Here is a 72,089-nt window from a genome sequence, read left to right on the forward strand (position 1 = left end):
GGTGCAAACCATTCATGAAAATATGAGGCCGGCCAGCAAACAATATATGGGTGTCCTTATCGCTTCACTCAAGCAATTGATTTTTGCAAGCACTTGAAAGTGTATAATAAGCATTACCAGATAATCTGGTGCAAATTTGACATATGATAGGGATCGGGAACGGCCGGGGGCTTCTTAAGAAAAATATGTTTTTTGAATGTACCTAAATTCAAAAACAGAAACACTAAATTACAAATGCATGAGGAACTATTTGAAGTACATTTAAAATAGTGAAAAAAAAACTTTGGATACCCACCACCTCGGTTATATATGTAAACCACTTTTCGTCCAAATCCGGTGAAAATTGCATACCGTATGCCCCATAGCAGCTATATTGAAATATTCTTCGATTTGGACCAAATAACAAAATTTGGTCTTTAAGTAGCTATATATAAAAATAAACCGATCTGAACCATATACGTCACGGATGTCGAAAAGCCTAACATAAGTCACTGTGTCAAATTTCAGTGAAATCGGATTATAAATGCGCCTTTTATGGGGCCGACTTTAAATCGAGATATCGATCTATATGGCAGCTATGTCCAAATCTGGACCGATTTGGGTCAATTTGCTGAAAGCTGTCGAAGAGTCTAGCACAACTCCCTGTCTCAAATTTCGGCGAAATTGGACAATAAATGCGCCTTTTATGGCTCCAAAAGCATAAATCTAGAGATCGGTCTATATAACAGATATATCCAAATCTAGACCAATCTGAGCCAAATTGAAGAAAAATGTCGAAGGGCCTAACACAACTCACTGTTCCAAAATTCGGCGACATCGGACAATAAATGCGACTTTTATGGGCCCAACACCTTAAATCGAGAGATCGGTCGTTATGGGAGCTATATCCAAATATGGACCGATCTGAGCGAAATTAAAGAAGAATGTTGAAAGGCCAAACATAACCCACTGTCCCGAATTTCGGCGACATCGGACAATAAATGCGCTTTTATTGGCCCAAAACCTTAAATCGAGAGATCGGGCTGTGTGTAAATCTTGATCGGTCTAGGCCAAATTGCAAAGGGGCTTAACTTAACCTACTCTCCCAAATTTCGGCCAAATCGGATAATAAATGCGATTTTTATGGCTCCAAAACCTTAAATCGAGAGATCGGTCTATATGGCAGCTATATTGAAATCTGGACCGATCTGTGCTATACTGCAGAAGTATGTCGAGAGGCTTAACTTAATTCACTGTCCCAAATTTCGGCGAAATCGGACAATAAATGTCTTTTATGGGGCCAAAACCTTAAATCGAGAGATCGGTCTATATGGCAGCTATATCCAAATCTGGACCGATCTGAGCCAAATTGATAAAGGATGTCGAAGGGCCAAACACAACTCACTGTATCCAAATCTGGACCGATCTGTGCCATACTACAGAAGACTATGGAGGGGCTTAACTTAACCTACTGTCCCAAATTTCGGCGAAATCGGACAATAAATGCGCGTTTTATGGGGCCAAGACCTAAAATCGAGAGATCGGTCTATATGACAGCTATATCCAAATCTGGACCGATCTAAGCCAAATTGATAAAGGATATCGAAGGCCCAAACACAACTCACTGTCTCAAATTTCAGCAAAATCGGATAATAAATATGGCTTTTATGAGCCTAAGACCCTAAATCGGCAGATCGGGCTATATGGGGGCTATACCAAGATATAGTCCGATATAGCTCATCTTCGAACTTAACCTGATTATGGACAAAAGAGAATCTATGCAAAGTTTCAGCTCAATATCTCCATTTTTAAAAACTGTAGCGCGATTTCAACAGACGGACGGACGGATATGGCTAATCGTCTTAGATTTTTCCGCTGATCAAGAATGTATATACATTATAGGGTCGGAAATGGATATTTCGATGTGTTGCAAACGGAATGACAAAATGAATATACCCCCATCTTTCGGTGGTGGGAATAATAAAAACAAAACACACGAAAACTAGTAAAAAGGCATTAAGTTCAGCCGGGCCGATCTTTGGATACCCACCACCTCGGGTATATATGTAAACCCCCTTTAGTCACAATCCGGTGGAAATTGGAAAGCTTTCAAATTTAAAAAAAATTGGGTAATAAATAAAGCTTTTACCTTTAATCGGCACATATATGACAGCTATATCTAAATACAGTCTGAACTTTACTATATTTGGGTCGGATGGCGGGTGGCCTAAAACTACTTCTGTTTCAAATTTCAGCGAAATCGGATAAACGACATTTGGGACGGCTGTCGGGAGACCTAAAACTACACACTGTTTCAAATTTCAACGAAATCAGGTAATAAGTAGGGCTTTTATGGGCTTCAGACCCTTCATCGGCAGATCGGTCTATATGGCAGCTGTATCTAACTATAGTCCGATCTGAATCATATTTGGGTCCTATGTTAGGAGGCGTAATACTATTCAATGTTTCAAATTTCTGCGAAATCGGGTAATAAATAAAGTTGTTATGGGCTTCAGACCCTTAATCGGGAGATCGGTTTATATGGCAGCTAAATATATATAGTCCGATCTGAACCATATTTAGGTCAGATGTCGGGCGAATTAAAATAACCCACTGTTTCAAATTTCAGGCAAATCGGGTAATAAATAAAACTTTTATGGCCTTCAGACCCTTTATCGGCTGATCGGTCTATATAGCAGCTATATTCAAATATGATCCGATTTGGGCCGTTCAAGAATTTAACCAGCGTGCATCAAAATGACGTATCTGTGCCAAATTTCAGCTCAATAACTCAATTTTTGAAGGCTCTGGAGTGATTACTACAGACGGACGGACAGACACACGGACATCGCTAAATCGCTTTAGAATTTTACGATGATCCGAAATATATATACTTTGTAGCGTCGGGAATTGATATTTCGATGTGTTGCAAACGGAATGACTAAATGAATATACCTCCTATCCTACGGTGGTGGGTATAAAAATACCTAGTTATCAAAACAAGTAACAGGCAATCATAAAAATTAGCCTATTGTACAATTTTCTTTTCAGCAGACTTTGTTAAAACAGCAGATTTTGTTAGTTGAAATAACAATTCCAAAATGATCGCTAATACAGCAGCCCTATGTTTGCTGAAACAGCATTAATGTCTGCTTTCCCATTTTCAGCAGACAAAAACTGCTGTTTTAGCAAACATTTTTGTTGTTTTGAATAACAAATTTGGTTGAGTGCAAAATTGTCGCATCTGTGGTTCGGAAAATCCCAGAGTTAGAAGCCTCTCCAACCTCAACATGTAAATGTTTGGGTCGTTTTATGATCCGGCGGAATTCATATATCCGAAGTTTTGCCACAGTGAACGCCTGGCCAGAACACTTGAAAAATGTTTAGCGGTGGCTTTTCTCTCCTTATGCTGCTGGCATTTGTGAGGTACAGGACATAGCGTCTACCTAAAGAGGTGTCACTGAACTTAAAATTGAATTGAACATCACTCATTGATATGTCGGAAATTGGCATCCTGTTCTTTAAAGGAATGTTCGTCCACATAATGGCCAATTTTATAACTGAATTATTCCTAAAGTATTCACAACCCCAACTGAACAACGTTAATATCAAGTATTTGCACCAATTTCGGAGTGACATATAGACAGGTATGAAACACTGATTCCAAACTGAAACATTATAACTCTTCAACTTTAAGACGGATAAATATATTCTGTGATAAGTAGTATGCAGAAGAGTGTTATTTATAACTTCAACCGAAGAATGGGGTTACTAACTTCGCCCATCAGTTAATCGAAAGCAAGCTCACTTTCGAAGAGTAAATCTAGCCACCCGAAAAACTTCTTAGGTCGGTTGGGATTATTAATGAGCTAAGCCCATCTTTGGCCGAAATAAGCAAGTGTTGGTGCAAATCTGTCATCAGCATTTAAACCGATCTCCCAATTTGATTACTTCTTGAAAAAGTCGTTCAAAGAACTAGTCAAATGCGGTCTATAGTAAAGGCAACTTAATGTCACTAACTTGTAACTTTTGTATACCAGTGTTGTTATTTAGAATATTTTTTTTGTTAGATTTCCATAGTCTTGTAGTTTAATGTGTTTCAATTGGATTTATATTTGGACATCTGAATATTAGTCGTTATCGAAATGTACCTAAGACCAAACCAAAAATACGTCACCTACAAAAAGCGTGTAGAGCGAATATCAGTTGCTAACAAACGAATTTCTAATCGCAAATGTTCTTAACTGTTACGGATTACTGTTTAAACGAAATTTAGACAACAATCCGAAATTAATTTTAGCACACTTTTTAAACAATCTTCACTTTTTGTAAAGCGACATCTGTTTTTGCTAAATATTTTCAAATTGGTTAAGATAAAAATAACAAGTAAATAGGCGTTAAGTTCAGCCGGGCCGAACTTTTTATGGGGCCAAAGCTTGAAATCGAGATATCGGTCTATATGGCAGCTATATGCAAATCTTAATCGATCTAGACCAAATTTCAGAAATATGTGGAGGGGCTTAACTTAACTCTCTGTCCCAAATTTCGGCGACATCGGACAATAAAAGCGCCTTTTATGGGCCCAACACCTTAAATCGAGAGACCGGTCTAAATGGCAGCTATATCCAAATCTGGTCCGATTAAGGCCAAATTGAAAAGAAGATGTTGAAGGGCCTAAGACAACTCACTGTCCCAAGATAGGAACGCTGGAGTTGCTGGATAGAGCAACTCCAGCGTTCCTACAAAAATGACATCAGGTCAACCGTGGAGCGATTTTTGCGAAAACCATACTGTCTATCGCTTAGGAGGTCATTGAACTCCGACCCCATAAAGTATATATATTCTAGAACAGCGTAAAAATCGAAGACGATATAGCCATGACCGTCCGTCTGTCTGTTGAAATCACGTTACAGTCTTTAAAATAGAGATATTGAGCTGAAATTTTGCACAGATTTTTTTTTTGTCCATAAGCAGCTTAAGTTCGAAGATGGGCTATATCGGACTATATGTTGATTTAGTCCCCATATAGACCGATCCGCCGATTTAGGGTCTTAGGCCCATAAAATCCACATTTATTATCCGATTTCGCAGAAATTTCGGACTGTGAGTTGTGTTAGGCCCTTCGACAACTTTCTTTGATTTGGCCCAGATCGGTCTAGATTTGGATATAGCTGCCATATAGACCGACCCGCCATAAAAGACACATTTATTATTATCTGATTTTGCTGAAATTGGGGACAGTGAGTTAAATTAAGCCTCTCGACATACTTCTGCAATATGGCACAGATTTGGATATAGCTGCCATATAGACCGATCTCTCCATTTAAGGTTTTGGGCCTATAAAAGGCGCATTTATTTTCCGATGTCGCTGAAATTTGGGACAGTGAGTTGTGTTAGGCTCTTTGACATTCTTCTGAAGCTTGTTGGCCCAGATCGGTACTGATTTGTATATAGCTGCCATATAGACCGATATCTGGATTTATAGTCTTGGTCCCATAAAAGGCGCATTTATAAACCAATTTCGCTGATATTTGACACAGTGACTTATGTTGGGCCCTTCGATATTTATCCTCAATTTGGCCCAGATCGGTCCAGATTTGAATTGCTGCCGTAGAGACCGATCTCTTGATTTAAGCTATTAGGCCCAAAAAAGCCGCATTTATTGTCCGATGTCGCCGAAATTTGAGACAGTGAGTTGTGTCAGGCCCTTCGACATTCTTCAGCTATATGACACAGATCGGTCCAGATTTGGATATAGCTGCCATATAGACCGATCTCTCTATTTAAGGTTTTGGGCCTATGAAAGGCGCATGTATTGTCCGATGTCGCCGAAATTTGGGAGAGTGAGTTTTGTTAGGCCCTTCGACATCCTTCTTCACTTTGGCTCAGATCGGTCCAGATTTGATTATAGCTGCCTTATAGACCGATCTCTCTATTTTAGGTTTTGAACCATAAAAGGCGCATTTATTGTCCGATTTGGCTGAAATGAGTTGAGTTAGACAGTTTTGTGGATAGTGAGTTGTGTTAATTGTTTTTCTGAAACTTGGCCCAAATCGGTCCAGATTTGGATATAGGTATCATATACACCGATATCTCGATTTAAAGTCTTGGCCCCTTTAAAGGCGCATTTATTATCCGATTTCACTGAAATTTGACACAGTGACTTATGTTAGGCTTTTCGAGATCCGTGTCGTCTATGGTTCAGATCGGTTTATTTTTAGATATAGCTACTTTAAAGACCAATATTTTGTTATACACAATTGAACAATGACTTGTACTTATAAGTATTTGGTCCAAATCGGAAATTTTTAGAAATAGCTGCTATGGGGCATAAGGTATGCATTTTTCACTTGATTTTGACGAAAGGTGGTTTACATATACACCCGAGGTGGTGGGTATCTAACGTTCAGCCCGGCCGAACTTAACGCTTTTTTACTTGTTTGTCTATTTAGATGTTTAGTTCAAAAATGCATGTTAAAAGTTTTAACAGAACTCAACAACCTTAGGTCAGGATAAGAATTGGTTTTGATACTTTAAACCGACGGACGGATGGACCGTACTAAATCAATTAGAAATTTCATAGATATACTTTTTGAGTCTTGGGCCAATAATCCTATGTGCTTGGTACTTTTATAAACGGAATGACGAATTTGGTATGCCCCCAATACTATTGTGAAGATTACTATAATAAACTATTCAATTTATTTATAAAAACATTGTTTCGTTTATTTACAGACTTTTTATTAAAACCCTCTGTTTTTAAGATTTGTTCTTTTTTTATGGAATATAATATTCCAAAATAAAAACATTTTTTAAGCTTAAAATCTCACCACCACATTTCATAATCGCTTTCTCCCATAAGTTGGTGGGGTGAAAGATGACATTAAATACGCTTACATGTGTAATGCCAACACAAGCTTTTAGAAAACATTAAAAATGCAAATTTTTTTGGGGATTTTACTACAGGAACATCAAACAACAAAAAGGACATAAACATCTGTTAACTCATGAACACACCTATCCATACATAACCTTGTCTTTCATGTGAATGTGTACTGGGATTAACATGCAATGCACCAGAAAGAGAGTAGTCTTTAACAAGTGAAACCAGAAGGAAAGGCAAAAGTCGGGCGGTGCCGGCTTTATAATACCCTACATCTACCCTATATAACAAAGTGGGAGCTAAATCTAAATCTGAACCAATTTTAATGGACTTTGGGGGATGTTTTCAGATGGGTTGTTTAACAATTCGTTCAAAGTGTATGTTCAAAGTGTAAGAAAAAACGGTTGACAAATGACAACATTATTGCAAATTACTCAAAATCTGAGGAACATTTATATGGGAGCTATAACTAAATTTCAACCGATTTCAAGAACTGCTCAGATATAGTGATTGTCGTCGAGGAAAGTGTTGTACAAAATTTTTGCAAGATTAGTCAATAAATGCGCATGCAGGGGCTCTAGAAGTTAAAATCAGGCGATATACATATATGACAGCTATATCTATATCTGGACCGATTGCTATGAAATTCATCAGTAATGTCGAGAGTTACAAGAAAATCCTTCCTGCCAAATTTCAAGAGAATCGATTAACAAATTACCATTTTATTGCAATATTGCTGGAAATCGGACGAACATATATACGGCACCTATATCTAAATCTGCACCGATTTCTATGAAAGTCACCAGTAACATTAAGAGTCATAAGAAAATTCTTCTTTTCAAATTCCCAGAGAATCGGTTAACAAATGACCATTTTATTGCAATATTGCTGAAAATCGGACGAACATATATATGGGAGTTATATCTAAATCTGAACCGTTTTCAAGCAAACTTTACAGATATTGTAAAAATCGTCGAGGAATACGTTGTACAAAGTTTTGGCAAGATTGGTCAATAAATGCGCTTGCAGTGGCTCAAGAAGTGAAAATCGGGCGATATACATATATGACAGCTATATCTAAATCTGGACCGATTGCTATGAAATTCATCAGTTATGTCGAGAGTTATAAGAAAATCCCTCCTGCCACATTTCAAGAGAATCGGTTAACAAATTACCATTTTATTGCAATATTACTGAAAATCGGACGAAAATATTTATGGGAGTTATATCTAAATCTGAACCGATTTCTATGAAATGCATCAGGAATGTTAAAAATCATAAAAAAATCCTTTCTGACAAATTTCGAGAGAATCGGTTAACAAATGACCATGTTATTGTAATATTATTGAAAATCGGACGAACATATATATGGGAGCTATAGCCAAATCTGAACCGATTTTTTCCAATTTCATTATGCTTCGTCTCTAGGGCGAGAAACATGCATTTACCAAATTTGAATACGATCAGTTGAAAATTGCGACCTGTAGTTTTTACACAAATTAACATGAACAGACGGACAGACAGACATACGGACATCGCTAAATCGAATCAGAAAGTGATTCGGATTCGATCGGTATACTTATCACTTATGGGTCTATCTCTTTTCCTTTTTGGTGTTACAAACAAATCTACTAAGTTATAATACCCTATACCACAGTAGTGGTGTAGGGTATAAATATGCTTTGTTTGGACGGGCCAAAAATTGGAAACCCACCACCATGGATTCTACTGAAAATTTACCTTTATTAACTCAGTTCGTATTTGAATTATTTTGCAATAATCAAATCAAGAATTGGTTGCGGCTTCTATGTTCTTAAGAAGTTATATCGGGGTTTAGGCATTTAAGGCAGCTTTTATCGGCATAGATTAATTCGGATCATATTTGACACGAGTACGGAAAGTCATAGTATATCTTATACTTCCTTCCTCTGTTATATAAAAATGAAATTGTAGCGCTTTGTTTGTTTGTCTGTCCCTCTGTTCCGTATAGACTCAAAATCGGCTGAACCGATTTTTATGGGTGGTACTAAAAATTAGGTCCAAGTACCCAGGCCCAAACCCACCAAAAATCAAAGCTGATAGATCGGGACAAAAAATTTAATACAAGTACCTAAGGTGGTACCTAATCGGAGGCCACTGTAATGCAGAGGTTAGCATGTCCACCTATGACGCTGAACGCCTGAGTTCGAATCCTGGCGAGACCACCAAAAAAATTTTCAACGGTGATTTTCTCCTCCCAATGCTGGCAACATTTGTAAGGAACTGTGCCATGTAAAACTTCTGTGTTGAGAATGGTTGAAATCCGTCCATAATCTGTTATAGCTGTCATATAAACCTCTCTGGGGTCTTGACTTCTTGAGCGTCTAGAGGGCGCAATTCCTATCCGATTTGGCTGATATTTTGCACGACGGGTTAAGTTATGACTTCCAACAACGGTGCTAAGTATGGTTTAAATCGGTACATAATTCAAAATCGGTTTATATGTCAGCTATATATAAACCGATCTTGAATCTTGACTTCTTGAGCCACTAGAGGGCGTAATTCTAATTCAATTTAGCTGAAACATCGCATGACGTGTTTTGTTATGACTTCTAACAAATTTACCAAATATGGTTTAAACCGATCCATAACCTGATATATAAACCGATCTTGGAACTTGACTTCTCTTTGGCTGAAACTTTGTACAACGGCTTCTCCCATGACCTTTAACAAATGTGTCAAATATGGTCCGAATCGGCCTATAACCTGATACAGCTTCTATATAAACCGATCTCCTAATTTCATTTCTTGAGCCCCTAAAGGGCACAATTCTTACTCATATTGTCTGAAATTTTACACTATGACTTTTACTATGGTCTCGAACATTCAATTCAATTATGGCCCGAATCGGGTAATGCAAATGGATTATGTCGGTTCAGATTTGGTAAAATTTCGCACGAAGGGTTCTGTTATAACTTCCAATAACCCTGCCAACTACAGTCCAATCGGTGTATAACCTTATTAGCGCCCAAATAGACTGATTTACGGATTTTATATCTTTAGCTCCTAATAGCCACAGGTCTTATCCGATTTGGCTGAAATTGTGTTTTATTATGACTTAGGTATGGTCAAAATGTAGCATACATATATACCGACCTACCGATTTGACATTTATTGTACGGTTTGGCTGAAATTTTGCAAGTAGCGTTTCATTTTGATTTCCATCGTCCATGATAACTCTTGCCCAAATCGGTCATTAACCTGGCATAGCTCCTTTATAATCCCAATTTCCAATTAGTAATCTACGACCCCTAGAATTTTAAATTTTTGGTCGATTTGTTAAGAATTTGGTGGGTAAAGTACACATCTGCCCTTCAAGTTCAAATGTGTACTTTTTAGGCGAGTCTATGATTTACTTGTTTATTGTAATTTTTGTGGTGTTTCCCATAGACATTGGAGTTAAACCAAAATTTAATTTTGCAAAACAAGAGTATAAATTATATTATAGACTAGATTCCATGCATTACTTCCTTTGCAACATTGCCAACCTTTCCTTTATTGATTTTAAGTTAAAATTTAAAAGATGTTAACATGTATTTATCTTGATTTTCCAAATAGATTTCAGCAGTGGGAGTGACTCCTTGGAATTATTGGGAACTAGGAACTCAAGGAAATAGGTGACATCTTCGGTAAGATACAGTGGGAGTTGGTTTCATGTAAGAAATTTAAGCACACATTACGTTTGTAGTCGGGCAGGCCGTAGGGTATGGCGGTGACCAGAGTTATGACGCTGGTAACATATTTGTCTAGACATATAGTGGAATAATATGACGGTGGATAGTTGGTATACGGTGTAACTCAACACTTACGAGTTGTAAGGTTATTCCCCATATCAACAGTGGTACCTCTAAATACTTTTCAAGAGATTTCATCGGAACCCTTCATTATCACTTCAATCATATTAACGGTGATAAGTAGAAAATATTTATTTTAATCATATTAAAGCAAGTCTTACTCACTCACTCTCACTGCGGTAGCTTAGCTTGAAACAGCTAAAGCCAAAATTGCAAAAATGGATTGGATTTTTATGGATTCTAAATTCCTTGTCTAAATGGTTGTTTTATTCTTTGCCAACTTCTTAAAAGTCAATATCCAACAATGGGGGTAGTTACTCAGTTGACATTCTTGAAAACTTTGAACTTGTTATTGTTCACTGAACAATTGTAAAGGCAAAACCAAACATTTTTATTATTGGAACGATTTCTAAATTTAGATTTAGTAGATTTTGAACGTTCATCCGCCGAACTATTTCAGGTGTTGTTGTAATTTAGGCAACGCTACCAGCATCATTATAACTATTTAATATAGATATAATAGTGTGAACTTCCTTTGTTCAGCTACCCTGTGCGTACATACAAAAGTGAAGGAGCAGAGGCAATATCTTCACCGACCGATTATTTTTAATGAAAGAAGAAAAACAAATTATTTTTATTGTTTTTTTAATATTAAGCTATTTATTCACATTGGTTTATCATTTATACATATTAACCTAAGAAACAGGAAGAATTTTGGGAAGAAGAAAATCAATAAGATATAATAAGCTATAAGGGGAGATCCATAATATTTATTCAATATTTTCTAAATAAATCATTATAATAAAGTGCTAAAATCTTAAAATATATTTTATAAATAAATGTGACTAGAGTTAGTTTAATTGACTTTCATTAATTGCAGCTGTTGAATTCAAGGCTGTTAAGAATTTAGAACCCCCAGCATTGCCTTTTTTCACTTTTATATCACATTTGAAGCAAGTCAAAAGTTCTCCATCCTGATTTTCCAAATAGATTTCAATGTTTACACTGATTTCGGGATAATTGGCAGAGACGGGAAACAAAAAGAAATAGGTCACATCCTCTGTGGGATAGAGAGGACAATAGGCTCCGTACATCAGATTGGAGCATACATCTTTGACTTCGTCGGGCAACTCATAGGGCACGGTTACACCAAAAGTTTTAGCTTTAACCAGAGTTGTGGCAGTGGTAACATGTTTATCTAAGCAGATGAGAACATTATTAATAGTTTTTTGGTATTATTTTAAGCCCAAATTTTGACTCACAGGTGACAAATTCAATTTCCATTTCTACATTGGTGCCCTTAACAATATCACAGGGTGGTACTTCACAGCCTTTTACACGAACTTCCAAAGGAAAAGGTTTGCCGGCATCACCTTTAAATTTTGCACATATTAAATAAATAAATTTTCAATAAAGTTTTTTTTTTTTAATTTTTATTCAAGTTTTCATTTGCATTTTCTTACATCTTTTCACCTCAGTGGCTTGACTTAAGACTACCACAGCACAAATTACCAGAAAACGCAACATTTTTCTTAAATAAATGACTTTTTTTAATTTATAAGAATTATAACGCGCGATGTTTGCTCTTCAAACACTTTATTGTTTGTATGAAGTAACGCCCCTTTGCTTGCAGATTTTATGGGATCGCATTACCTTCGTCTCCATGAGCATTGTGATTCGCAAAATTTTTTAATCTTATCGTAACATTCGGTATTTGCGAATGTTTTACGAATTTGGGAATCTACCGAAAAGAGAGTGACTTAATAGTGTGTGTGAGAGATCATTTTATGGCAGCAACTATCCATACAAAGTTAAGAAATATATATTAAAAATTGCCGTATTTAAGGCGCTAGCCGAAATGTCCACACATTTCATACATATTGTTGAAGACAATTCAACAAATATATATACTATACTTCATACATTTTTGTCATTTGAACCGATAAAAAATATTTTCAACCAAAAAACATGTGGTCGTTTGAAATAGTAACACTTTGTGTCAGCTACCCTGTACATTTGCGAAGGATCCTTTCCTTCGAACTTAGAAGACCGTATAAAGTACAAACCAGTCTTATAAGTTCGAGGAAAAGGATCCTTCGCAAATGTGCAGGGTAGCTGACACAAAGTGTTACTATTTCAAACGACCACATGTTTTTTGGTTGAAAATATTTTTTATCGATTCAAATGATAAAAATGAATGGAAGTAACCTTAATTTTAGAATGCATTCACTTTTGCTCGAAATTACCATTTTGCTCAGAGTCAGTCAAAAAACAAGTTGCAAGGTGTACGAATATAATTTGTGGTTTTTTTGGCCCATTCCTGTAAAATGGCTTTCTATAGAGCATCCATCCATAATGTGATATTTTTAAATACTAATGTCGTCACTCTGTTTGTACCATTTCGAAATATGCGTTTGAGACCCCATAAAGTATATATATCTTTGATCGTCATGTCATTTTAAGTCGATCTAGCCATGTCCGTCCGTCTGTCTGTCGAAAGCTCGCTAACTTTCGAAGGAGTAAAGCTAGCCGCTTTGAATTTTGCACAAATACTTCTTATAGGTGTAGGTCGGGTGGGATTGTAAATGGACCATATCGGTCCATGACTTATGGGTCTTGACTTCTGGGGTCTTGACTTTTTTAGCCTCTAGAGGGCGCAATTCCAATCAGTTTTGGCTGACATTTGGCACGACGTGTTTTGTCATGACTTCCAATAACTGAACCAAGTATGGTTTCAATCGGTTCACAACCGGATGTAGCTGCCGTATAAACCGATCTTGAATCTTGACTTCTTGAGCCACGGGCGGACGCAATTCTTATCCCATTTGACTGAAATTTTGCACGATGTGTTTTCTTATGTCTTTCAACAACTGTGCAAAGTATGGTTCAAATCGGTCCATTACCTTATATAGCTGCCATATAAACTGATCTGGGATCTTGACTTCTTGAGCCTCTTTAGGGCGCAATTATTATCTTATTTGGGTGAAATTTTGTACAACGGCTTCTCCCTCCAACATAGATGTCAAATATGGTCTGAATGGGTCTATAACCTAATACAACTCCCCTATAAAACGATCTCCCTATTTTACATTTTGAGACCCTTAAAGGGCGAAAACCTTATTCGATTTGGCTGAAACTTTACACAATGACTTCTACTGTGGTCTCCAACATTATTTCCATTATGGTCCGAATCGAACCATAACTTGATATAGTTCCAATAACATAGCAATTCTTTCGTCTGTTTGCCTAAAAAGAGACACCGGAAAAAGAACTCGACAAATGCGATCCATGGTGGAGGGTATATAAGGTTCGGCCCGGCCGAACTTAGCACGCTTTTACTTGTTTAGTCCTTATCTTGGTCTCTAAATGGGCCCAAATCGAAAAATTCTTCGGATTGGTATCTGGCGATTTGAATAGCCACTGTGTAGACGAAATGAAGTGCGGAACATGATTTTTTAGCCATTCTTGGTTTACACGTACTTGAGGTGACGGTGCTGAGTCTCGGTCTACGACCGAAATCTTTCCATTATATTTTTCTGGTCGCATTTTGACACCAGGCTCGACGTAATCATCATCATCACTTAAGATGGAAAATTACTTCGGATGGCCTTGGATAAGTAAACACGACAATTTTGTGAGTTTACGGATTACTCAATTGAGAAATTTTACTCATCAGACAACACAATGTGCGGAAATTCACCACGTTCGCGCATGCGCAGCAATTCAAAGCTCTTTTCAATCATGCCATTACATTACGTACGAAAAATTTAAAATGACCAATGGATATAGGAATAAAAATGTAATTTTTTCGATTAAATAGAGCTTTTATTTCATTGAATATACATGCAGACAGATGTTTCTAAAAACAAGTAAAAAGGCGTTAAGTTCGGCAGGGCCGAACTTTGGATACTCACCACCTCAGGTACATATATAAACCACCTTTTGTCATAATCCGATGAAAAATGTATGTATATAATGTATGCCCCCATATCAGCTTTATCGAAATATGGTCCTATTTGGACCAAATTCGACACGGATATTGAGTCGTCTAATAAGTACAAGTCATTGTTCAATTTTGCAGATCAAAATATTGGTCTTTTTGGTAGCCATATCGAAATATTGACTGATATGAACCATATACGACATGGATGTCGAAAAGTCTAACATAAGTCACTGTGTCAAATTTAAGCGTAATCAGATTATAGATGTGCCTTTATGGGGCCAAGACTTTAAATTGAGAGATCGGTCTAAATGGCAGCAATATCCAAATCTGGACCGATCTGAGCCAAATTGAAGAAGAATGTCGAAGGCTCCAACACAACTTACTGTCCCAAATTTCGGCGAAATCGCACAGTAAATGCGCCTTTTGTGGGGCCAAGGCCTTAAATCGAGAGATCGGTCTATATGACAGCTATATCGAAATCTGGACCGATCTGAGCCATATTGCAAAAAGACGTCGAGGGACCTAACACAAATCACTGTCCCAAATTTCAGGAAAAATCGGATAATAAATGTGGCTTTTATAGGCCTAAGACCCTAAATAGGCTGATCGGTCTATATGGGGCTATATCAAGATATATTCCGATAAAGCTCATGTTCAAAATTAACCGGCTTATGGACAAAAAAAATCTGTGCAATGCTTCAGCTCAATATCTCTCTTTTTAAAGACTGTAGCGTGAATTCAACAGAAAGACGGACAGACGGACAAACATGGCTAGATCGTCTTATATTTTTACGCTGATCCGGAATATGTATACTTCATAGGGTCGGAAATAGATATTTCGATGTGTTGCAAACGGAATGACAAGTCTTATGAATGCAAATAGTGACAGCTCTTACGACATGTCTGTTCGTGTAAAAGGAGCTTAAGACCGTGTGCCTTTTGGAACCCACAAGGCTTTACCTTGAGCCCGTTTTTATACCCACCACCATAGGATAGAAGGTATACGAGTACTAATCTAGTCTTTCCGTTAGGGTAGGTTGGATGGGATTGCAATTGGGCCATACCGGTCCATAGTTAGATTAAGATAAAAAGCGCTATAATATTGGTTATTAAGTGCTATTTGAAGAGTCTGAAGGACCCACAAAGATTGAATCTTGGCAAAAACATTAGAGCAATTTTTCTGCGATAATTAATGCTGGCGACAGTTGTTAGGTCATCAGCCATGTAAAACTTTTTTATGAAGAAGTCCCAATCCGAACAGACTAGGATATAAAGAGGAGGTCACCTATCATGGATCTTTAATTTGAATCGAACAGCACTGATTGATAAGAAAAACGTTTTTCCGTTATTCTTTTAAGGGAAGTTCGCAAATTACAAAAATTTAAAGTTGTTTAAGGGTTTCTTATAAATTTATAGCATTTGCTTAAAGTTCACATACCAAATCCTTTAACAATAAAAGGATTTGCCAAAAAAAAGTGTCCTAAAATCCAAATATTGAACAATGAAATTAGAAAATCATTATCGATTTTCGATGATTGAAAAGCGTTCATGTAACAAGATTTTTCCTGATAGCTTATCATCAAATGAACATCAATAGCCGACACAAATCCCCTTATACTATAAAGGTCATATACACACATACATACGTATATACACACATCCCTTGTAAGGTATTAGGAAAAAATCAAAGGTAGGTAAAAGGAAGTTCATACATGTTAAACTCAAGGGAATAATGTCACTACAATATAGGATGGAAACAACCTTCCAAAAAAGGGGTGTTTTTACTTGGGTTGTGTTGACAACCACTGTGAATAAAGTGTTGGTATACAAATTCTTATATTCTTGCCTTCTTTGTAGGTATGTTGCAAAATTTCACGCAAAACTAAGAGGAAGTATAACAGCCAGTAAACAAAAATATTACCTCTTGTACAATCCTGTGGGGTAGTCTGTTAGTGCTTAATGGAATGAATCATATAGTAAAAGACATAGTGAGATATTATTGTTGGGTATAACATTTGCTGGTGTATATATCATTGGAACAACCCAGATCAATAGGCAAATGACTAAACTGTCATCTACTTGCCATCTGAAGTGAGGTGTACTATGGCGAAAGTAGGCTTTTTGGCTGTGCATCCGAGAAGTACTTTAAGAAGGACATGCGACACAGTACTTTAATAACACGAGTTCATATCAAGGTACATCAATAAAAAGGAATATCAAGCGGTTAGCAATCAAAATATTTGCTGAACACCAATTGACAGATTTGATATTTGTATTGGGTTGCCCAAAAAGTAATTGCAGATTTTTTAAAAGAAAGTAAATGCATTTTTAATAAAACTTAGAATGAACTTTAATCAAATATACTTTTTTTACACTTTTTTTCTAAAGCAAGCTAAAAGTAACAGCTGATAACTGACAGAAGAAAGAATGCAATTACAGAGTCACAAGCTGTGAAAAATTTGTCAACGCCGACTATATGAAAAATCCGCAATTACTTTTTGGGCAACCCAATAGTTATGGTCCAACTGCATCGTACTTTTCGGGCAAACATTTTTGTTGTTGGGCAACTAAAACTACAATCTAACAGTATATCATGAGTACATCTATAGAAGATGTCTGATTTCGGTGGATAATTATCTGATGTGATAGATGTTGGTATAGATATTGGGCTTTTACTTCCATGACGTTAAAGATTCAATTTACGAGTTAAATCTTATATATAACAAGTAAGAGCGTGCTTAGTTAGGCCTGGCCGAATCTTATATACACTCCACCATGGACCTTATTTGTCGAACTCTTGCCACGGTATCTCTTTTTAGGCAAACAAAGGATAAAAGAAAATAATTGTTATGTTATTGGAACAATATCAAGAAATGGTTCATTTCGGACCATTATTGTAAAATTTCCGCAAAATCTAGTAAGAATTGCGCACTTTAGGGGTTGAAGAAGTAAAATAAGGAGATCGGTTTATAGGGGAGCTGTATTAGGCTATAAACCGATTCATGTCATATTCGACACGTATGTTAAAGGTCAATGGAGAAGCCGTTGTACAAAATTTCAGCCAAATCGGATAATACTTGCGCCCTTTAGAGGCTCAAGAAGTCAAAATCCCATGTTGGTTTATATGACAGCTATATCAGGTTATGGACCGATTTGAACTATTCTTAGCACAGTTGTTGAAAGTCATAACAAAACACGTCGTGGTAAATTTCAGATAAATCGGATAGTAATTGCTCCCTGTAGACGCTCAAGAAGTCAAGACCGCAGATCGGTTTATATGGCAGCTATTCAGGTGGTGGACCGATTTGAATCATTCTTAACACAGTAGTTGAAAGTCATAACAAAATACGTCATGCAATATTTCAGCCAAATCGGATAAGAATTGTGCTCTCTAGTGGCTCAAAAAGTCAAGATCCCAGATCGGTTTATATGGCAGCTATATCAAAACGTGGACCGATATAGCCCATTTACAATCCCAAACTTTAAGGCAGCTCGATATTCATAGTTTTTAGGGCCCATACCCCAAACCGGACATATTTGCGGGCTTTTGCAATAAGGGATTTAAATGAATGGTATTTAAGATTAGAAAACGAAATCGATATCCAATTTTGAGGCTAATTTCCATATGGGGTTCAAATAAATGATATATATATATATGGGAATAGAGTATGTTGCTGATATATTTTCGGGGCTTAGTGTTTGGAGGACCACCCCACTCCCCAAAACACCCCTAAATCGGGCATATTTACCGACCATGTCAGTGTGGGGCTTAAATTCGGGACCAATTTTCTGGTCTGGTCTTTCCCAAAATACGCCACAAACAGCAATTTTTTACTGGCCATCGCAATATGGGGCTCAAACGAAGGTATTTGGGAGTAGAATGCGAATTTGATATCCAAGTGTAGGTCCATGTATTGAGGGCATCACCCCTTTACCAAAACACCCCCCAAAGGGTAAAAATTTTTCGACCATGGCAATATGTGGCTCAAATGGAAGGCGTTTGAGATTAGAAAACGAATTTGATAAATTCGTCCTGTAAACTCTCCCTCAAAACCAATGGCAGTATGGAGTTTAAATAAATGGTATTTGAGAGAAGAGCACGATTATGATATTTTTTCGGGGCCAAGTATCAAACATCATGAGAATGTCGGGCTGAAATAAAGTATTTTAAGAATGGAGCACACCTTACATCCAAACTTAAATTCGTAGACCAATAAAGATCAGATATTGTTAATCTGTTTGTCAAGCGACATACTATTTTCGTAGCATGGTATTTCACTAAAAGCTCTTTAATTGTCGAAAATGAATATTCCAAGGAAAATTTTGTTCTATATAAAGTAAAAGAAGGCGCAGCGAAGCGGGCCCGGTCCAGCTAGTAAAGTACATACATTCTTGATCAGCTAAAAAATCTAAGACGATCTAGCCATGTCTGTCTGTCTGTCTGTTGAAATCACGCTACAGTCTTTAAAAAGAGAGATATTGAGCTGAAACTTTGCACAGATTCTTTTTTTTTTTTCCATAAGGAGGTTAAGTTCCAAGATGGCTATATCAATCTTTATCTTGATATAGCCCTCGTATAGACTGATCCGTCGATTTAGCGTCTTAGGCACATAAAAGCATTGAGTTTTTTTAGGCCCTTTGACAACCTTCGTCAATTTGGCCCCGATCGGTCCAGATTTGGACATAGCTGCTATATAGACCGATCTCTCGATTTAAGGACTTGCGCCCATAAAAGCCACATTTATTTCCCGATTTTGCTGAAAGTAAGTTATATTAGGCCCTTCGACATCCTTTGTTAATTTAGCCCCGAATGGTTCAGATTTGGATATTACTGCCATATGGACCTATCCTCCGATTTAGGGTCTTAGGCCCATAAAAGCCACATTTATTGTCCGATTTTGCTGAAATTTGGGATGGTGAGTTATATTAGGTCCTTCGACATCCTTAGTTTATCTAGCCAAGATCGCTCCAGATTTGGATATAGTTGCCAAATTGACCGATCTCTCGATTTAAGGACTTGCGCCCATAAAAGGCGCATTTATTGTCCGATGCCGCCGAAATTTAGGAAAGTGAGTTGTGTTAGGCTCTTCGACCTCTTTAGTCAAGTTAGCCCAGATCGAACCAGATTTGGATATAGCTGCCATATAGACCTATCCTCCGATTTAGGGTCTTAGGCCCATAAAAGCCACATTTATTGTCCGATTTTGCTGAAATTTGGATCCACCTTCAATTTGTTCTAGATCGATTCACATTTAGATATATAGCTGCCATATAGACCGATCACTCGATTTAAGGTTTTGGGCCCATAAAAGGCGCATTTATTGTCCGATGTCGTCGAAATTTGGTACAGTGAGTTGTGGTAGGCCCTTCGACATTCTTCTTCAATTTGGCCCAGATCGGTCCAGATTTGAATATAGCTGCCATATAGACCGATTTCTCGATTTAAGGTTTCGGGCGCGTAAAAGGTGCATTTATTGTCCGATGTCGCCGAAATTTGGGACAGTGAGTTGAGTAAGGCTCTTCGACATCTTTCTTCAGTTTGGATCAGAACGGTCCAGATTTGGATATAGCTGTCCTATAGACCGATCTCTCGATTTAAGGTCTTGGGCCAATAAAAGGCGCATTTATTGTCCTATTTTGTCAAAATTTGGGACAGTGAGTTGTGTTAGGCCACTCGACATCTTTCTTCAATTTCGCTCAGATCGGTCCAGATTTGGATATAGCTGCCATATAGACCGATATCTCGATTTAAAGTCTTGGCCCCAAAAAAGGCACATTTGTAATCCGATTTCACTGAAATTTGACACAATGACTAATGTTAGGCTTTTGCGACATCCGTGTCGTATATGGTTCAGATCGGTTTAGTTTTAGATAAAGCTACTAAAAAGACCATTATTTTGTTCTACACAATTGAACAATGCCTTGTACTTATTAGCAGTTGGTCCAAATCGGAACATATTTCGATATAGCTGCTATGGGGCATAAGGTATGCATTTTTTACCGGATTTTGATGAAAGGTGGTTTACATATATAACCGTGGTGGTGGGTATCCAAAGTTCGGCCCGGCAGAACTTAACGCCTTTTTATTTGTATTTAATTATTTGTTGATGGGATACAAGGATTTTAAGTTCTTAAATGAAAGTATACAAGTGTCCATAATAAACTGCGTTTTCATGAAATATTATACTGAAAATCATGCAATTGGTTTGCAATGTATCAATTTACTCTGTCTGAATCCTAGGATATACCTTAGTACACAGATTTCACAGAAATTAAATCAAAAATGCATTATGTATTAACACACCAATTACTTGATAGAATTTAATTAAAAGCCTAACAAATGGTCAGCAAAGATATGTCAACACAGTTTGGCAAGTGACAACCTGTGTTTAATTCCCCTTCATTGATATCCATCATTTATCATAGTTCATGCTTTGAGAAAAGGCAGACACAATCCAAAGCAAAGCGAGGACCAGAGGACGAAGAAATGTAGACTTTTCATTATGGTAGAATGTCATTTGTCAACACTTTGTAGCAGTGAGCGTGCCATCAATTAACTGTGCAATTTAATAATGTTTGGAATGTTCCATTTAGAAATTATTGAAAGAGACACAAGGAGCGTCAGGACAATATGAATATTAATTAAGTTGTAGCTCATGGATCATGGTTCATGGTAGCCCTTCCCAGGAAGGGTCAATTAATGTAGGTATTTATGGAAATGTTAATAATGAGTAAATCATAGAGGCGTGTTTCATATCTATGTGTCTGTGATTTACCCACACCGAATGTCAACAGGTGTGAAGATAGAGAGAAATCAAAGGACTTTCCCTCACCATAAAACATTTTAAAACGCACATGTATTCACGTTTTATATTATCCAATATTTGTCAAACAATGACAACTTAATTAGGTGACACCAAGGGTAAACAATGTGCATGGAAGCATTCAAACCTATCCACACAATGCCATCGCTGTTGTCCCTTATCCTTTGAAATGATTTGTATGGGTGTAATGGACGATGATTGTTGTTGCTGGTATGTGGTTTATGAAAAATATTGCTTTCCGCTTCGCTGACCTTCCTACTGTGCAGGGACAGTTGGTGTAAGGGGTTTGTGTTGTACGACTATAGCGTCGTAGGGCCAAACGAAACGAAGGATACATCATACTAGAAAGCCCTTCCGTGTGTAATAACGAGTAATGTTAAAAAGAGAAATCTGAAGAATAGGAAAAATATCAGCATTCGATATCACTTCACTAGTGCTGGTGACATTTGTGAGGTAGTAAGCCATGGAACATTTCACTTGAAAGTGGTATAATGTTTGGGTTCGGCTATAAAACGAGTCACCTTTTCATTAAGCTAAACTTAAATCGGAAAGCACTCAATGTTATGAGTGAGGTATCCTAGGTTTCTCCTAGATTTCAACTAAATTAGTAGTTTAAGAACAAAATCCTCTCCTAAAAGACAAAAATCATGGTGTATTTAAATACCAAGCCTACACAGATAATAATTTAGTGGAATATAAAATCGTTATCAAATAAAAGATTAGTTGATGCAATCATTTTTTACTTGAATATGAATTTTATTTCACTTACTGTCGTGATTGACATTTTCGCCATTTTCAACCAAAACAAGTAAAATGGCAATAAGTTGGACCGCGCCGAACTTTGGATACCCACCCACACGGGTATATATGTAAACCCACTGAAAATTGGATAACTTAAGCACCCAAATTCGGCACAGATATTAAGTGGTCTAATATATATGACACTATTCAATTTTGCAGAACAAAATATTGGTCTTGTTGGCAGATATATTCAATTATAAACCGATCTGAACCATATCAAGATCGGGTATCAAGAGGCTCAGAAAAACTTACTGTTTCAAATTTCAGCGAAATCGGGTAATAAATAAAGCTTTATGGGCTTCAGACCCTTTATCGGCAGATCGGTCTTTATGGCAGCTATATCAAATTTAGTCCGACCTGAACCATATTTGGGCCAGATGTCGGGAGGTCTAAAGCTACTCAATGTTTCAAATTTCAGCGCAATAGGATGAAAAATAATGCATTTATAGGCATTAGACACTTTATCGGAAAATCGGTGTATATAGCAGCTATGTCCAAATATGGTCCGATTTGACCCATCAAAAAAACGTATCTGTGCCAAATTTCAGCTCAATATCTCAATTTTTGAAGCCTGTAAGGTGATTACAACAGACGGACGGACAGACACACGTCGTTAAATCGTCTTAGATTTTTGCGACGATCCGAAATTTATATTCTTTGTAGGGTCGGAAATTGATATTTCGATGTGTTGCAAACGGAATGACTAAATGAATATACCCCTACCCTACGGTGGTGGGTATAAAAATATATTTTTTCGAATTTTATTGATAACGCGAATTTTTAAAGTTCCAAAAAGTTTATCATAGAAATAACTTTTTCACTTATGCTATTTCAGTTTCACATGAAAACGGAATTTGGGGTGTAAAAACTTTTCAACTTAACTGTACGAGTTTAATTGCATTGAATAAGATCAAAAATTAATGGTTCTTTCCGTTAAGTTCCTCATAAGCGCGATTTTTCACTAAAGCGAATTACAGTTATGTGGTTTCCACTGTATTCCCAAACGAGTCCTAACTACATTGAAAAAAAAAAAAATCCTTGATCTAAGGATTTTGATTCCTTGATCCAAAGATTTTGGTAATTATGGGAGGCTAAAGAAGGGAATCTCAAAATAAAAATGCTTTCTTTAAATTTAAGTAGCTATATACTAGCGTGTCTGTGTCTTTAACTATAGTACAACATTATGCTAAAGTCAATTTCAACGATATTTGAACCTTCATAATAATATCAAGAAAAAATCTTTTACCTAACGAATTGTTTTCTTAAAAATTGCGAATCATTTAATAAAGTTCAGCATCTTTGGCTCGAATCTTTAAAGATGGTACAATGTTTCTTTTCAGTGTATTGTTTGTGGTAAAATACCGGAACGCTTGAGGTTTTCTCTAAAATGGCAACAATTAAAACAAAAAGTTTTTCTATGTCATCAGTGAACCATGATTATTTTAATAATGTCTCTATGGATGGTCAAGCCTGTTAAGTGTTTCACCAAGAAAGGAAAGCAATGCCAAAATAGACACAGATCTGTGCACAAAACAAAACAACTTCGAAAACTTTAACAAGGACATCAAAAAGATTTCACATTTTAGTCGCTTTGTTGGGTCAGGTTTTTTTTCTGCGCTAACCTGTAAAGTTGGTTTGTGTTAATTTACATATTATGTCATGCGAGAAAAATGAATCCCTTCTATATTTTATAACTTCTAGTCAAAGTATGCAAGCATTTTCTAAAATTGCAAATAAACAACAACATGTGAAAATATGTCAGTAATAGCTTGGTTTTTTGAGGCTATTAATTAATTTTGTTTGTCCAGTGGCCCATACCGATTTAGTGAATGCGAAAGGCATGTCTTGGCTTGCTTATATTTTATAACAAAAAAACATATTTTTAATAGAATTTTTGTAAGGACATTTTGAGCTTCAACAACTTTCATGCAAATATACATAATTATTTTCTAACACTCGGCAGATGCCTATTAAAGGCAACATGTTCAATGAATAAAGTTGTCATTAAATTATGAAGATCATCTATGGCATTTGCATATTACAACATTGTTTGTATGTAAGAATGTAATGTGGAGTATTGTTTTGAAAATATAGTTATAGTGCAAGTTTAAAATATTATTACGTTGTAATGGAAGAGCAATATACGTAAATATTAAAATTATTAAATTAAGGCAAAACTGGTATACAGGGTGTATAAGCGACATTCACTTAAACAGCAATATAAACCTCAGTTACAATGCATATGTGTAATGTATCGCGAAATGCTCTATTGTGAAAGATTTCTGAACAACTGTTGTTTTTGGACCATTTGACTATGTTCGGACGGTCCGAATCTCGGGAATTCACCACCATGGACTCTGCTAAAAAGCTTACTTGATATAATTCCGCATAATTCCACTTTATGTACCAAATTTCAGACAAACCAGGCAAGAATTGAAGGAGGCTAATGGGGAGATGGGTTTATATGGGAGCTATATCAGATTATAGACTGATTTGGACAATACTATCCATAGGTGTTGAAAGTCACAACAAAACACTTCGTGCAAAATTTCAACTAAAATCAAGAATTCAAATTGGGGGATCGGTTCATACAAAAGATTTGGATCATACATGGCACCGGCGTGCTTGCCATTTATATTCCGGGATTATACAACCCTTGTGTTGCACAGCTTTATCGTAAAGCTTGAAATTTTTGTGGTTATACCTACTCAGAACGTTTTGACATACGAGCGCTATTTGTGTTGTTTACAGTAACATAAAAGATTCATCTCACCCAAATTAAATCGTGAACATTTTCGTGCAATTACATTTTACATCATTAAACGTGATTTACTTTTTGGGCAACCCAATATATATATTCTTGATCGTCATAAAAATTTAAGACGACCTAGCCATTTCCGTCCGTCTGTCTGTTGAAATCACGCTACAGTTCTTAAAAATAGAGAAATTTAGCTGAAACTTTGCACAGATTCTTAGCTGGTTAAGTTTGAAGTTGGGCTATATCGGATTATAACTTGATATAGCCTCCATATAGACCTATTCGCAGTTTTAGGGTTATAGGCCAATAAAACCTACATTTATTATCCGATTTTGTTGAAATCGGGGACGGGGAGTTGTGTTAGGCCCTTCAACATCCTTCTGCAATTTGACCCAGATCGGTCCAGATTTGATAGTTGTCATATAGACCGATCTCTCGATTTAAAGTCTTGGCCCCATAACAGACGCAATTATTGTCCGATTTAGCCAACATTTGCGACAGTGAGTTAAGTTAGGCCCCTCGATATCCTTCTTCAATATGGCGCAGATCGGTTCAGATTTAGATATAGCTGCCATATAGACCGATCTCTCAACTTAAAGTCTTGGCCCCATAAATGGAACATTTATAATCCGATTTCGTTCAAATTTGACATAGTGACTTATGTTAGGCTTTTCGACATCCGTGTCGTATATGGTTCATATCTGTTCCGCAAAATTGAACAATGACTTGTACTTATTAGACCACTCAATATCCATGTCGAATTTGGTCCAAATCGGACCATATTTCGATAAAGCTGCTATGGGGGCATAAATTATGAATTTTTCACCGGATTATGACGAAATGTGATTTACAATATACCCGAGGTGGTGGGTATGACAGGGTTCGGCCCGGCCGAACTTAACGCCTTTTTACATATAGAGCACTCAAAACATCGATTTGATTAGTCATCCGCCAAATAGTACTGACTTGGCACCGAATGACTACTTAATATTTCCGTAAGTAAAAAAAACAAGTGAGAGCGTGCTAAATTCGGCCGGGCCGAATCTTATATACCCTCCACCAGACCATATGAGACACGTTAATTGAAAGTCATGAGAGAAGCCGTTGTACAAAATTTCTGCCAAATCGGATAAGAATTGCGACCTCTATTGGCGCAAGAAGTCAAGATCCAAGATCGGTTTATATGACAGCTATACGAGATTATGAACCGATTTGAATCATACAGTTATTGGAAGTGATACCAAAACACTGCGTGCAAAATTTCAGTCGAATCGGACGAGAATTGCGCCCTCTTGAGGCTCAAGAAGTCAAGACCCAAGATCGGTTTATATGGCAGCTACATCAAAACATGGGCCGATTTGGCCCATTTACAATCCACACCGGCCTACTCTAATACAATTTTTTATGCAAAATTTCAAGCGGCTAGCTTTACTCCTTCGAAAGTTAGCGTGATTTCGACAGATAGACGGATGGGCGGACTGACAGATGGACAGAAGGACGGACATGGCTAGATCGACTTAGCATGACATGACGATCAAGAATATTTATACTTTATAGGGTCTCGGACACATATTTCGAGTTGTTACAAACAGAATGACGAAATTAGTATAACCCCATCCTATAGTGGAGGGTATAAAAATGAGAGGTTAACGTTCTTCGACACTTGATGAAGCGGTTGATGCGTTTAGAATGCATGTTTTGAAGATACCTCAATCAGAGTGGCAAAAGTCCTTTGACAATTGGGTCAAACGCATGAAAAAGTGTATAGATCTTAAAGGGGAATATTTTTAAAAACAACAAAGCAATTTTCGATGATTAAAATTTGTTTTTGTGTTCTCTAATCCCGAAATATAAAAGGCAAACCTCGTATGTGGCACTAAGCCTCAAAGAGGTGTCGGCCTGCGGCACGCCGTTCAAATTCTGCAAATAATGAGGTTAAACTTTAATCGGAAAGCACATGTGGATATGTGGGAAGTTTTCCGCCTGTTCCTTAATGGAATGTGCATGGCAATTGATTGGCGTTCTTCTTCAAACCATTGCCTTTATTATAGTACAAGTCCTTATTTAAGATTTACATACCCCTAACAAAAGCATAATAGGCTGAAGCATAGGGGAAGAGTATTATGAAATTTTATTTTAAATATTGTTAACATTTTTCGCAACGCTTAATACTTCTAATTAAAAAAAATAATTAAATTTGAATTCAAATTCACCCTCCATAGTGGACGAAGTTGTATGCCGTTACCAATGGGTCATTAATTAAAATGTTGTTGAAAATGTAATTAGAGTTCGATGAGCTACAATTGGCAGCGTTGAAAGTTAAAATGGTATTAGGATTCATTATAAATTTCCAATGTGATGCAGAGATTACACTTCGTTTAGTTTAGTTTCACGCACTACTCGGATTAAAAGGCAAAGGTTTTGTTTCAGTTCTTCTACAAGATAAATTAATCCAGTATTTTATTTCTAATTTGCTGCAAATATCATTAAATATTGAGTCAAAAAAGGTTCAATCCCTATCTCGCAAGCCTTTCAGGCTTCTTGTTCTCTGTTCTCTTTGTACTAAATTTAAATTTTTAAATTAGCACTGATTAAAGATGTTTTAAATTGATTCTCCTTGTACTAAATTTAAATTTTTAAATTAGCACTGATTAAAGATGTTTTAAATTGATATTGCGAATTTTTTATCTTAGACTTAACTTCGTATCTTATGACAAAAATCTTTGAAAACAAGTAAAAAGGCGTTAAGTTCGGCCGAGCCCAACTTTGGATACCCACCACCTCGGGTATATATGTAAACCACCTTTCGTCAAAATCAGGTGAAAATGCATACCTTATGCCCCATAGCAGCTATATCGAAATATTTTCCGATTTGAATCAAATACTTATAAGTACAAGTTATTGCTCAATTTTGTATAACAAAATATTTGTGTTTTTAGTAGCTATTTCTAAAAATAAACCGATCTGAACAATATACCACATGGATGTCGAAAAGCGTAATATAAGTCACTGTGTCAAATTTCAGTGAAATCGGATTATAAATGCGCCTTTTATGGGGCCAAGACTTTAAATCTAAAGAACCGTCTATATGGCAGCTATATTGAAAAAAATATCGAAGGGCCTAACACAACCACTGTCCCAAAATTTAGCCAAGTCGGACAATAAATGCGCCTTTTATGGTCGCAAGACCTTAAATCGAGAGATCGGTCTATATGGCAGCTATACCCAAATCTGGACCGATCTGGGCCAAATTGAGGAACTATGTCGAAGGGCCTAACAGAACTGACCCTAATTTTGGCAAAATCGGATAATAAATGTGGCTTTTATTGCCCTATGACCCTAACGGCGGATAGGTACATCTTCGAACTTAAACTGCAAAGTTTCAGCTCAATATCTCTTTTTTTAAAGACTGTAGCGTGATTTTAACAGACAGACGAACGGACATTGCTAGATCGTCTTAGATTTTTACGCTGATCAAGAATATGTATACTTAATATGGTCGGAAATGGATATTTCGATGTGTTGCAAACGGAATGACAAAATCAATATACCTCTATTCTTCGGTGGTGGGTATAAAAATCGAAAAGATATATGCTCGGAGTCATTTCTAATAAAAAATTATATTAATTGAGCGATCTAAATTCAAAGTGCCGCATAGTTCATAGCAACTTAAATGTAAAGATAACAACCTTATTTTTATACCCTCCATCTTAGGATGGGGGTATACTAATTTCGTCATTCTGTTTGCAACACAACGAAATATCGATTTCCGACCCTATAAATTTATATATTCTTGATCAGCGTAAAAATCTAAGACGATCTAGCCATGTCCGTCCGTCTGTCCATCTGTCTGTTGAAAACACGCTGTAGTCTTTAAAAATAGAGATATTGAGCTGAAATATATCGGACTATATCTTTATATAGCCTCCATATAGACTGATTCGCCGATTTGGGGTCTTGCCCATAAAAGCCACATTTATTATCCGATTTTGCTGAAATTTGGGACCGTGAGTTGTGTAAGGCAATTTGACATCTTTTCTCAATTTAGTTCAGATCGGTCCAGATTTGGATATAGCTGCCATTGAGACCGATCTCTCGATTTAAGGTCTTGGCCCTAAAAAGCGCATTTATTGTCCGATTTTGCCAAAATTTGGGACAGTGAGTTACGTTAAGCCCTTCGACATCCTTCTTAAATTTTGCTCAGATCGGTCCAGATTTCGATATATCTGCCATATAGACCGATCACTCAATTTAAGGTTTTGGGCCCATAAAAGGCGCATATATTGTTCGATGTTGCCGAAATTTGGAACACAATTGAACAATGGATTGTACTTCTTAGTATTTGGTCCAAATCGGAACATATTTCGATATAGCTGCTATGGGGCATAAGGTATGAATTTTTCACCGGATTTTGACGAAGGGTGGTTTACATATATTCCAGAGGTGGTGTGCAAGTTCGGCCCGACCGAACTTAATGCCTTTTTACTTGTTGTTACTATTCGTTCTTGAGTGTAGTCGAATCTTTAGGCCAAAGTGATTGAATAAAGCATTTACAATTCGTTGACACCTTCTGCCTATAAATCCTCTTCTTGTTTGTAATTATAAAATGTAAATAAGCCAATAAAGCTTAAAACCTCTCAGCAACCTCCCGAAACAACTACCAAAATTTTTTCCAACTAAACATTCGGTGGTGAGAAAATTTGCCCAACATATTTTAGGCAATATAAAATCAATTCTAAATTATTATAAAAATATAGGCCAATTTGCATATAAAACAGTTCATATTTTTTTAGTTCACGAAAGATTCAATGTGATGAGTTTAAAAGAGAATTTATCAAGCAGCAATAACCAAGCAAGGAAAGGGGACTGACATATTGAAGAAATTCTTACCACCATTTATGAGGGAATTATGAAGTTGGTTGGTTTGGTGCGTTGATGTTTTTCCCGTCAATTTGTTGGGTGGTTGACTGCTTGTTGCATTTGTCCTACTGGAGTCAAGTGGTTGTGAAAGTGTTTTTCGCATATAAATTGATGTTAATGTTATTTTTTTAAGTAAATCTTTTTAGCATATTTTATGGCCACTTTGGTAATAGCAGCTCTTCTCTGGCAAAATGTTAGCAGTTGCATACTTTTTTTAATATTTTGTGTCATTGTTTAGCCATCATCCTGAATGTATTCTTTAAAAAAAAAATTCTATGAATTTTTCCGGCCTGATAAGTGCAAGTCAATTAAATTCCGTTTAAAGAATGAACGAACGAAAACAAAATGAAGAGTGGTCAGATAGACCTTTATGTAGAGCTATGGATAATATATAGTAACAAGGGTACAAACACTTACATATATTCATACATTTTATATATATACATATATAGCTACCATATGAACCGATATTCCGATAAGATAAAGGCTAGCAGCACTTTAATATACTTACATTCTTACGTAGCTAGAAACACACATGAACCAACTTAGGGGTGTAAGGGGTAAGTACTCGTAGCATGGAATTCCTAACTTAAAATTTTCTTTTTCGAGTTAATTTTTTAGTTTTTAGAGCGCACAACAAGCCTATTACTGGCTTAGTTGTATGTCCATACGAGGGTTGCCTTTTATATTTCGGGATTGGACAACCCTTGTGATGCAATCTGACAACGGACAGCTCTATCGTAAAACTTGACATTATTGAGGTTATACGTACTCAGAACGTTTTGACATACGAGCGCTACTTGTGTTGTTTATAGTAACTTAAAAAATTCATCTCGCCCAAAAAACGGAACTAAATCGTGAAAATTTTCGTGCAATTATTTTTTAAAACTTTCGACGTTGAATAACTCAACACCAGTGCATCGATGAAGTTAATTAAATTTTTGACGCTGAAGCTCCATCAAGGAACAGGTCGTAGTTCACTCCAAGACGAATTTCGTGAAGGTCGTCCAAAATCAGTTGTTGTTCAAAAAACCATTGATGCCGTGCGCCTACTAATATTGCAAGATCGTCATATGACCTATCGTGGGATTGAGACAACCTTAGGCATTAGTGGGACCAGCATACATTCAATATTGCATGAATATCTGACCTTCAAAAAATTTGTTGGCGTTGAATCCCACACAAGTTGTCAATCACTTAATAAAAGGCTCATTTCGATTGGTCAAAAGTAATGTTCCTAAATATGATATGATATTCCTGTGATATCGTGCCAGGTGATGAATAGTGGATTTACGCGTATGAGCCCGAAAGTAAACAGCAGTCGACTGTATGGGTGTTTCAAGATCAGTCAAATCCAACAAAAGTTGCTTGCGCACGAAGCACTTCCATTCAAATGATCGCCTGTTTTTTCGGAAAAACTGGACATGTCACAATCGTATCACTAGAACAACACAGAACAGTCAATTCTGAGTGGTACCGCACCATTTTATTGCCAGTTGTCTTCCAAGAAATCAGAAAAACCAATCGCCGAAGACGGATCACTTTTCACCACGACAATGGAGCTTTCACATATCGGCTCAAACAACTGCATTTTTGAGCACTCAAAACATCGATAAGATGAGCCATCCTTAGTCGTCTAGATATCCACGTTGGCTAGATTAAAGCCCATTGTGATTCCTCATATTCCCTCTTCTCCTTCCAATGAATTCACTTCACAAAGCAAACCATCCATCCTTTAACATAGTTTCTGGAGCCACCCAGATGAAAAAGCAAACGCCTTGAGGCTGCACGGATTTACGCCTCTCAGTTCTTCTGGTGCCTGAAAGAAAAAAAGAACCCAGTATCCTATTTCGACTTTAGCATAAAGCAGGGCATTGACAAAATACAGCGGAAGCTGTAGTTCGAGGCGCCGATCTCATGACACCACCGACATATATCATATTTTCAAATGCCAAAACGAGACAAATGGTGATGTCTTACGTCCTTTTTTTGTTCACATCCTGCTATTGAATTTCAGCGATTTAACCATGTTTCCTTATAATGCTCCTTAATTCCATAGAATATTTTCGATAGTGGTGGGTATACATCCAATTTTGACTCAAGAGCAAAGCTTACATCCGATCTCGCAAACATGTCCTCCTTCTTATTTCCTATAATATCCTTATGTTGGGGAACCAGGCATAAAGCTAGATTTGGATTCCTCTGAAGGCTATTTAAGACTTCTCGACATCGACCCAAAACCTTAGATCTTATACTCGTGTCACCAAAAGCCTTCAATGCTGCTTGACTATCGCTGTATATACAGATGTTAGATCGATCTATACCTCTGGATAGGACAATCTCTGCCGCCCTAGTTATCGCAAAGACCTCTGTCAGCACGCATTTGCAAAGAGCCGATGATATCAACTTCACCGCAATATATGCCACAACCGTGTCCAATATACGGTTATGTCTACCTGGAGTCAAGCTGTGATTGTCTGAACAGAGTCCTCTCTGCCGACACCTTTATAAACAAACCGATCGGTTGGATTTCCATCATTACCTCTAGGGACCTTGTCCTTGACCATAGCTCTAGTCATGAATCTCAAGGCAACCCTATTAACCATGTCTGGATCGCCTTTTACCCCTTGCATCGTTGGGAATTTGAACTTCGGGATTCAGGGATGCAATCCGCGGCCCAAGACGCCGTGCAACTGATATGGTGTCTATAAATTTACCCATAACGAGAATGACAAGATCATCTGCATAAGCACACACCTTCAACCCTTTCGCCTTCAATCTGAACCGAATTACATCAACTTACATTTCGGGTAAACGCCGTCCGATCCGGGTGACTTGTAAGATCCGAAAGAGTGTTATGCTCAACGAACACGTTCATAAGTAAAAAGTCTCCTCGCCATATCAGCATCATTCCCCCGTTCCCCACCATTATGAAATCGATGTCCCAAGCAAATGCAATATAGTCTCACGAGGGGATTCGGTCCATTACCATCCGACTTCTGCAGATTTCACGTAAATGAAGAATCTTCAGTAATCTTAAATATCCTATATATATGATGGTTCCTCAATCAACCTCACAAAGTCTTCCCTTCGGACCATTCTCAGTGCCTTCTTATAAATTGTAAAGTTATCCTCATAAGCTTTCCATAAATTCCTGTTACCATTGCCACTTGCCGTATTGAATGCCCTTCTCGCATCCTTCCTGAGTTCTTTTAGATTTCTGGTCCACCATCTCCTATCCTTCTACTTCTTCGACATTCTGACTGGAAAAGCCGATTAAGAAGCCGACGTCATTTGAAACTCCAGCACCTGAACCTGGAGATCTAAATTCTCCATGCCTGAACTGCCGCAATGAACATGGTGAGCGTTTGCGCCACAGCTCAGCATTAAATTCATATTCCTCGACCTACAGTGTAGAATGAGGAGGTGGCAACTGCTGATCATCATGCAGAAAGTATACGGAAGAAATGGCAAGTTCCTTACCGCCGTATGACTCTTCCTGTACAGAATTGTTTCAAAACAAAGCATGTCAAATTTCTTCTCACCAAAATACAAGTTCTACACTTGTTGAAGCTTCCATAAAAACCGATTTCAGATTTGACTTCTGGAGCCCCATTTGGTCGAAAATCTTATACGATTTGGCTGATATTTTGCACAGACTTCTACTATGGTCTCTAATATTCAAACCAAGTATGGTCCGAATTGCTTCATAAGGCGATATAGCTTACACTATACACTATAGTGGGGGTGTGAGGTATAATAGAGTATTAAGAAGCCCAGTTATTATTACTTAGTGCATTTGTTTCAACGCAGGGGCAAACTTCTCACATATCAATGACTGCAGTCCGATTCAAGTTTAAGCTCAATGATAAGGGGCCTCCTTTTTGTTGCCGAGTCCGAACGGCGAGCCGCAGTGCGACACCTCTTTTGCCTCCAGCATTAGGAGGGAAAAACCACCGCTGAAAAAAAACTTTTTTTCTGATGGTCTCGCCAGGGTTCGAACTCAGTCGTTCAGCGTCATAGGCGGACATGCTAACCTCTGCGCTACGGTGGCCTCCGAAGTTAATCAAAGTACAGGTCGTAATTTCCATCCTATTATATTGAAAATTTGAGTATGCGTAGAGACGAAGCGTACTGAAAATGGAAAAATCGCTGCAGGTATATTTTTATATTCGTCGGATTTGAACTAATATTGCAAAATTCTGGTCATTTGTAAATCGATCCTCACGAAATTCAGCAAGGAAGATTCGCTTATAACTGTTCATAGAAGTCGACTCAGATTTAGAAATAGCTCCCATATATCAATATTATGTATCGCCCGATTTTCACTGTACTGTGTGCCTATTACTGTCGAAATCAGTTTGGATGTAGATATATCTCCCATATATAAATATATATGTCAGGTCGATTTTTATTACAATAAAGTTGTAATTTCTTAACCGATCCTGCAATGCAATAGAAACTTTGTTTTATTTGCTAACCACCAAAAAGACCGTCAAGCTTTAAAGAGAACCAATTCACGCCGCTCTCTTATGACTGACTTATGAATTAAGACTTTTTAGGTGAATTTAATCCAAATCAGATTTAATCCAAGATTCAGATAAAGTTCCCGTATATGTATAAGCATCGCCCGATGTACATTCAAAGAGAGTTATTACAATTTTGACCGGATTGAACTTAAATTTGGTATTTATTATTGTATAACCCATCCATTTCCATATAATGAAATGGCCCAATTAACATTTCAGAATATGTGCAGTTTATTATATAGTAGCATTTGACCGATTTTGGCATTACCTTTATAGCTTTTACTTGCAAATATAAAATTTTACTTTATATCTTTATTTTATTTATAGAAAGATTCAAAACTTATTTTGTTTTATGAAATTGTACAATGACTTTATTTTCCAAAGGTAGCTATAATAATAATTTAACAAGTTATTCTAATACATCATAATAAATATACATATATTTTTCTTATAGTTTACATTTCACTATCAACCAAACATTGATACAATGTTTGTACATTTTACAGTTACTTACAATAACTCAAACTTAACCAATAGTTTTCTAAAAATAGTTACCCCTTAACGACTTCTGAACTTAGCATCCAATACAAAACATGAGATCATATTTGAATTTTGGCTATCCAACAGAGATATTTCAACTTTTGTGGGTACCTCGGGTTGATGTCTATCTATCGGCAAAGCCAAGTGATAGGTTACATCTTCATCCTTATAGAGAGGGCAGTAAGCACCATACATGAGATTCTCACAAACATCACTGCGAGATGCTTCCAATTCGTAGGGTATTTGTACACCCAAAGTGGTGAACTCAACATTAGCCCTCACATTGAACATATCATTGCGATTGGCCACAAATTGTATGATGATTTGGGATTCAGATCCCTTCCAAAGGTCACAGGGCATTGTAGAGCAGCTGTCCACTTGTACTGATAATGGTAAGGGTACATCATAGGCACCTGAGAGTGAAGAAAATGAAAATTAAAATTTAATCCAATGTTCATAAGCATTAAAATAACCTATGTATTGAATTTTTTGAAAAACTCAACCTACATTTTCGTACTGGAGTTTCTGCTGAAATCATACGGCTCATCCCCAATATAAAGATGAAGAAAATAATTTGAGACGATTTCATAAGGATACACATTTTGTAATGGGAAATTGTAGATGTAGTAAATGTTTTCCTAATATTTTCTTTTTATTATTTATTCTCAAGGCACGTTCACCTACTTTGATAACTGAACTGAATTTGAATGAATTTCTTCTGAGCATCGCGATTATTTATACCAAACAAGCAAGGTACTCTTGCACTCGCTTTTCCATTGAATAATCTTAAAATTGATAAGCAAACACGCATTTCTTGAAGTTGCAAAAAAGTACCGTGCAATATTTTTCCTGAACTAATAACTAATTCTTGTATTAAGCTTTTAATACCTTTTGATTGCTTATCGAAATTTAAGTAGCTAGTTGCCGGTAGCACTTAAATGAGGGCACTGCCTTTAACCAGCTGATCAATACAATGTTTACATTTTGGGGACATACTTGTACTGGCATATTGGAATTATTTTTAGAACAAATATAATAAAAACGTAATACATTGACTTGATTTTAATAATTTTTATTTGATGATTACTCACCTTTGGGGGTGGAATGGACAATAGATACTTTGAAATGCTATTAATATAATACTATGAGTAATACGTTTGAAGACATGTGCTTTTTTTTTTGTTGGCTAGTTTTGCGTAATAGTACCAATAAACAATACAATTAAATAATATAACATAAAAAAATATTAAATAGCAAGTAAAACTTATACAAAAATTTAGTTGAAGGGCATAATTTTATTCTACATACCAATCTTCTATCAAACCAGCAAAAATTAAAGCTGCTTAATTAAAACAGGTCGTGCAAAATTTCATTCCAATCGGATAAGAATTGCGCACTCTAGAGGCTCAAGAATTCAAGACCCAGGATCGGTTTATATGACAGCTATATCAGTTTATGGAGCGAATTTAATCATACTTAGCGCAGTTTTTAGAAATGACACCAAAACACCTTGTGCAAAATTTCAGTCAAATCGGATGAGAATTGCGCCCTCTCGAGGCTCAAGAATTCAAGACCCAAACTCGGTTTGTATGACAGCTATATCAAAACATGGGCCGATATTGCCCATTTACAATCCCAACCGACATTCACTAATAAGTAGTATTTGTGCAAAATTTTTAGTGGCTAGCTTTACTCCTTCGAAAGTTAGGGTGCTTTCGACATACAGATGGACGGACGGACATGACTAGTTCCACCTAAAATGTTATGACGATCACGAATATATGTACTTAATGGTGTCTTGGACGAATATTTCGGGGAGTTTCAAACAGAATGACGAAATTAGTATACCCCCATCCTATGGTGGAGAGTATTAAAATCAAGAGACCGATTTGTGTAGAAGCAATATCAATGCACAGATCAAATAAAGCCATGATTTATAAGATCAGTTGGAAGTCATGAGAGAAATCATTGTACAAAATTTTAGCCTAATCGGATGAAAATTTAGCCCTCTATAGCCGCAATGTATCTAACAGGATAAAGTTCAGTGCTTATTTGATCGGATCGCTTAGTTTAATTTTACAAAAAAAAAAATACTTTTCCGATATTGTAAAAATATCAATCGATATTCAGTCAAAAAATCGATAGAATCGATAGTGCCATCAATATTTTGCCAGCTCTACTATTTTCTCTCTTTACAATCAGCTGATTTCAATAGATTTGGGAACGAATCAAATACGAACATTTTAGTGGATTTGACGGAGAAATGCAATAGATAACAGTACGTCATTACAAGGAACGAACAGTGTAAACAAGGAAGAAGTAGAGAATATATTAAAAAATGGTCAAAAAGGGTACTGATGAAAAAGTATTAAGGTTTTAAAAAAGACTCAAAGTGACACTTTAGGTCAGAAACGGCAACGCTGTTAACAAATAAACATGTTTTCAATTTCTAAAAAAGTCATATAAGGAATAATTTAGGTTAAAGTACAGACTTCTAAAGCTATGGATATATCAGCTTTATCTATTTGTGAACCAGTCGATGCCGTAATTATACTTAAATTGAAATTGCAACGATATTACATAAAATGACAAGACCCTCAGCGAATAGATTACAATAAGGATTATTTATCGAAAACACAATCCCACACTTTCCTTATATTTAAATTCCAAATAAAACACGTCTCCTAAAGCACCTAAGCTAAATCTATTATCATTTATGACACATCGTAATAATTTGAATCAACAATTCTTGGGTGTTTTGTTTTGACCATTGTTTAGATAAGGTTGTTATGTGCCAGGTGTGTAACACGTTTAGCCGAGTACAACTGAACCGATCAGTGCACATGGACTCTTTTAATTGCAAATTTATTTCTTTGTTAATGCGTTTAGTGTTATCTCCTAATCGAATTATGGTTTATTTTGATTGCCTTGGAATTGGGTGAATTGCGATTTAGCGGAGATATTTAGGGGCATTCTCATGGTGTTCTTGCTTTAATAAAAAATAAAATAAAAACATTTAAAAACGACTTAAATTCGGCATGTCCGAACTTCTTCACTGCTGAATATGCCTCCTAAAATCCAAATTTTCCCTGACAGTGTAATGGGTGAATGTAGAATTTCATAAGAATATCGCAAACAAAATAATTCTCATATAAACTGAGCTAAGATTGTTAAAATTGTTAGGGAATCCATTGTGGCCTACTTAGCATGTTCTTTCTTTCAACGAAATTTGTAATGCCCACCATAGGGGGCTATATCAGACTGGGGGCTATATCAGACTATATCTGATATAGCCCCCATATAGACCGATCCGCCGATAAAGGCCACATTTATTATCCGATTTCGCTGAAATTTGGCAAACTGAGTTGTGTTAGGCCCTTCGATATCCATCTTTAATCTGTCCAAACTTATATATAACTGCTCTCTCGATTTAAGATTTTGGGCCGATAAAAGGCGTATTTATTTTGGGATTTTGCTGAAATTTGGATGAGTTGTGTTAGGCCCTTCGACATCGTTTTTCTAATTGGCTTAGATCGGTCCAGATTTAGATATGTCTGCCATATAGACCAATGTCTCGATATGTGGTTTTGGGCCCATAAAAGGCGCACTGAGTTGCGTTAGGTTATTTTACAACTTTCTGCAATATGGCACAGATCGGTCCAGACTTGGATATAGCTGCCATATAGACCGATCACTCAATTAAAAGTTTTGGGCCCATAAAAGACGCAATGATTGGGACAGTTAGTTGGGTAAGGCCCTTCCACATTCCTCTTAAATTTGGCTAAGATCGGTCCAGATTTGAATATAGCTGCCATATAGACCGATCTCTCGATTTAAGGTTTTGTGGCTATAAAAGGCGCATTTATTGTTCGATGTCACCGAAATTTGGGACAGTAAGTTGAGTTGGGCCTTTCGACATTCTTCTTCAATTTGGCTCAGATCGGTCTAGATTTGAATATAGCTGTCATATAGACCGATCTCCCGGTTTAAGGGTTTGTGACCATAAAAGGCGCATTTATTGTCCGATTTCGCCGAAATTTTGAACAGGCCCAAATCGATTCAGATTTAGATATAGCTACCATATAGACCGACATCTCGATTAAAAGTTTTGACCCCATAAAAGGCGCATTTATAATCCGATTTCACTGAAATTTGATACAGTGACTTATGTTAGGCTTTTCGACATCCGTGTCGCATTATTTTTTAGATAAAGCCACTAAAAGGATCAACATTTTGTTATGCACAATGAACAATGACTTGTGCTTATTAGTATTTGATCCAAATCGGAACATATTTCGATATAGCTGCTATGGGGCATAAGATATGAATTTTTCACCGGATTTTCACGAAAGGTGGTTTACATATATACCCATTGTTATTCAAACTAGTGTCTTTTGTCAACTAGTTCGTGTAAAAACTCAAAAAATCCTTGAAAACGCTTAAATGAGGCAACCGAAATATTGAAGAAAATTAAAAAAAATGTTCATTTTCATGATCCTTTACATATACAAATTTTTCTAGAGGCAATCTTTGGTGAATCTTTAGCCGAAATTTTGTCGAGTGTAGAACGAACTGAGTTGGCCACAATGGATGGATGCCACTATAAACATTATCCAAACAAACATTATTAGATAAAAAAGAATCTGTGCGAAGTTACATTTCAATATCTCTATTTTTAAAGACTGTAGCATGATTTCAACAGACAGACGGACGGGGATGTCTAGATAGTCTTAGATTTTTACGCTGATCAAGAATATACATACTTCATAGGGTCGGAAATGGATATTTCGATTTGTTGCAAACGGAATGACAAAATGAATATACCCCCATCCTTCGGTGGTGGGTATAAAAACATATACTTTTATCGTGAACAAAATTCAATGTTTGGCAGAAAAACATGTACTTTTATGGTAAACAAAATTCAATGTTTGGCAGAAAAGAGGTTTACTTGGCAAAAATTTCTTTTATCTAAAACGAATTATTTTTTTGTGTGCACCAGTGTTTAAAGTTCCGTTGTGCCGAATAAATTATTTTTATCAAGAAAACCGTGAGAATGCCCCCAGATATTGCTACTAAATCGCAATTCACCCAATTCCAAGGCAATCAAAATAAACCATAATTCGATTAATAGATAACAGTAGGTGTGTTAACAAAGTCATACTCCTAAGTTTGCGATTAATAGAGTTCATATGCACTGATGGGTTCAGTTGTACTCGGCTAAATGTGTTACACACCTGGCACAAAACAACCTTATCTTAGCAATGGTCAAAACAAAGCACGCAAGAGGTGTTAAACAATTTTAATACCAAGCGTCACACATGACAATAGATTTGGCTTCTTGTAGTCAGGTGCTTTAATAGATGTGTTTTATTTAAAAATTTAAGAAATCATTTTCAATAAATATTCCTCATTGCAATCCATTTGAAGAGGGTATCAACATTTCTCTAAGTTCGCTGAAATTGGATATTGAATGGGTATACCAAATATGGCTTAAATATTTTGTCTTTAAAAAGTTTGTTAGAAGGTTGCCCCTGTTCCTTAATGGAGTGTTCATGTACAAATTTTCATTTGTGAGTATTTTGTCCTTGAACTTTATTTAGCGAGTATTGTTTAATCGTTGTAAATATATTGTCTTCAAAGAATTGTATAAAACAATTTATACCGAAGCGCAGAGGTTAGCATGTCCGCCTATGACGCTGAACGCTTGGGTTCGAATTCTGGCGAGTCCAGATGAAAATTATTTTAGCGGTGGTTTTCCCCTCCTATTGCTGGCAAAATTTGTGTGATACTATGCCATGTAAAACTTCTCTCCAAATATGTGTCGCACTGCGGCACGCCGTTCGGACTCGGCTATATAAAGAAGGCCCCATATCATTGAGCTTAAAAACTTAAATCGAACTGCACTCATCGATATGTGAGAAGTTTGCCCCTGTTCCTTAGTGGAATGTTTTGTGGTGATACATTCTGGTTGTAGGGTTATCACAAGAGTGATCAAAGAAAGCCCATGGAAACCGCAATATTTGTTCGATTTGGCTAAAATTTTGCAGATAGTGGTCTGTTATGACTTCCAACAACTGTGCCCAGTAGGGCCCGAATCGGTATATAATTTGATATAGCTCTCATATAAACCGATCTCCCGATTTGACTTTTTTCCGATTTAGCTAAAATTTTGCACAATTTTCCAACAACTGTGCCAAGTACAGTCCAAATCGGTCTACAACCTAATATAGCTCCCATATAAACCGATCTCCCGATTTAACTCCTTAAACCCTTGCAAACCGCAATTTTTGTCCGATTTGGCTGAAACTTTGCAAGCAGTGTTCTGTTATGATTTTCAACAACTATACTAGGCAAAGTCCAAATCGATCTATAAACTGGTATAGCTCCCATATAAACCTATCAGCCGATTTGACTTGCCAAGAACGATCCAAATCAGTCAATAACGTGATATAGCTCCCATATAAACCGGTCTCTCGATTATCCTTGTTCGGTTCCTAGAAGCTCAAATTTTTGCTGGTTTGACACGCGTTTGGTATGTAGAATAAAATAAAGCCCTTCAACTGAATTTAGTTTGTAAAAAATTTTTAGCAGAAGCCATGGTGGTGGGTTCTAAAGATCCGGCCCGGCCGAACTTAGCACACCTTCGCTTGTTTTTTATTAATACTATTACTCATAACTAGCCCAAATCACATGCACTCAAAACTTATTACTCATGGTACTATTTCAAGAACTTTTCCCAGGCCAACAAAGTATCTATTGCCCATTCCACCCTCAAACGTAATTATCACATAAACGATCTAAAAATAATACCAATATGTCATACTTGTATGTCCCCAAAATGTGAGGACATTTGTACTGGACAGCTGGTAAGAGGTAGCGCCCTCAATTAAGTGCTACCGGTAATCAGCCACTTTAATTTCGATAAGCAATGAAAAGGTATTAAAAACCTAGTACATGGATTTGTTGTTAATTCAAAAAAAAAAAAAAATGCATGCTACCTTTTTTGCAACTTCAAGAAATGTGTGTTTGCTTATCAATTTTAAGATTATTCAATAAAAAAAGCGAGTGTAAGAATACCTTGCTTGTTTGGTATATATAACCGCGATGTTCAGAAGAAATTCATTCAAACTCTGTGCAGTAATCAAAGTAGGTGAACGTGCCTTGAGAATAAATAAAAAGAAAACATTTGCAAATCCTAAAACTCCCATTACAAAATGTGTATCCTTATGAAATCGTCTCAAATTATTTTCTTCATCTTTATATTGGGGATGAGCCGTATGATTTCAGCTGAAACTCCAGTACGAAAATGTAGGTTGAGTTTTTCAAAAATTTCAATAGAAAGTTTATTTTAATGCTTATGAATATTGGATTAAATTTTAATTTTCATTTTCTTCACTTTCAGGTGCCTATGATGTACCCTTACCATTATCAGTACAAGTGGACAGTTGCTCTACAATGCCCTGTGACCTTTGGAAGGGATCTGAATCCCAAATCATCATACAATTTGTGGCCAATCGCAATGATATGTTCAATGTGATGGCTAATGTTGAGTTCACCACTTTGGGTGTACAAATACCCTACGAATTGGAAGCATCTCGCAGTGATGTTTGTGAGAATCTCTTGTATGGTGCTTACTGTCCTCTCTATAAGGATGAAGATGTAACCTATCTCTTGGCTTTGCCAATAGATAGACATCAACCCGAGGTACCTACAAAAGTTGAAATATCTCTGTTGGATAGCCAAAATTCAAATATGATCTCATGTTTTGTATTGGATGCCAAATTTAGAAGTCGTTAAGGGAAATCATTGTTTTAAGAAAACTATTGGTTAGGATTAAATTATTGTCATGGGTTGTAAGATATTCAAACATTGTATCAATGTTTTATAGGCATTAAAATAATAACAATAAAAAAAATAAAAATATTTATAATAAAACATAAGTTTAAACAGAAACTAAAAGAGTTTAACTAGTAAGGGGTGCAAAAGTCAGGCAGAACATACTAAATAATATCCTACACCTTCTCTGAAGGGTTAATTTGGAGATATCATTAAATCGACCCCAATTTCAATTCTGAACCAAAATCGTTGGACCTCGGCATATGTGTTTAGATGAGTAATAAAACAATCTGTATTGAATTTTGTTCAAAATTTCAATAACTGCTGTTCTATACGTATACATCGGGTGATGCATATTCTTTGAGTAAAAGGAAGCTATGAACTTAATGGTTTAGGTTAGGTTGAAAAGAGGGTGCAGATATAAATACGCCAATACCACTATGGACATACACCTAAGCTAGTAATCGGCTTGTTGTGCGGTCTAAAAACTATAAAGAACCCTCTAAAAAGAAAATTTTAAATTATGAATTCCGTGCTACTTACAAAATCCTTAATTGTTTTCAGTACTACTCCCCTAAGTTGGTTCATGTCTGGTAATGTGTCTCCACCTAAGTGCAGGTATCAGTTGGACGCGAAAGCCGGACAATGACAAAGGAAATGCTCCAACGTCTCATCATCTTCCCCGCATACCCTACACATGCTATCACTTGCCGCACTGATTTTACATAAGTGAGCTCGTAGTCCTATGTGTTCCGTTATGATACCAATAACTATACTGACCTCCTTCTTGCTTTCTTTCAGTAATAGCCTCGACTTCTCACGATCCGGATCTCCCCATAGGATTTTCGCCGTCCTACCGACCGTTTCGCTGTAGCAAAGGATAACATGCGCATTCGTCGCCCACTCCCTTAGCTCGGACTAGGTCGACCCGGGTTAACTAAGTTTATCGACGGCAGTCCTCTGGCCTTCACCACCAAATCGTCTGCCCTTTCTTTTTCCCTAACTCCGCTATGGCCCAGCACCCAAACGTTGCGGAATTTGCCATCCTCAGAGACCTTACCGTCCTGATTGTTATTGCCCTTATGTCAATTTTACTGTCCGTAAAGATGTACACACTCGACGTCCTTGCGTTAGCACCACACCACTTCACGCATTATCATGGAATGCGGATCTCCGCCTGCAGGACCGTATTATGTTCAGGCAGTCTAAAAACAGATCTCAGTCCCTGGGTTCTCAATGTAGACCCCCAGGCCCACGATGTCCTCTAGATTTGATCCATCCGTGTAACATGATCTTTCAGATGGCAATACAAGGGTTCCGTCAATCCAAGACTGGGCCTCTGGCAGCAATGCCTCGCACTCGACTTCAAGGTTCATCTCAGGTATCCCATCGGAAGCCTCTTCTCTTCCTTCCAGGTTTCCTATCGTCGCCTCGATTATACCGCCATGGTATGAGCTGCTCCCATCCTCAATCCATTCTCCCATCGCCTTAAGTCTCATAGCCGCAGTGACTGCCTCACACTTAATCTGTATGTCAATGGGTCGGATATCTAGAATAGTCTTTCGTGCCCTAGTGAGCGTGGTCCTCATTGCTCCGTCTATGCCAAGACACCATGTTCTCTGAACCTGTTGTATGGTTCTTATGTTGCACTTTTTCTCCATAGCAGTCCACCAAACTACTCAGGCGTAAGTCACGCTCCTGTAGAACCAGTGGACTGTCATAGGATTCAGGCCTCATTTCGAGCCTACTGCCCGTCTACATAGTGCCCAACATCTGTGAGCCTTCTCAGTACGCTCCTGAATGTGGCACTTGCAATTCAGTTTCCTCTCCAAGATCACACCTAAATATTTGAGCTTGTCAAATATCTAAATCGTCTTATTGAGGAAATGTGGTGCGTTAAGTTGGCTCACCTTCGTCTTCCTCGTGAACAGGCATATTTCAGTTTTCTTGGGGTTAACATTGAGACCTCTGGGTCTAGCCTAGTCATATGCCATATGCAAAACCCTTTCGTCCCTTCTGCATAGCTCGTTCGGATCCTTACCCCTTAAAAGAATTATAACATCGTCTGTGTAGTAGACGGGTTCAAATCCCTCCTCAGTCAGCATCCGTAACAGGTCATTTATGGTGGTCACCCATAGGAGTGGTGATAAAATGCCCCCCTGTGCGGTGCCCTGTGCCACTTTCTCCCTTATATTTATGCCATGGGACACATAATTTATCCACCTTTTCCTTAGCATATGGTTTATCGAATTTCTAAGGACCGGGTCCACCCGGTACTGGTCTAAGGATTGGTTCAGTGTGTCGGTCCGCAGATTGTTAAAAGCCCCCTCGATGACAATGCATACCGCCAGGGTGTACGTTTTGGTATCGAAGGATTCCTCTATTTTATGCACAACCTCGTGCAGGGCAGACTCCACCGACCTTCCCTTGACATAGTCATGCTGTTTGTATCTGAGCAGTTCGCTGGATGTCCTGCTCTTTATCATGGTGTCCACAATACGTTCAATGGTTTGGAGTAGAAAGGATGTAAGGCATATGGGTCTCTAGGCCTTTGGTGTCGCATAACTTGCCTTGCCGGGCTTAGGTATAAACATCACCCTTACCTCCTGCCAGGCTTTCGGAGTATATGCAAGTCCTAGGCACGCTGTGAAAATTTTGGCCAGATGAGGCGCCAGATAGTCTGCCTCTTTCTGTAGTAACGCTGGAGTTATTCCATCAGGTCCGGGGGACTTAAATGGTTTGAAGCTTATCAAGGATTCCTTCACCATGCAAATGCAAATTTTTCCCATGAACATTCCACTAAGGAACAGGGACAAACTTCACACATATCAATGAGTGCAGTTCGATTCAAGTTTAAGCTCAATGATAAGGGTCCTCCTTTTTATAGCCGAGTCCGAACGGCGTGTCGCAGTGCGAACTTTGGAGAGAAGTTTTACATTATAGGAGGGAAAAACCACCGCTAAAAATTTTTTCTGATGGTCTCGCCAGGATTCGAACCCAGGCGATCAGCGTCATAGGCGGACATCTTAACCTCTGCGCTACGGTGGCCTCCTTCACCATAGCGTTATTATAAACCTTCCGTTATTATAAACCTTCGATCAACGTCATCATTCCAAGATTCCGGTGTCTCCGAGAGTCCCTTCATATCCTGTGAAAAATGGGTTTTCATCAAAAGCCTCAACATGTCCTCCGTTGTCTCTGCTCGCACTCCCATGTCGTCTACTAAAATTTCACATGGGTTTTTGAGAGAAACTTTTTTATCTTGGCGCCGTCATTAACGCTATCGACCTGTTCGCAGAAAAGCTTCCAGGAGGCACGTTCAATCGACGTTCGACCACTTTCATGATTTCGACAGACGGACGAACATGGCTAGATCGACTCAGAATGTCGAAACGATCCAGAATAAATTAACTTTATGGGGTCGCAGATCAATATTTCAAGGTGTTACAAACAGAATGATAGATTAGTATACCTCCAACCTATGGAGGTAGGTATTTAAATTGATGCAGTAGTATAAACGTAATGGTTAGGGAAGTCTATGTACCCCTTCATCTCTACAACATTTGATAGTTAAAAAGTTGACTATTTCTTCTCTTTTTTTGCCTATGCGACACCGTTTAAAATCCCTAAAAACAGTTACACAAGTTAACGAACTATTTTAAATGAGCTGTGCAATCATTAATCCAATATTTTACTTAATAACAATCCTTGCAGAAAATCCTAGCCCGGCAATTACGACTTATAAAAATAATGTTTTGATAAACTCTACTTTTTTGCCTTATGCATAAAAAAATTATTTAAAGGACCGGTATATACTTTAAGCCTTTCATGATTTTTGATGGATATGGTTTTTTGCACGCACTTTTATCGCTTCCGTTTAGAACGCACTTTTAAACCTACCTAAGTACTGACTCGCACATCATCACTACTTCTCCAACATATTAAATTTCTTCTACTTGCGTTCAATAAAATACTCTGTATAATGTTATGACGGTGGTAATTTTCTGCGTCATTTAATTAAGCTGTTTTCCATCGCCCTCGGGCATCCCTTAATTCGTGTGAGGGATATAAATCATTCACAAAGTTCAATCCAAAATTAGCTGTAAGCCAAAAGGATTGCCCATGTTGCCCAATAATGTGTAAACTGTAGTTGTGTATATAACACTGGAGATGTCTTGATGTCAGTTGTCTATCAAAATATATCCGTTTTGAAACAAAGTAGCTGTCAAATTAACATTAGGTGAATTAGCCAGGCATAAGGTGGGTAGATTGGAGCAGGGCTTACATAGTTGGTCTGTGTGGTGATATATGAATACAAATTCTATTACTATAGGCTACCATAAAAATATGTTGTGTTGTTGTTTCTTTGGCCCTTTTTTTAAGTGTTAACATGTTGTTTGAATCTAATTTGTTATATAGGATTAAGGAAGAATTAATAAATTAGCTCTCTATTGCTGAAACAAGTATCCTATTAAGTACTTATTATTATTGGATGGTTTAATTTAGAGACTATGAAAACATATCCACCTAAAGAAGTAAAGCAAAATAATAAAGCATTGAACATTGGAGTTGAAAGGGATAGTGATCTGGTTTATAGCAGGTTAATTTCTGCTCCACATATTGCAGAGCTATGAACTACAATAGGCGGTAAGACATAAGAATTGGAACTCGCTTCTAGCAATTTTATGATGCCTAAACGAATTTAACCCGGTCGAACGGAGCTTTGGATATCCACCAACATGGATATGCATATCTTATACAGATTTTGTCAAAACGGAACCTCTCCAGCATAGGATGAGGGTATACATATTTTGTCATTGTGTTTGTAACTCCTCGAAATATTCGTCTAAGACCCCATAAAGTACATATATTCTTGATCGACATGACATTTTAAGTCGATCTAGCCATTTCGGTCCGTCTGTCTGTCGAAAGCACGCTAACTTTCGAAGGATTAAAGCTAGCCGCTTGAAATTCTTCACCAATTCTTCTCATTAGTGTAGGTCGGTTGGGTTTGTAAATGGACCATATCGGTCCATGTTTTGATATAGCTGCCATATAAACCGATCTTGGTTTATGTGTGTCATCGTTCCTTAGCTAAATACTTGGTCTCACATTTAATAGCTCTTACACATTCTCCCCACATGCCACAGCTATTAGGTTAAAAGTAGAAACAAGTTCGCTAATGAAACCTTGTTGACAACGTACAAAGCAATTGATCAACCTGTGGTAAGTTATGCAGTGCCAGTGTGATGTGGATCACCTCCATTAGGAGACAAAGAACTTACCAGTGCGAATACATCCAAATCATCATATTGTGGATAGGTATCAACAGCCCAGAAGCCTTAAAGTCCCAGCAGTCCAAACGTCTATCACGACATTGTCTTCATATCACGACATTGTCTTCATTGTCGATGAACTCACTAACCGTGTCCACAAACAATTCAGCAGAAATTTTTATGAGAAATTTTAAAATTTGATTATTTTTCTCTTCGACAAAAAAAAAAATTGAAGGCGAAAGGACATTGTAACAGACCTGTCACTTGAATTGTAAGGAGACATGAAGACATGTTCGATTAAAATGTCATGCATGAATTTCTCGATAACTGTATGAAAATGTCATAAGCCATTTATCCGACAGCCCAGGCTATATTTCATCCCATTGCACCAGCAGAAATTTACCGCCCCCGGCAAATCAGAGTAGTTCTGGCTTAATTAAGATCCTTCAGATGCTGCCATCTCAACTCCTACAGAGCAAGTATTGATGCAGGTTGTTTGAACCGATTGTGACCTGGGACCGTCACTTGTTTAATTGCCCAGCGAGACCCACCGCTCTTAGACTCAAATCCTTCTTGACACACGCCAGCTCAGTCGAAGAGTTCCTGGATCGTCATTACTTTAAAGTGGATCGGGCTATGTCCTTCCGGCTATATGTTTAGAATAAAGCTGGCCGTTCGAAATTTTGAACAAATATTTATTATTGAATAAGGTCTATTAGGATTGTAAATGAGCCAATTGGTTTCATGATTTCATATAGCTCCCTATCTCTCGATTTTATGTCTTCAACCACTAAAGGGTGCAATTATAATCAGATTTGGATGAAATGTTTCACATCGTGATTTGTTATGGCATTCAAAATGTACATCCACACTGAAAAAAATTTTGTCCTACCTTTTCGGCGGACCAAGAATGAAAATTACTTAAATATATTGACAGGGGCTTCAAGACAGTCCTTGGAGCTACTGGAATCTGTCCAAAGGAGAGCTATGGTGTTAATTGAAATTGGTAGGTATCCAACTCTCCAAATGGTAGATATCCAACTCAACTCAGTTCCCCAATTTTTAAGGAAACAGTTCCTATGGTGAAAGATGTTCTACTTAAAATTAAAGATTTTTTTTCCTAAATGATTTTTTCCTAAAGACAACAATCCTTTAATGAAACTCAAAATATGGTTGAAAGTTAGAAAATTTAATTTGGGATAGAAGTGCCTTACAAATAGGAGCGTTTTCAAATTTTAAAAATAATGGAACTGTTGACAGTTTTTGCTATAAGAGTAAAATTGCAAATTTTGGCAATGAATATTCCACTTAGGAACAGGGGCAAACTTCTCACATATCAATGAGTGCAGTCCGATGCAAGTTTAAGCTCAATGATAAGGGCCTCCTTTTTATAGCCGAGTCTGAACGGCGTGCCGCAGTGCGACACCTTAGTATCTCACAAATGTTGCCAGCTTTAGGAGGGGAAACCACCGCTGAAATTTTTTTCTGATGGTTTCGCCAGGATTCAAACCCAGGCGTTCAGCTTCTTAGGCGGACATGCTAACCTCTGCGCTACGGTGGCCGGGTGGGCATCGGAAAGAAATGTTTCTCGAAAATACAAAGTCGGTTCAGTTTCAAACTGATGTCTAAGGAACACAACAAGTGGAAGTATCGCTAGAACATAGTCACACAACCAACCTTCCGATGATGCGTAAAGTAAATAATTAATGGATTGTGCCAAAAGCGATTTCCAGGTGCTCAAGACGTTATCTCATGAGATATTATTACATGGGAGCTTTGTTAGCTTATAAACCGATTTGGACCATACTTGTAACGATTGTGGGAAGTCGTAAAGTACACTACGAACAAAAGTTCAGCCGTATCGTATACTGGTTTATATGGGAGCTATATCAGGTTATGCAACGATTTGGACCACACTTGTTAAGATTGTTGGAAGTAATAATAGAACAGAAGTTGTATCTAATTTGAACCTATAGGGCCCATTTACAATGGGAGAAATTGGCTACTTTATTAAGAAGTATCTCTGCAAAATTTCGAGCTGCTAGCTTTAAGCGTTCGACCACTATCGTGATTCCAACAGATGGACCAATATATGGCAAGGTCGACTTGAAATATCAAAATGATTAAGAACTTTTATACGTCATGGAGTCGCAGATCAATATTTTGAGGTGTTACGAAAGAAATGACTAGATAAGTATACCCCCATCCTGTGGTGCTGGGTATAAAAGCACATTTTCAAAATCAAAATATTGGTCTACAAAAGAAATCCACATTTTTCGTCAATGCAGAACGACCAGTTCCTGATGCACATCATTTTTTAAACAAAAACATTACAGTGTAGAGGAGATTCTCTTGTAACAGGACTTTCTAACGGCTTTTGTGTGTTTAGTCCATAAAGGGAGAGCTCCCTGCACTTACATACGTAAACTGATTGCACCAACAATAGTGTAATTACGGAACACAATATTTTGCGCCCCCATGCCTGTGGAAAAAAAATCCGGTGGCAAGTACTTATAGACTTATAATAGAAACCGCACCACCAAACACTAACATAAAAAAATTAAAAAAAAACAACTTTGAAGAAACGGATGGACGGACATATGGTCGCTGTTGTTTGTAAACATGTGTGAGTATTGTCATATATGAACACATATGACAATGTCCTTACAAAACCATGTCATGCCATGGGATGGCTGAATAATGTTTTTTTTTCATCGTCCTTGGTATATGTTGTCACTGTCACTGAGACTAGCAGTGGGGTGATAACAATTTGCCACCCAAAAGCTTTAAGCCGATTGTTGTTTTTCAAAGATTTTTGTCCTTTACACACTTTTGTTGCTCTTCATGTCCTTGTTGCATGTAAGTGTTTTACGTGCAGGAGGATTTATTGTTAACGCTGCCTTTGGTGTTTTTACCTTTTATGTGGAGCTCTTGTTGCATTAATATTTTTCAATATTATTGAATTTTTCATTATCAATCCCATACGACGCATTTCCTTTTTACCTGTAAGGGAGGTTACACACATATGCAATACAGTATTTGACCAAGGTATTATACAGTGTCGAATGTGTGATGACACCATCCCATCAGTAAGATAATGTAGAGGCTCATGTGGAAAGGACCCAGTGCTCAACTCAAAAAAAAATTGTTTTTCATCAAATTCGATAGAAACTAAAACACTGGGGTATATTTCCCTACTTAATCTGATCTCAATGATAGTTTCTTATAACTCTCTCATGTAAACCGATTTTCGATTGGAATTCCTAAGCTCATGGAAGGTTAATTTCAATGATCCATAGTAACACTATGGTTCACTTTTTTGCTAAGGCCGCAATTTAAACTGACACCCTGATTTGGTTTCAACAAGTCCTCCAATGCTTGATAAAATGTGGTTAAAAGGTATATGCGAGTTTATTTTTATTTGTATCTTTTTGTAACTTGTTTTGTCCTAATATTTCTTCCCCAAACTGTAGTCCAATCATTTCCATTCATAAGTCGCATTTTCTTGATTTCTTTGTCTTCAACCATTGGTGAGTTATTATTTTAAGATCCTTTACAATTGAACATATTCTGACAAATATCGAACGAACACTTTTATGTTTGCTAATAGCACCACAAAGAGTATCGTCTATTAAGCAGTGGAATGAGTTTAAATAGTCATTGCCTTAGCATGGTATATGGCATGATGTTTTGGAAAGGGCAGTTGAATGTTCGATTTTCGATTATCTTCAAATGATAACCGTGAGAGTTTTCCGCTTAAGTTGTTGTTTGAACTCGTGTGGCTTTGTCAGTTGTTACGCCCTTTGTGGCGCCCCCTAGAGTTTTCTTGCAAATCTCGAAGGACTTTCGTTTTGTGGTATTTGAGGTTTCATTGAAATTTTCCGAAGCCTTATTTGGCATACATACATGCTAGCGTAGTTTAATCTTCATTACTGAGCACAAGATAATAAACACACTAATAGGTATGTATGTGTGTGCTCATTTGAATGTCTATTAGCAGAATTTTTCTTGAATTTTCTTTTCATTTTTGGATTATTTTAAGCTTTGTAAATACATAAAAATTCACTTTTGTGTTGAAAATCAGCATTTGATTTCAAAGATTCTTCTTCGATTCTTCGCAAAGTTTTGTTTTGGAAATTATCAATCTGTTTGAAAGTTAAATTAAAATTTTTAAGATTTTTATACTTACTTAAGTGAGACTGTAAAGGACTTACCTAACCTATACCTACTACTACTATACATTTTTTTTGCGGGTCAAGATGGGAAGATAAATTGCGCATCTGACGAGTACGTCTCTCGCAGTATGCCTTGATACGAACTGTACCGGCTATAAACCCAACTTATGTCTCCCCGGGGAAATCAATTCCGCTTCGGAATCGCTTTCGAATGACTTCTAGGTGAAGTCCAACTATTGCGAATATCCATATCATCTTCATCGCTGCTGTTGCCCACTTCCTAAAACAGAAAATATAAAAATCGGTTTCAATCACGAAATTAATTGATCCAATTAATTTTTCAATTGAAACTGCTTCAATCACGAAAATGATAATATCAATCAAAGTTTTTGAAAAGGTGATTAAAAAAATTTCCAATTAAAAAAATGCATATTCAATTAAAAAATTGATTGAAAATTTTTTAAATTTCCAATTAATTTTCTAATTGATCCATTAAACAAATGATTATATTTTTTCAAATTTTCAATAAATTTTTTAATTGATCCAATTAAAAAAATGATTAAAAATTTCAAAATAAACAATTAATTTTTTAATCGGATCAATTAAAAATGTAATTGAAAAAATTAAAATTTAATATATAAATTTTTGCGAAAAGCGAGCTATAAGGGCGCACCCTCGATTTGGATGCACAATGGTTCACGTATGTAAAACTCCTGGGACACGAATTAAAGGGTTTGTTTGGGTCCATGATCACTCCTTAGAAACAAACACCTCTGGGGTATTTTTCCAAAAATGTAACGGAAAATATTGTTTCTCGAATTGTAAAAGAAAGAGTAGCGAGGCGTATTTAAGTCTAGCCACCGACATAGACAAACAGTTATAATATACTAGCTGAAGCGGGCACGCACCGCTGCGCCTTCTTTTACGTTATATGGAACAATATTATCCTTTGAATATTTATATTCGAAAATTAATGAGCTTTTAGTGAAATACCATGCTACGAAAACAATATTTGTATATCGCAAAAGCATAACAATATAAATGTCTTTATCTGAATCTCATATGATCTTTATTGGTCTGTGAGTTCGCTCGAAGGGTTAAGGGTCATTAATGTTTGAATGTTAGATATACTCCATTATTTAAAATCTTTATTTAAGCTCGATATTGTCATGATGTCCGATTTAGGGGTGTTTTTGGGGTTGAGGTGGTCCCTTAGACAATTGGTCCTGAAAAATATATCAGCATCGTACTCTTCTCTCAAATACCATTTATTTAAACCCCATATTGGCATTGGTTGAATGGGAGTTTATGGGATGAGGCGTCCTCAAACATTTGGCCCCAAAATTTTTATTCTTTGGGGGGGGGGGGGGGGTGTTTTGGGAAAGGGCCTGTGCCCCAAATTTGGATATCAAATTCGTATCCTACTCCCAAATACCTTTATTTGAGCCCCATATTGCGATGGTCAGTAAATATGTCCGGTTTGGGGTATGGGCCCCAAAAACTGTCAATATCTGGCTCCACTCTCTTTAAGACCCAAATTGTCATGGTGAGCAAATACGTCCAATTTGGCAGTTGCTTTGGGGGTGGGACGTCCCCAAGACAAATGCTGAAATCAGATTCGTGATCTACTCCCAAATACCTTTAATTTGAGCTCCATATTGCTATTGTAGTACATTTGTCCTTTTTGGGGGTTGTTTTTGGAAGGGGCGGCCCCCAAGCACTTGGTACCACATTTGGATATCATATTCGTGTTCTACACATAAAAACCATATTGCCATGATCAGTAAATAAGTCCTGTTTTGATTAGCGGAAGGGGTGCACCCCCAGAAACTTTGTCCCACATTTGGAAACCAAATTCATATTCTACTCGCAAAAACCCCTGAAGGTTGGTAAATATGTCCGATTTGGATATCAGATACCTTTTCTACTCTCAAATACCTTTCATTTGAATCCCATATTGTAATGTTTGGTCTATATATTTATATATATTTGGTAGGTTTTAGGGGTGGGGCTGCCCCCCCTAGGTACCCCATCCGAAATTTGGATACCAAATTATTAATTTTGGGTGACTATAAAAGAGAAAAAGCGAAATAATTCCATCTATTACAAGGGTTACGGGCTCCGTCACTATCCGTTAAGAGGACATGACCCTAAGCGTTGCCGTCCTCTGTACCGAGAGCAGGGATTTTGCTCTGGATGTTCTCTGCAGTGTCTGATCCTAAACTTAACTCCCATAGCGAAGGATGCTATTGCAAGTCTCCATTAAGAGTCTGCGCCTGCTCGGGTGAGGCACACCTATATTCGCCATTAGTCGATTGCGCATAGGTCAGCTTTGATCTCTTGGTCTTCATCACTGTATCGTCTATGCGCATATCCACACTTCTACGAGACTGGGATATTTCATACCCATCACCATAGGATTGGGATATAATAATCTAGTTATTTCGTTTGTAACACCTCGCAATATTGATCTGCTTTTCTATAATGTGTATTTATATATACTTGATGGTCGTGACATTGTAAGTTGATCTGGCCATTCTCGTCCTTCCGCTCGATATCCGCTTTAAATTTTGGGCAGAGACTTCTAATTCATGTAGACAAGTCTATGTCGCAGATCGCGAGTCATGAGAGTCCAGCCAGTTCCTTGCTCTTGCCATACCATGTCCCTTCCATCATAAATAGCATTCCCAAGATACGGTTGAAGCCCAGCGCCGCTCCCAATATGACTTTATATATTAACCCGTTCGATCCTGAGACTGCCAGATCATATTACGGTCTTGCAGGCGGTCCGCATTCTTTGGGTGCAGGGCCATAGAAGACAGACGATTTTGCCATGAATACCAGAGGACTGCCGTCAATAATCTTGTTTAATCCGAAGGCTACCCAACAAGCGGATTACTGGTACAGTGAGCTGTGTTAGACACTTCGACACAATCGTTCGATATTGCCTCCAACGATCTTTATTTGAATTTGATCCAAATCGGACCATATTTCGATATAGCTGCTGTAGGTTAATAAATTATGCGTTTATATACCCGAGGTGGAGGGTCCGGCCGAACTTAAGGCCTTTTTACTTGTTTTGTTGTTACACAATCCTTAAAATTCTGGGTTGAAGACAGGCAAGGCATAAGATTTCCTATTTTTATCCTTGAGGCGATTGTTTCACTTGTCATACAGGACATTTTGGCATGGAAGAATGTTTCTATGGTTTCTGACGTTCCTGCTATTGCCTCTAACACACATTTATGCAAATTTGTTAATTACAAAACTGTGAAAATGTAAATTTCGGTTAGCAGCGCAAAAATAAACTTTTTTGCAGAAAAGTTAATGAAAGATGTGAATGTCACAAATTCTGGTAAGTTCGAGGGTGCCTTAACGCATTTTATTCTAGCGTAGGGATTTCGTGCTTTTAATTACTCTGTTGTAATGTGAATGTAAGTATGGTATTGAATGTAAGTACAACGTTAGCATATAGAGGTGTTTCGAATGAATGAAAAAACAAGTAAAAGCGAGCTAATTTCGACAGGACCGTAGAGCCCATTTACATCCCAATTGACTCATACTAATTGGATGTATTGGAGGGTGCAAAAAGCCAAGTGTCTAGCTTTATTCCTTTGAAAACAAGCGTGCTTTCGACAGACGGACAGACAGGGCTAAATCGACTTAGAATGTCAATACGATCATGAATATATATATTTGTTGGTTCCCAGATCAATATTTCGATATGGAGGGTATAGATTATATATTATATACTACCCGAACCGGGCCCGCTCCGCTGTGCCTTCTTTAACTCTCTTATATCATTTAGGAGCATGAGCAACAGGAGCACTTTGCCAAATGTGGATATCGAATTCGTGCCACTGTAGCCTATGTTCGCCTATAACGCTGAACGCCTGCGGTCAAATCCTGGCGATTACATCGGACAAAATTTAGAGCGGTGGTGATCCCCTTTTAATGCTGGCGACATTTGCCATGCATGGTCATATAAAAAATTCTCCCCAAAGAGATGTCGCACTGCGGCACCGCATTCGGACTCGGCTAAAAAAAGGTCCCTTATCATTGAGTTTAAACTTGAAATTCGAAAAGCTTTCATTGATGTGTGTGAAGTGTGCCCCTTCTCAGTTCCTGGGTAATTTTTTACTCCGGTTTAGAGAGACACTTGGCCCTTAATGTAAATATACGCATCCTGCTCTACTTTCAAATACATTTTATATGAGCCCCATAATGGCAAGATCGGTAAATAAATTCTGTTTGAGGGTGGGATGAACCCCAGGGTTTTTGTCCCGAAAATGAGTATACATTTCCCGAAAATCTACAAATTTAAACATCAAATAGCTTTTATATAATAGGGAGGTGTTTTCGGGTGGGGCAGTTCAAATTCGTTTTTTTCTCTCAAGCACCTTTCGTTTGAGCTCTATTTTGTCGTGATTGGTCTATATACCCATTTGGCGGGTTTTGGACGGCCCCCAAGGCAGCCGACCCCAACAATAGAAACCATATTTCGTTTTGACTTTGAGAGTGCAAAAAAAATTTCGAACAAATCGCATAACCAATCTCCGAGATCAGTTGGTTTTGAAAATTAGGGTAATGAGAAGTGCTTTTTAGGGGAGATATTTCGACTCAAATATGGATATCAAATTCGTACTGCATTTCCAAATCCATTTAATATGAGTCCCATATTGCTATGATCAGTAAATATGAAATGTTTTAAAGGTGTTTTGGGGCTGGGGCGGCCACCGGCACTTTGCCCTGAAAATAGGTATCAAATTCGTTCTTTACTCCCAAATACCGTTGATTTGATATTGCCATAATCGGAAATTAAGTTCAGTTTAGGGGGCGCTTTAGGGCGTACCTTGGCTCCAAGTTTGTATATCAAATTCATTTTCTTCTCTCAAATACCTTTCATTCAAATACCATATTGTCATAATGGGTCAATCAATCTATTTAACTTATTTTTGGAAAGAAAAGCACCACCTAGACTTGAACTCAAATTTTAATGTCATATTCGTTATCTACTCCGAAATACCTTTTATTTGAGTCCCATATAGACATGGTCGGCTGATATGCCCATTTGGGGGTGGAGCGTCCTCCCATTACTTGGACCTAATTTTTGAAGCCATATTTGTAATCTACTATCGAATACTTTTCATTTGAGGCCCATATTGACATGAACGTCGAATATATCTCTTTAGAGATGTTTTTTGATTGGGGAGTTCCGCTGGGTACAGGGACACAAATTTTTAACGATATTCGCTTTCTAGTCTCCAATACCTTTCATTTGATACCCATATTGTGCCTATCGGTCCACTTTTGGTTTTCGATGGTGTTGTTGTAAGGGGGGTAAGGGGGATTTCTAATCCGATTTCTAAAAATTATAAAGGCTATGTTTCCTTCCAGACAATCTTATACAATTAGTGAAAATTTTAAGAAAATCAGTTCAGCCGTTTTTGATTCTACGGAACAAACAAAACACCGAGTCCCATGTAGTCATGATGGGCATATGCCCATTTTAAGCGTATTTGGAGGGAAGGGGAACCCCCTATATTTCGATCTGATTTTATATGCCAGATTCGAAATCTACTCCCGAATACCTTTCATTTGAGTCCCATATTGACATGAACGCCCAATATGCCTGTTTGGGGGAATTTAAGTTTTAATACCATATTCGTATTGTACTTTCCGATTCGGGACCGATTGTCCCGATCGGTCCACTTTTGATTTTGGGTGGTGTTTTTGGGTTAAGGGGGAGGGTGCGCCCCCTTCCGAAATCAACAAACTATAAAGCCTATTTCTCCTCCATGACCATATTCGCCATCTACTCCCGAATACCTTTCATTTGAGTCCCTTATTGTAATGATCGTCCAAAAAACCTATTTTAGGGGGTTTTGGGGTTGGGGCGGCCCCCCAGTTACTTGGATCCAAATTTTAGTATGAAATTCGTTCTCTACTCCTGAATACCTTTCATTTGAGTTCTTTATTGTCCAGATCGGTCCACTTTTATTTGTGGGTAGTACTTTTGGGTTAAGGGGGAGGGTCAGTCCGATATCAAAAATTGTATAGCCTATGTTTCCTTCCAGACCAACCTATACAATCTGTGAAAATTTCAAGATAATCGGTAAACATTCAAACCGACAAATAAACACAAATTCAATTTTATATATAAGAAAATATTAGTATACCCGCATCCTATGGTGGAGGGTATAAAAAACTACGAAATTTGGTCATATATGAGGCTCATTGTACCTTTGGACTAATGGCATACGTATTAGTTTTAGTGTCACATGAGATTCATGCGATTCGTGAGCGATGTAGAAATACAATCGCATGACCGTGAGTGACTCTATAACGAAGTGTTACCAATTCAAACGATCAAATTTTTAGAGTGAGAATATTTTTTATTGTTTTAAAATACAAAAATCTTCGGAAGTTATCAAAATTTCAGATTCCATAAACTTTTACTCACACTCTACATTTCGCTTTTACCATTGCTCTGAGTCGGTCGTAAGACCAGTTGTAAGCTGCACGAATATAATCTGCCGGCATGGCCGTAACATGTCTGCTTGGGAATGTTTTGAGTTTGTGCCGCAAATCACCCAAATATGGATTTCTCATTCATGTTTTCTCTCATATACCATTAGCCCAAAAATAGTTTTTGGCCCACAGCAATCCTGAAAAACTGTAAAATTTTCTTCATTTACAGTACTAAAAAAACAATTAAGGTTTGGAAGTGTAAAAATGAATTCCAATATCTGTTATTCGAAGCTGTGTTAAACTTAATTTCAATATCAACCAAATTAAATTGTTTTTGTTTTTCTATGAAATATTCAAGTTAAAATCGCAAGACTCTGAATAAATACTTTTGTCTTATCGCTATCAATCACAAGCTATCACTTGTGATTGATTGAATTTTCCAAGTGATGCAATTTGCCCTTAAAATTTCATACGACAAATGTACCAAATCTCATTATCCAAATTCACACCCTAAAAGGTTTTTCACACTAAAAGGAAATTGCAAATCTTATTTGAAGTTCACCCAAAGAAGGTTTTCTGTCAATAAAAGTTGGCAAATTCGCCATAACTATATCAGCGAGGAAGCATCAACGTAAAAAACAAATATCGTAGCTAATAAAAATTTTTTCACTCAATTTTGATTTAACACTCAGACACACACACACTCACACCCAAGAATGGAGAAAAGTGTGACTGGCGTATAGAGGCGACAAATTCAATTTTCAAAGGTCACATATAAAGTGACACTTGATACATGTCATAACCACCAATACAACAGCCAAAGAATCTACGAATCTTATGCCTCACAATAAGTCAAAGGAAAATCCTGAGTTTTCCACTACCTTCTCATACGTACGTGTGTTCAGTCATGCGTTGGTGTGTGATTGTGAACTAGTGGAAAATCTATTTGATTGCTTTACAATCACAACGCATTAAAGTAATTTTCTTTGACTTGAAGTAGATTTATTTCTGTGTGTGCTTCCTTTTCGGAGTATACTTATGGGTCGTTGCTCGTTTTGAAACTTGAAAAAGTGTGCTAAGTTCGGCCGAGCCGAATCTTGGGAACCCACCACCATGGATTCTGCTAAAAATTTAAACAAATAATTTTATTCTACATACCAAAAGTTCTGCTAAACCAGCAAAATTAAAGCTTCTAGGAACCGAACAAGGATGATCGAGAGATCGGTTTACATGGGAGCTATATCAGATTATGGACTGATTTTGAACAGTTGTTGGAAGTCGTAACAGAACACCACATGCAAAATTTCAGCCAAATCAGACAAAATTGTGGCGTCCAGGGGATCAAGAAGAAAAATGGTGAGATCGGTTTATATGGGAGCTGTATCAGATTATAGACAGATTTGGACCGTACTTGGCGCAGATGTTGAAAGTCATAACAAAACACTATGTCCAAAATTTCAGCCAAATCGGACAAAAATTGCGGCTTGTTAGAGCTTAAAAAGTCAAAAAGGGAGATCGATTTATATGGGAGCTATATCAGGTTATAGACCGATAAGAACCGTACTCAACACAGTTGTTGGAAGTCATAACAGAACACTTCAGGCAAAATTTCAGCCAAATCGAGCAAAAATTGCGGCTTGTAAGGGCTCAAGAAGTCAAATCGGGAGATCGGTTAATATTGGAGCTATATCAGGTTATAGACCGATTTAAGCCATACTTGGCACAATTGTTGGAAGTCATAACAGAAAACTACATGCGAAATTTCAGCCAAATCAGCCAAAAATTGCTGCATCCGGGGGCTCAAGAAATAAAATCGTGAGAACGGTTTGTATGGGAGCTATATCTAAATCTGAACCGATGTAGCCTATTTGCAATCGCCAACGACCTACATTGACATTAAGTAGCTGTAGAAAATTTCAAGCGGCTAGCTTTACGCGTTCGACCTCTGTCGTGGTATCGACAGACGGACGGACATGGCTAGATCGACTCAGAACATCGAGACTATAAAGAATATATATACCTTATAGGGTCTTAGACGAACAAATTTTTTTGAATTTGGCTCGACATCGAAGACCCACAGCGTCGATTGTTGTTTTGTTTCGGGCTCATTCGCATAGATCCACGCTTCGTCACCCGTGACTATCTTATAAAAGTATTATCAAGAACCGCGATCGTATTTTCTCAACATTTCTTCGCACTAATCGACACGAGCCTTTTTTGCGCGATTGTCAAATCGTGTGGAATCCAACGAGAGCAAAACTTTTTTACGACAAGGGTGACAATCTTGCATTATAAGTTCAAGCAATGCATCAACGTTCTCTGGCACAACGGCCGTTTTTGGACGACCTTCACGGAATTCGAATTTGAGCGAGCTTCGACCACTATTGAATTCATTAAACGAGTATTTCGAGGTGTTACAAACGCAATGACTAGATTAGTATACACCCATCCTATGGTGGCAGGTATAACAAGTAAAAGCGTGCTATGTTCGGCCGGGCCGAATCTTATATACCCTCCACCTTAGATCGCATTTGTCGAGTTCTTTTCCCGATATCTCTTTTAGGGCAAAAAAGGATAAAAGAAAAAATTTGCTCTGCGATATCAAGTTATGGTCCGATTCGGATCATAAATAAATTGAATGTTGGAGATCATAGTAGAAATCATTGTGTAAAATTTCAGCCAATTCGAGTAAGAATTGCGCCGTTTAGGGCTCAAGAAGTAAAGTGAAGAGATCGGTTTGTATTGGAGCTGTATAAGCCTACACGTATACTGAAGGTCATAGGAGAAGCCGTTGTACAAAATTTCAGCCAAATCGCATAATTATTACGCCCTCTGGAAGCTAAAGGAGTAGAGATCCCAGAACGGTTTAAATCGCAGCTATATCAGGTTATGGATCAATTTGAGCCATATATGGCACAGATGTGAGAAGTCGTAACAAAACACATCATGCTAAATTTCAGCCAAATGGGATAAGAATTGCGCCCTCTAGTGACTCGAGAAGTCGGGATTCAAGATCGGTTTACCTAGCAGCTATATCAGGTTTTGAACCGATTTGAACCTTATTTGGCAAAGTTGTTTAAAGTCATAATAAAATACGTCATGCAAAATTTCAGCCAAATCGGATAGGAAATGCGCCCTCTAGAGGCTCAAGAAGTCAGCTCACCAGATTGGTTTATATGACAGCTACATCAGGTTATGGAACGATTTGAATCATACTTAGCACAGTTGTTGGAAGTGATACCAAAACACCATGTGAATTGCGCCCTCTAGAGGCTCAAAACCCAAGATCGGTTTATATGGCAGCTATATCAAAACATTGACCGATTTAAACGATACTTAGCGCAGTTGTTGGAAGTGATACTAAAACACTACGAGCAAAATTTCAGTCAAATCGGGCGAGAATTGCGCCCTCTAGAGGCTCAAGAAGTCAAGACCCAAGATCGGTTTTTATGGCAGCTATATCAAAACATGGACCAATTTGACCCATTTACAATCCCAACCGACCTACACTAATAAAAAATATTGGTATTTATTTCAAAAGTATTTCGAAAGTTAGCGTGCTTTCAATAGACAGACGGACGGACGGACAGACGGACGAACATGGCAAAATCGACTTAAAATTACATGACGATCAAGAATATATATGCTTTATGGGGTCTCAGACGGATATTTCGAGGTATTACGAACAGAATGACGAAATTAGTATACCCCCATCCTATGTTGGAGGGTTTTATACCCTCCAACATAGAATCAAACAATCTTTTGTATGCCGGGAAATAAGGTCACTATGTAGCGTTTTGTATCATCTGTGTCATGGTTAGTTCAATATTTTAAAGAATTGTTGTTGTTTCTGAAATAAGGATAGACATTTATTCTCCCATATAAAATTTGAACATTATAATGAACATTTATTATTCTTTTTCATTTAAAGTGATAAAAATGCCCGTATTTTTTATATTTCTGGAATACGAATGAATCCTTAGTTGTTGAAATAAAAAAAAATCACAACTTTCCTTCCTCTCTTTATTCATGTAATGAGAACTTTGTTTTAATTTTCTTCTTTCATAATGTAATATCCCATATGTGAGATACTACTTCAGAAGTCCATTACAATTATTGCCATCTCTCAAAGGAATCCAAATAACTCTCCTTATTGACATTCATTTCTTCTATAGCAAAAGAAAATTCAATTTACAAAAAAAACTTAAATTTTTTATTATGAATGATTTTTTCTACAGTGACTTTGTAAAATTCAGTTAAAAGATATAAAGGATATTTGATGCCCAACGTATTTCATGGGCAATTGAACTTGAATGAATGGTGTTTTTAGGTTGTGTCCATCCATTAAGATATCAAATTACAAACTGAATAGAACCTGTAAAAGGATTGCAGAATATAATCCTTGGTTTTGTTAATGTAGCAAGCCATTAAGAATTTTGTGGTAAACTGGCACATATCAATGACAATATGTATGATTTTTATAACCTTAACCATTACTGTGGTACAAGGAATTATAAAATAGTGCAGTTGTTTTTAAAACCACCACCATAGGATGGTGGGTATCTTTCCGAACGAATTCATGTATCCACTTGAAATTTTCCATAAATATTTCTTATTAATGTAAATCTTTGGAGATTACAAAAAGTGTAATATCAGTTCAGATTTGAATACAGCTTCCCCATGCATAAATTCTTTGACATGACTTAATGAGTCTCTAGAAACATTTCTATACTCACCACCGAAGGATAGGGGTGTATATTAAGATTGTCACTCCGTTTCCAATACATCGAAATATCCACTTCCGACTTTATAAACTATAAATATTCTCTATCGTCATAAAATCTAAGGCAATCTAGCCATGTGCGCCCTTCTGTCTGTTCAAATCACGCTACTGTCATTGAAATTAGTGATATTATTAGATGTGAGCTGAAACTTGCACAGATTATATTCATAAGGGTAGCCTTATCAATATAATCTGCCTTATCAGTATTTCTAAAAATTTTCACCTTTGACTTTTGCATTTTTCAAGCATAGGGTAGCCTCATGAAATTTTAAATTTTCGATGCGAAAAAACTTTTTGAGTTGAGTATACAGTAGTGAAGTTTATGTCCAAAAATTACGATTTGCTGCAATTCCTGAGTTTCGACTTCAAAAAACAAGCCCAAAATCGCATAAATGATGTCCAAAAAATGTGAACTAAAACTGAGTTATAATAAGACTTAATTTTTTTCGAAATTTTGAAATTCCAAAAGCATATCGAATTTCGTAGAGGAATCGTTAACTAAACAGTATTTCCAAAAATGTTCACCTTTGACTTTTTGTAGGGTACCACCTCCAAAATCGGATAAAAATTGCGATCTTTAGAAACTCAAGAAGTCATGTTCCATGATCGGTTTATATTGGATAAGGATAGCGCCCTCTAGAAGTACAAGAAGTTTAGTCGGTAGATCGGTTTATATGACGGTTATATCATGTTATGGAGGTCACCGAAGCGCCATGTTCGCCTATGACGCTGAACGCCTGGGTTCGAATCCTGGCGAGACTATCAGAAAAAATTTCCAACGGTGGGTTTCCCCTCCTAATGCTGGCAACATTTGTGAGGTACTATGCCATGTAAAACTTCTCTCGAAAGAGGTGTCGCACTGCGGCACGCCGTTCGGACTCGGCTATAAAAAGGAGGCCCCTTATCATTGAGCTTAAAACTTGAATCGGACTGCACTCATTGATAAGTGAGAAGTTTGCCCCTGTTCCTTAGTGGAATGTTCATGGGCAAAATTTTGGTACTTAAAATACACATATGCCCTTAAGCTAAGTTCATTTTGTGTAAATTTTTACCAGAATCCATGATGGTGGGTATCAAGATTCGGTCCGGTCGAACTTCATGCGTGTTTACTTGTTATTTGTCATGCCCCAAGCTTTGTTGCTCAGACGTTTTTATATTCTTTGTTACTCAAGTTCTTATTCTTTTATTTTGCTTTTATTTAGGCATGGAGTTATACTTTAACATCGTTAATGACATTAAGTGAAATGCCATATATCCTCTCAGTTGATATGGACTATCAAATGATATCACGCGGTAATTATACGACAAATGGGATACTCAATATTAAAGTGGATTTAACTGACGAACTCCTTAGCTCTGGCAAAATATTATACAGTGAAATTTCTGAAGGCCCATTTGAAGAAATATTTAACATACCTAATAGCAGTCTTTCCATGGTAGTGCAAAAATACTATAAACCATATCTCATGACAGCTGTCCAATCATGTGCTACGAATAGCCCAGTTTTTGAGAATTTTGAACCACCCTTAAAGAAGCGTCTTATCATTTGGGAAGGATGTCCAATATTAACCGATATGTTTCCATCGGAGATGAAATCCGGCTATTATAGAATCAATTGGTTAATACCAAATCAGGCTTCAATTGATATTAGGTATGAAGCGTTCGTTAAATGAGTACATAACTAAGGAATGTAACATGGCTATGCTAATAGATTAGGATAGGTTAAATTTTTTTCTAAAGTTTTAAAACCCAAAAAAAAGTCATGTAAATTCATTTATTTCCAAATTTTGCCCATGAACATTCCACTCATGAACATTCCAAAATTTTAAATTTACAAAAAAAACTTCAAAAACATCAATAATTTAAATAAATAAATAAGTAATTGGAAGTAATCAGCGAACATTGTGTGTGTTAATTTTTTTGGGTCTTCACGAATTTGGTTGCAATAATTGAGATTTTTGCTGTTTAAAAATAAAAAAAAAATTTTGCTCCTACCAGCATACTCTTTGTTATGAAATTTCATTTCTCTACTGATTGGTTGATCAAAGGTTGTCAAGTGTCATAGTTGTCTAAGGGCAGTTGCCCAGAAGAGCAACAAACGAGCGACTAATTAAATTAAAAATTTTCATAAACATTTTTTGTACTGAAGTAGTTGGGCCTGGATGGTTGACTGCAGCAAGGATTGGCAGTACCAACAATAATGGCTAATAAACAGGAATGTAATTATAAATGTTTATTAGCACTGTTATGAGATGCAGTCAACAGCGAACTGCGCTCATACTGACTCATTGTTTCTTATCTACCCTTTCGAGCTGTGCAATTTATAGTAAACTCAAATAATGTTTGTAACAAGTTGAGGCAGTGGAAAGCATTTTGCGAAGCAGACGTCAGCATGCAAAAACTTTTGGGCTTCATGCTTCAAAATTCATGTTGAATTTTACTCTCTTTGTTAAAAGGGCTGTTCCGATTTTCACTGAAGTGTGAGATTACAAATCGTTATAAATTCGTGCGAAGCATTAATTGATCCTCTGGTTTTCGTGGGGTTTTCATTTCATTTGAATTATCGTTCGTTAACAACACTTCCCAGCAAAAACATGGTAAGTACATGTCATTATTTTTGGCATGAAAAATAATGGATAACTCATTATACTAAGAATTACTAGCTGCTTAAATATAACGAGTTATCAACAGAAATACCATCTGTGTTAACGATAGTATAAATGTCATTACATACAACATTCGATGAAGCTCACGAATAAGCACTTATTTGTAATAATAAAAAGAAAATCGTTATTATAACCTTGGTATTGATAAATATACCATTAAGAAACTGCCGGCAAAATTACTCATGGGTATGAGCGACACGACTTGGTAGCACTTGGAGGGAAATACTGTGGCGTTTTTAATACAAACAAGTAAGAGAGTGCTAAGTTCGGCCGGGCCGAATCTTCGGATCATAAATGATAGCTGAACATTGTAGAAGTCATTGTGTAATATTTCAGTTCATTCGGATAAGAATTGCGCCTTGTAAGGGCTCAAGAAGCAAAATCGGAAGATAGGTTTATATGGGAGCTTTATCAAATTATTGATCGATTTAGACCACGTATTTAGAAGATTATGAGAGAAGCCGTTGTACAAAATTTCTTCAAAATCGGATGAGAATTCCGCCCACTAGATGCTCAAGAAGTTAAGATCTTAGATCGGTTTATATGGGAGCTATATCAGGTTATGTACCGATTTACGGCATACTTAAAACAGTTGTTGGGAGCCATAACAAAACACCTCGTGCAAAAATTTCAGCCAAATCGGAAGAGAACTGCGCGCTCTATTAGCTCAAGAAATCAAGATCGAAGATCGGTTTATATGACAGCTATACAAGATTTTGAACCGATTTGAATCATACTTAGAACAGTTGTTGGAAGTGATACCAAAACATTACGTGCGAAATTTCAGCTAAATCGGATGAGAACTGCGCCCTTTAGAGGCTCAAGAAGTCAAGACCCAAGATCGGTTTATATGGCAGCTATATCAGGTTATGGGCTGATTTCTACTATACTTGGCACAGTTATTGGATATGATAACATAACACGTCCTGCAAAATTTCATTCCAATCGGATAAGAATTGCGCCCTCTAGAGGCTCAAGAATTCAATATCCAAGATCGATTTTTATGGCAGCTATATCAAAATATGGACCGATGTGGCCCATTTACAATCTCAACTGACCTACACTAATAAGAAGTATTTGTGCAAAATTTAAAGTGGCTACCTCTACTCCTTCAAAAGTTTGCGTGCTTTCGACAGACAGACAGACGGACGGACGGACATGGCTATATCGTCTTAAAATGACATGACTATCAAGAACATATTGTATATACTTTATGGGGTCTCTGACACATATTTCGAGGTGTTACAAACAGAATGACGAAATTAGTATACCCCCATCCATTGGTGGGTTGTATAAAAATGGAGATATTGAGCTGAAACCTTGCACAGATTCTTTTTTTGTCCATAAGCAGGTTAAGTTCACCGATTTTGCTAAATTTGGGACAGTAAGTTGTGTAAGGTCAGTTGACATCCTTCTATAACTTGGTTCAGATAGGTTCAGATTTGGATATAGCTGCCATATAGACCGATCCACCGTTTTAGAGTATTAGGCCCATAAGAGCCACATTTTTTATCCGATTTTGCTGATATTTGGTACAGTGAGTTCTGTTAGGCCCTTCGACAATTGGTCCAGATCAGTCTATATTTGGATATAGCTGCCATGTATATCCCGATTTAAGGGTTTGGACCAATAAGAGGAGCATTTATTGTCCGAATTCGCCGAAATTTGGGAATGTGAGTTGCGTTAGGCTCTTCGAAAACTTTCTGCAATTTGGCCTAGATCGGTCCAGACTTGGATATAGCTGTAGTACAGACCGATCTCTCGATTTAAGGTTTTGGACCCACAAAAGGCGCATTTATTGTCCGATTTTGTAAGACCCTTTGACATCTCACTTCAATTTGGCCCAGATCGGTTCAGATTTGGATATTGCTCTCATATACACCTATCTCTCGATTTAAAGTCTTGACCCCATAAAAGGCACATTTATAATTCGATTTCGGTGAAATTTGACACAGTGACTTATGTTAGGATTTTCGATCTGAACCTTATACGATACGGAATCGTATAAGGTTCAGATCGGTCTATATTTGGATACGGCTACCAAAAAAACCAATAGCTGTTCTACAAAATTGAACAATGGCTTCTACTTATTAGACCACTCAATATCCGTGTCAAATTTGGTCCAAATCGGACCATATTTCGCTGCTATGGGGGCATACATTTTGCATTTTTCACCGGATTATGGCGAAAGGTGGTTTACATAAATATACGAAGTGGTGGGTATCCAATGTTCGGCCCGACCGAACTTAACGCCTTTTTACTTGTTTTTAGATATTTTTTTCTAGTGTGTAAGTAGTGTTTAAGAAGTTTCTCGAGTCATATTGTGTCATCTGCTTTATCTACAGCTAATGGACAGGTAAGTGTAAGTTAACTTCAATTTACACAGATTAATGATAATACTGTTTGAGTAGATACTTGCTTTCCGCAAAGTAAACAAAGTAATTTTAGCTATTTTAACACATTTTCTTTTGGTCTTCCTGCCCAGGAGCTATGGTGGTGGAGATAATTTTCCTTTTCTTAAAAACCTTCTTTACTACTCTTCTTAATGCAATTTGTTGATATGTTTAACCAGTCAAGAGATTGACAAGAAAGAGAAGTATGACATTTTTAAAATTAAATTCCTAGCTTAAATTGAAAAGAGAACAAGTAAAAGCTTACTAGGTTTGACTGGGACGAATCTTATATTCCCTCCAGCATGGATCGATTTTGTCGAGTTTTTTGTTTCACTGTCAAACATCTTCAGTTTGGTCTATAATTTAACCATGAATCGTCTTACAAACGAATAACGTTTGTTCCGTTATGAAAGTTCATGGCGCTAAAATTTTTTTTCAGCGACGAAGCTCATTTTTGGCTCAATGGGTACGTAAACAAGCAGAATTGTCTATTTTTGGTATGAAGATCAGCCAGAAGCATTGCAAGAGCTACCAATGCATCCAGAAAAAGTCACAGTTTGGTGCGGTTTATGGGCGCGAGTTCAATGAACATTTCATGTTTATTTCACTTTCGGGACCGTATTTTTTGTGGGGCTATGTTAATGCTCATGCACGCATTTATTTGTGAGATACCGGCCGAAATGTTAGAAAGATTATGCCAAAATTGGACTAATCGGATGAATCATTTGAGGCGCAGTTACGGTCAACATTTGCATGAAATCATCTTTAAACATAAAATTATGTGGAGTGTACTTTCGATTCAAATAAAGATTTTAAGCATCTTTGCTGAATTCTATGTGTTTTTTTGGGAAAAACTTTCCTATAGCTCTTAAAAAAAAGTGGGATTTTTACAACCCCAATTAGGAAACTACTTAGTTTTTGAGGTAAACAGGTGGTTTCATGATGTAGATATAGCTCCCATACAAACCGATCTTCCGATTTGATTTCTTGAGCCAATGGAAGAAGCAATTTTTGTCCGATTTTGAGGAAATTTTGCACGTAGTGTTCCGTTATGACTTCCAATAAGTGTGCCAAGTGCAGATCAAATCGGTTTATAACCTGATATAGCTCTCATATAAACCGATCTCCCGATTTGAATTGAAGGCGCCACTTATTTACGATGTGTCTGAAATTTTGCACGTTGTTCTGTTATGATTTCCAACAACTGTGCCAAGTATGATCGAAATCGTTCTATAAACTGATATAGCTCCCATATAATCCTATCTCCCGATTTGATTTTTGAACCCTTACAAGCCGTAATTTTTGTCCGATTTGGCTGAAATTTCGCATGTAGTGTTTTGTTATGACTCCCACAACTGTGACAAGTACGGCTAAAACCAGTCTATAACCTGATATAGCTCATGTAAACCGCTCTCTCGATCATCATTGTTCGGTTCCTAGAAGCTTTAATTTTATTCTACCGAAGTTTGGTATGTAGAATAAAATTATGCCCTAGAACTTAATTTATTTTGTATAAATTTTTTGCGGAGTCCATGGTGGGTTCCCAAGATTCGGCCCGGCTGAACTATACACTTTTTTACTTGTTTTTATATTCAAATAAATACTTTTGAGCCACAAAATGGTAAAATTAGATCCCAAAGAAAAATTTAAACTTTTCTCATAAAATTAGGAAAAATTCAGAGGATAATTAATTAAAGGAGAGGAAAATCCAAATATTTCTCAATAGCTGCATGAAAAAGTCCCATAAAAGATGCAAATGAGCCCAAAAGTTTTATTGTTCTTCTTCATATATCCGTCTGGGGCATATCTTAATTTTGGAGTTGCGATTTAATTTCATGGGTCCATATTTTATACCGCCTCAGGTTTAGTTCGAAAATGGACCATATCTTTATATAGCCCCCATATATACCATCTGCTGATTTAAAATCTTAGGCCCAGTAAAGCCACATTTATTATCCGATTTCGCTGAAATTAGGTCAGTGAGTTGTATTTGGTCTTTTATTGTAATAGTCTTTTATTTGGAATAATTGCCGTACCTATACTAATCTCCCGATTTAACGTCTTGGGCCCATAAATGAAGCATTTATTATTCAATTTCGCTGAAATTCCAATCGAGTGTAGAAAAGATCAGACTATATTTGTATATAGCTGTCATTTACACCGATCCCTCCATTTAAAAGGTGAATTTATTATCCGATTTCAATGAAATTTAGCACTATGATTTCTCTCAATTAAGGTTCTTGGGTCCTTAAAAACAGCAGTACTTATTACCCGATTTCGCTGAAATTTGGCACTGCGAGCTGCATTAGGCCCGTCGATATCCGTGCCCTCAGTTCGGTCTTCATTCACAGAAAAATAAAAATCGGTTTCAATTGATACTGCTTCAATCACGAAAATGATATTACCAATCAGCGTTTTTGAAAAAGTTATTGGTAAAAATTAAAAAATCAAGTAAAAAGGCGTTAAGTTAGGCCGGGCCGAATCTTATATATCCTCCGCCATGGATCGCATTTGTCGAGTTCTTTGCGCAGTATCTCTTTTTAGGCAAACAAAGAATATTGAATAAGAACTGTTATGCTATTGAAGCTATATCAAGTAATAGTCCGATTCGGACCATTAATGAATGCAGATCGGTTTATATGGTAGCTGTATCAGGTTAGGTACCGATTTGCGCCGTACTTATTATTGAAAGTCATAACAAAACACCTCATGCAAAATTTCAGCTAAATCGGATGAGAATTGAGCGCTCTATTGGCTCAAGAAGTCAAGATCCAAGATCGGTTTATATGACAGCTATACCAGATTATAAACAGATTTGACTCACACTTAACACAGTTATTGGAAGTGATACCAAAACACTACGTGCAAAATTTCAATCAAATCGGACGAGGATTGCGCCCTTTAGAGGCTCAAGAAGTCAAGACCCAAGATCGGTTTATATGACAGCTATACCAGATTATGAATCGATTTGAACCATACTTAGTGCAGTTGTTGGAATTGCTATCAAAACACCACGTGCAAATTTTTAGTCAAATCGGACAAAAATAGCGCCATCTAGAGACTCAATAAGTCAAGACCCAAGATCGGTTTATATGGCAGCTATATCAAAACATGGACCGATTTGGCCCATTTACAATCCCAACTGACTTACACTAGTAAAAAGTATTTGCTCAATATTTTAAGCGGCTAGCTTAACTTAAAGTTTGCGTGCTTTCGACAGACAGACGGACAGATGGACATGGCTAGATCAACTTAAAACTTTATGGGGTCTTAGACGCATATTTCACAAACAGAATGACGAAATTAATATACCTCCATCCTATTGTGGAGGGTATAAAAAATTGCAAATGTCAATTAAGGTTTTGAAATTTTCAATTAATTTTTTAATAGATTCAATTAAAAAAAAAAACTACCCCGCCAGATACTTCACTGAGGCGCCAGCGCTTGCCCTGGTATTACTATAAATTTGTCGAAATGTG

At 37.1% G+C, this 72,089-nt stretch overlaps 3 protein-coding genes across 3 annotated transcripts; 1 reads left to right on the forward strand and 2 right to left on the reverse strand.

Annotated features, from left to right (window-relative positions):
* Positions 1–11,546: 11,546 nt before the first annotated feature.
* On the reverse strand, positions 11,547–12,222 carry LOC106082211 (NPC intracellular cholesterol transporter 2 homolog a). Its single transcript, XM_013244585.2, has 3 exons — positions 12,159–12,222; positions 11,958–12,068; positions 11,547–11,893 (listed from the first exon to the last, which is right to left on the reverse strand). The coding sequence occupies exons 1-3, from the start codon at positions 12,220–12,222 to the stop codon at positions 11,547–11,549; spliced, it is 522 nt and encodes a 173-aa protein (XP_013100039.1).
* Positions 12,223–34,959: 22,737 nt separating this feature from the next.
* On the reverse strand, positions 34,960–35,709 carry LOC106082209 (uncharacterized). The gene is made up of 2 exons (XM_013244584.2): positions 35,518–35,709; positions 34,960–35,423 (listed from the first exon to the last, which is right to left on the reverse strand). The coding sequence occupies exons 1-2, from the start codon at positions 35,609–35,611 to the stop codon at positions 35,029–35,031; spliced, it is 489 nt and encodes a 162-aa protein (XP_013100038.1). The 5' UTR covers positions 35,612–35,709; the 3' UTR covers positions 34,960–35,028.
* Positions 35,710–42,219: 6,510 nt separating this feature from the next.
* Positions 42,220–42,807, forward strand: LOC106082202 (uncharacterized). The gene is made up of 2 exons (XM_013244577.2): positions 42,220–42,318; positions 42,413–42,807. Exons 1-2 carry the CDS (start codon positions 42,225–42,227, stop codon positions 42,805–42,807), a joined length of 489 nt encoding a protein of 162 aa, XP_013100031.2. The 5' UTR covers positions 42,220–42,224.
* Positions 42,808–72,089: the final 29,282 nt, after the last annotated feature.

The sequence above is a fragment of the Stomoxys calcitrans genome, chromosome 2, assembly GCF_963082655.1.
Source record: "Stomoxys calcitrans chromosome 2, idStoCalc2.1, whole genome shotgun sequence".
Lineage (NCBI taxonomy): Eukaryota > Metazoa > Arthropoda > Insecta > Diptera > Muscidae > Stomoxys > Stomoxys calcitrans.

What these genes read in the sequence shown, in the direction of transcription:
- LOC106082211 (XM_013244585.2), bottom strand. Translation starts at nt 12,222, where the DNA reads ATGTTGCGTTTTCTGGTAATTTGTGCTGTGGTAGTCTTAAGTCAAGCC. An exon ending in AGCCACTGAGGTGAAAAGAT is followed by an intron (nt 12,069 to 12,158) that starts GTAAGAAAATGC and finishes CAAAATTTAAAG; the next exon opens with GTGATGCCGGCAAACCTTTT. An exon ending in GGAAATTGAATTTGTCACCT is followed by an intron (nt 11,894 to 11,957) that starts GTGAGTCAAAAT and finishes TCATCTGCTTAG; the next exon opens with ATAAACATGTTACCACTGCC.
- LOC106082209 (XM_013244584.2), bottom strand. Translation starts at nt 35,611, where the DNA reads ATGTGTATCCTTATGAAATCGTCTCAAATTATTTTCTTCATCTTTATA. An exon ending in AGAAACTCCAGTACGAAAAT is followed by an intron (nt 35,424 to 35,517) that starts GTAGGTTGAGTT and finishes CTTCACTCTCAG; the next exon opens with GTGCCTATGATGTACCCTTA.
- LOC106082202 (XM_013244577.2), top strand. Translation starts at nt 42,225, where the DNA reads ATGTGTATCCTTATGAAATCGTCTCAAATTATTTTCTTCATCTTTATA. An exon ending in TGAAACTCCAGTACGAAAAT is followed by an intron (nt 42,319 to 42,412) that starts GTAGGTTGAGTT and finishes CTTCACTTTCAG; the next exon opens with GTGCCTATGATGTACCCTTA.